The sequence below is a fragment of the Trachypithecus francoisi genome, unplaced genomic scaffold, assembly GCF_009764315.1.
Source record: "Trachypithecus francoisi isolate TF-2019V2 unplaced genomic scaffold, Tfra_2.0 Contig00280, whole genome shotgun sequence".
In the NCBI taxonomy this organism is placed as follows: domain Eukaryota; kingdom Metazoa; phylum Chordata; class Mammalia; order Primates; family Cercopithecidae; genus Trachypithecus; species Trachypithecus francoisi.
The window spans coordinates 6,274-67,221 of NW_022680541.1; the positions used below are offsets into that span (position 1 = coordinate 6,274).

Sequence of the window (60,948 nt, forward strand, 5' to 3'; positions counted from 1 at the left end):
TACACCCCCGTGTAATATTGCTCGTAATATCTAGGGGGAAGAGGGTGATATTACTCCCAATATCGAGTGGGGTGCGCACCCCCCTATGATATTGTTCATAATATTCAGGGTGGGAGAGGATGATGTTACTCCCAATATCGCAGGGGGTGTACACCTTCTGTGATATTGTTCGTATTATTCAGGAAGGGAGAGGATAATATTACTCCCAATATCGCCCATGGTGAACACGCCCCTGTGATATTGTTGGCATTATCCAAGGGAAGAGAGGATGATATTACTCCCAATATTGCTAGGGATGTACACCCCCGTGACATTGTTCGTAATATCCAGGGAGGAAGAGGATGATATCACTCCCAATATCCCAGGGAGTGTACAGCACTTTGTCATATTGTTCGCAATATCCAGGGAAGGGCGAGGATGATGTTACTCAACAATATCGCGGGGGGTGTACACCTTCTTGCGATATCGTTCATAATATCAAGAAGGGGAAAAAATGATATTACTCCCAATATCACCAGGGGTGTACAGCCGCCTGTGACATTGTTCATAATATCCAGAGAGGGAGATGACAATATTATTCCGAATATCGCAGAGGGTGTACATCCCCTTGTAATACTGTTCGTAATATCCAGGGGGAGAGATGATGATATTGCTCCTAATATCCCAAGGGGTGTACAGGTCCCTGTTATATTGTTGGTAATATCCAGGGGGAGGAAAGGATGATATTAATCCCAATATCAGAAACATGCTGTGTTAACACCCCCTAGTGATATGGTTTGTAATATCCAGAAGGAGTGAGGATGATATTACTCTCAATATGGCAAGGGTTGTTCATTTCCAATTGATACTACTTCCAATATTGCAGGGGGTGTACACCCCCCTGTGGTGTTGTTCATAATAATAAAAGGGGGAGAGGAAGATATTACACCCAATATCATGGTGGTGTACACACCCTTCTGATATTGTTGGGATTATCCTGGAGGGAGGTTGATATTACTACTAATATTGCAAGGGGTGTACATCCCCCTGTGAAGTTTTTCGTAATATCCAGGAAGAGAGAGGATGATATTACTCACAATATTGCAGGGGGTGTACATCCCCGTGATAGTGTTCATAATAATCACGGAGAGAGAGAAAGATACTACTCCCAGTATCGCAGAAGCTATATGCACTCCCTGTGATATTCTTTGTAATTTTCAGGAAAGGAGAGGATGATATTACTGATATTACTCCCAACATAGTACTGGGTGTACACTCCCCTGTGATATTGTTCATAATATCCAGAAGGGGAGAGGATGATATTATTACCAATATCACAGAAGGGTGTACACCCTCTTGTGATATTGTTCCTAATATCCGCGGGGGAGACGATGATATTACTCCCAATATCATAGGGGGTGTACACCCTCTGTGATGTACTTCATAATATCCAGAATGGTAGAAGATGATATTACTCCCAGTACATTGTTCATAATATCCAAGGGGAGTGAGGATATTACTCCAATTATTGCAGAGGGTGTATACCCCTTTTTAAATTGTTCCAAATATCCAGTGGGGAGAGGATGATATTACTCCGAATATCGCAGGGAATGTACATCTTCCGGGATGTTGTTCGCAATTTCCATAAGGGGAGAGGATAATATTATTCCCAATATCATAGAAGATATACACCACGCTGTGATATTGTTCATAATATCCAGGGGAAAAGAGGTTGATATTACCCCCAATATCCCAAGGAGTGTACACCCCCCTGTGATATTGTTGGCACATCCAGGGGGTAGAAAATGATTTCTCTCCCCGTATCCCAGGAGTTGTACAACCCCTACGATATTGTTTGTAATTTCCAGGAGGGGAGAGGATGACGTTACTCCCTGTATCACAGGGGGTGTACACCCCCATGCGATATTGTCCATAATATTTAGGTGGATATTGGATGATGTTAACTCCCATATGACAAAGGGTGTTCACACCCCTGTGATATCGTCCGTAATGTCCAGGGGGAGAGAGGATGATATTACTCTTCATATCGCAGGAAATATACATGCCACTGCGATATTGTTTGTAATATCCAAGGGGGGAGAGGATGATTCTACTCCCCATATCGAAGGGGGTATACACACCCCTGTAATATTGTTCATAATATCCACAGGGAAAGGAGCTGATGTTCCTTTTCATATCGAGGGGGTGTACACCCCGCTGCGATATTGTTTGTATTATTCAGGCGAGACGATATTACTCCCAATGTCGTAAACATTCTGTGTGTACATCTTCTGTGATACTGTTTGTAATATCAGGGTGGCAGAGCATGATATTACTCCCAATATCACAGGGTGTGTAAACCCTCCTGTGATACTATTCCTAATATCCAGGGGAGGAGAAAATGATATTACTCCCCATATCGCAGGGAGTGTACACTCTCCTGTGATATTGTTCATAATTTTCAGGGGGTGGAAGGATGATATTATTTTCAATATCACAGGGAGTCCACCCCCCCGTGATATTGTTTATAATATCCACGGGGGTGGGGAATGATACTACTCCCAATATAGAATATCGAGCAGAGTGTACACCTCCTATGATATGGAGAGTAAAATCATCCTCTCCCCTTCTGGATATTAGGAGTGATATCACAGGGGTAATGCCTGCGATATAAAAAGTAATGTTATACTCCACCCCCTGAATATTATGAACAATTTCACAGGGAGATGCACACCTCCTGCGATATGGGGAGTAATATCATCCTCTCCCCTTTGGATATTACAAACAATATCACAAGGGGGTGTACACCCCCTGCGATATGGGGAGTAATATTATTTTCTCCTTTCCTGGTCATTACGAACAATATCACAAAAGGGTGTACACCCTCTGTGATATTAGGTGTAATATCACCCTCTTCCCGCCTGAATATTATGAACAATATCACAGAGAGGTGTACACCTTCTGTCATATGGGGAACAATATCATCTTCTCTTCCCCTGGATATTACGAACAATATCACGAGGGGTGTACACCTTCTGCAATATTGGGAGTAACATCATCCTCTCCCTACCTGGATATTGTGAACAATATCACAGAGGTCCGTACACCTCTTTCGATACTGAGAGCAATACCATCCTTTCCCCCACCGCTGGATATTAGGAATAATGTCACAGGGGGGTGTACACCACCTGCGATATTGGGAGTAATATCATCCTCTTTCCCCCTGGATATTATGAACAATATCACAGGGGGGGTCTACACCCCCTGCCATAAAGGGAGTAATATCATCCTCTACCCCCTTGGATATAATGAACAATGCCACAAGGGGGTGTACAGGTCTTGTGCTATTGGAGGTAATATCATCCTCTCCCCACCTAGGTATTATGAATAATATCACAGAAGGGTGTACACCCCCTGATTAGGGAATAACATCATCCTCTCCCTCCTTGGATATTAGCAACAATATCATGAGTGGGTGTACAGCCCCTGCGATATTGGAAGTAATATCACTGTCTCCCCCTCCAGATATTATGAACAATATCACAAGGAGGGTGTACCCTTCCTGCGATATTGGGGGTAATATCATACTCTCCACCCCTCGATATTACGAAGAACATCACAGAGGGGTGTATATCCCCTGCGATATTGGGAGTAATATCATTCTCTCTCCTCCTGAAAATTATGAACAATATCACAGGGGAGTGTACCCTCCCTGCAATACTGGGAGTAATATCATCCTCTCCCCCACCCTGAATATTGCGAACAATATCACAGGGGGTTGTACACCCCCTACAATATTCGGAGTAATATCATCCTCTCCTCCCCTGGATATTACGAACAATGTCGAAAGAGAGTGTACACATCTTGCGATATTAGGAGTAATATCATCCTGTGCCACCCTGGATATTACAAACAATATCACAGAAAATGTACACGAAGTGTGTTTACTATATTGGGAGTAATATCATCTCCCCCCTGGATATTACGAATAATATCGTAATGGGGTCTACACCCGCTGCGATATGGGGAGTAATATCATCTTACCCCCTGAAGATTACGAACAATATTGCAGGCGTGTATACATCCCCTGCGATATGTGGAGTGATATCATTTTCTCTCCCTCTAAATATTACGAACAATATGCAAGGGGATATATACGACTGGCAATATGGGGAGTAACATCATCTCCTCCCCCCGTGGATATTACAAACAATTTCGCAGGGGTGTGTACCCCCTCTGTGATATGGGGAGTAACATCATCCTCTCTCCTCCTGGATATTACGAACAATATCACAGGGGGGTGTATATTCCTTGCCATATAAAGCATAACGTCATCCTCTCCACCCCTGGTTATTACAGACAATATATCACAGGGGGGTGTACACTCCCTGCAACATGGAAAATAACATCATCCTCTCCCTCCCTGGATATTACAGACAATATCACAGGTTGTTAACGGGGAGTAACATCATCCTCTCTCATCCTCTCTTCCCCCTGGATATTACGGACAATATCACAGGGAGGTGTACACCCCCTGTGATATGGGGAGTAATATCATTCCCTCCCCCTCTGGATGTTACGGACGATATTACAGGGGGGTGTACACATTCTGCGATATGGGTATTAATATCATCCTCCCCCCCCCGGATGCTGCGGACAATATCACAGGGGACAATATCTTCCTGCGATATGGGGAGTAATATCATCCCCTCCCCCTCTGGATGTTATATACTATTTTACAGGGGGGTGAACACCCCCTGCAATATGGGAAATAATATCATCCCCTCCCCTTCTGGATGTTATGGACAATATTACAGGGGGTTGTACACATTCTGTGATATGGGGAGTAATATCCCCTCCCCCTCTGGATGTTATGGACAATATTACAGGGGGGTGTACACATTCTGCAATATGGGGATTAATATCACCCTCTCCCCCCCACCGGATGTTGCGGACAATATCACAGGGGGGTGTACACCACTTGCGATATGGGGAGTAATATCATCTCCCTTCCTGGATGATATGAGCAGTATTGCAGTGGGCTGTGCACACTGCGACATGGAGAATAATATCATCCTCTTTACCCATGAATATTATGGACACTATTACAGGGGTGTGTACATACAATGTGATACGGGAAGTAATATCATCCTCTCCTCCCTGAATATTATGGACAATATCACAGGGGGGTGTTCACCACCTGCGATATTGGGAGCAACATCATCGTCTCTTCTTCTGGATGTTACGAACAACATCACAGAGGGGTGTACAACTCTTGCGATATCAGAAGTAATATCATCCTCTTTCTTCCTTAATATTATGGACAATATCCCAGGGGGATGTACACCCCCTGCGATACAGAGAGTAATACCATTTTGTCCTTCCTAAATATTATGAACAATATCAGAGGGGGGTGTACAGCCTCTGCGATATTGGGAGTAATATCATTCTGTACCCCTCCCCGGATATTACGAATAATGTCACATAGAAGTGTGCAAACCCTGTGATAGTGGGAGTAATGTCATCTTCCTTCCCCTGAATACTACAAACTATATCATAGGGGGGTGTACACCCCCTGCAATGTTGCATGTAATATCATCCTCTTCCCCCCGGATATTAGGAACAATATCACAGGAAGGTGTACACCCCCTGAGATATTGGCAGTGATATCATCTTCCACCCCCTGGATATTATGAACAATATCACAGGGAGGTGTACACCCCCTGCAATATTGGGAGTAATATCATATTATCCCCTTTTGTATACAAGAAACAGTATCACAAGGATGTGTACAACCCCAGCTATATTAGAATTAATATCAACCACTCCCCTCCTTGATATTACAAACAATATCACAGGAAGGTGTATACCTCCTGTGATATTGGCAGTAATATCATGCTCTTCCCCTTGGATATTACAGACAATATCACAGTGGGGTGACACTATTCGTAGTATCTAAGGGAGACACTATTCCTAATATCTCATTAGGTGTACACCCTTTCATATTATTCAGAATATCTAAGGAAGGCATTACTCCTAGTATCACAGTAGGTGTACATAGTTTGATATTATTCATAATATTTAAGGAAAATATTGCTCTTAATATCACTGAGGCTGTACACCCTGGCTAATTTTTTGGATTTTTGGTAGAGATCGGGTTTCATTATGATGGCTAGGCTGGTCTTGAACTCCTTACCTCAAGTGATCCACCTGCCTCGACCTCCCAAAGTGCAGGGACTACAGGTGTGAGAAACCGCACCTGGCCTGACACTGAACTTTTTCAAAAGCCACTTTTGCATATATGCCATCTCTGGCTCACCAGCACCCTTCTAAGAACAGAATCTGTCCAGAGACCCGGCCACTGGCCAAGAAGGAGGGGACAGAAGCATTGACAGGCTCAGCCGGGATGAGGAAGCCAAAATACTCTCCTGTCAGTGTTTCTTCCTTCCAGTCACATGGAGAAAACAGATTTCCTTCATCACCACTTGCTGACCACACATTGTCTGCAATCACAAATCTTGGAAATAAATCATTGCCAATGCTCTTTTTGCAAATTTTTTAAAATTCATTATTAAAACATTAAACGTTAGCTGGTCCTAATGTGCGTACCTGTAGTCCCAACTACATGGAGGCTGAGACAGGAGGATCACTTAAGCCCAGGAGATGGAGGCTGCAGTGATCGGGCCACTGTATTGCAGCCTATGCAATAGAGTGAGATCCTCACTCAAAAGTAAATAAAATTTTAAAAATAAAATAACACCGGATTCCTTTGTTCTTGTACTTTCTTTCAAGGCCTAACCCATGACCTTCTAAGGCACCTTGGGTCAATATCCAGTTCACAGTGACCTCTTCTTATGAATTTCAACATTGTCACTGTCTCAACAGCCTTCATAGTTGACTATTTCAACTCAACTGTAAACTATATGTTTATGGTGCATAGGGGCTATGTTTTCTTTCAACTTAGTCTCAGCATCTCCTAAAAATTACTCAATACTTACATTAAAAATTAGCCTGAGCACATAATTAGGAGACTAAATGTATGAAAGAAAATCTCCCAAACATAAGCCACCTCAAAGTCCGTACTGTGGATTATCTAAACCCTTGTCCTCCAATTAAAGAATCCAACTTCATTTCTTTTTCTTTCTTTTTGTGTGTGTGTGTGTGTGTCGGGGGCGGGGGGGGGGGGGGCGTAGGGGAGGGGGAACTGGGGGATGGAGTATCACTGTGTCCCCAGCCTAGAATGCTGTGGTGCAATCTCAGCTCACTGTAACCTCTACCTCAGGTTCAAGCAATTGTCCCACCTCAGCCTCTCCGAGTAGCTGGGATCACAGGTGTGTACCACCTGGCCCAGCTAATTTTTGTATTTTTAGTAGAGACAGGGTTTCACCATAATCGCCAGGCTTGTCTTGAACTCCCAATCTCAAGTGATCCACATGCCTCAGTCTCCCAAAGTGCTGAGATCACAGGCATGAGCCACTGTGACTGACCCCAACTTCATTTTCCTTAAATGACCATACACCTGATAATGGTGGGACAGCAGATTGAAATCAACATGTTATGAATCGTTTAAGTTCCATGTCTCTTAACAGGTGACTGACCTGTCCGTTGTATCCACTCTTGGAGTTTATGCCTTGGTTAGAAAAATGTGCCCTTCCTAACGATGAAGGAGAGTGTGAGTAGGACAAGAGTCCACTCTTCTTGTACTTGGCTCATGGGACATACGTGGCTGGGTTCATTCATTTGCTCATTCACACAACATTTACTTAGCTTCTCCAAATGCCAAGCGAGTTAACAGGTGCTGGTGTAAGAGATCCTCACAGTAGAGCTATGACAGCAGGGCTGCAGATTCGCTCCACACAGTGAAACAGGAAATAATAGCTGCACGCTTTACTGACAATGGCGTAGAGCTTCAGGTTAAAAAATAAGAAAAAAAAAAAGTCATAGTCGGGAATTCTAGCATCTTGGGAGGCCAAGGAGAGAGGATAGCTTGATATCAGGAGTTCGAGACCAGCCTGGGCAAAATAGTGAGACCCTGTCTCTACAAAAAAAAATTTAATTAGCCGAGCGTGGTTTTGTGGACCTGTAGTCCCAGCTACTTGGGAGGCTGAGGTGAGAGGATCAACTGAGCCCACGAGGTCGAGGCTGCAGTGAGTTATGATGGCGCCATTGCACTCCAGCCTGAGCAACAGAATGAGACCCTGTCTAAAAAAGAGAGAGAGAGAGAAGGAAAGAAAGGGAAGGAAGAAAGGGAGGGATGGAGGGAGGGCGGGAGGAAGAAAGGAAAAAAGAAAGGAAGGAAGGAAGGAAGGAAGGAAGGAAGGAGGGAGGGAGGGAGGGAGGGAGGGAGGGAGGGAGGAGGGAGGGAGGGAGGGAAGGAAGGAAGGAAGGAAGGAAAAAAAGTCACTAGTCTTGCACCAGAATGCTTCTAAGTGTAAGACTAATCTTGTCCATCTGATCTGAGCGCATGGTCCAAAGGACAAATAAACTCTAAATTTTGTCTAAGCCACAAAGATCAGCTGGCTAGGTCAGCCCCTCCCCTTGCTCTTCCAAGGCCCCTGCCCTGGGGACGGACAAATGGACTCTGGAGACCTCTCCATGGGCTGGATCCAATCTCCGATGCTGCTGCAGCTACAAGATCTCGACGCATTCACACCACGGTGCAAGAGACAGGCAGTCACTTCAGGAAAGGAAGGGAGGAGAGGGCAGGTACAAGGGCAATGCTGGCGGAGCTTTCCCAAGAAAGGTGCCCAATCGTGGAGAAAAAAGCTGCCTTCTTTCTCCAGGAGAGGATGGGAGAAAGCGAAGACCCCTGATCGTGACCGCAGGAACGCAGCCAGGCCCTTAGAAACGGGCGGCGTCCCCTCCCCTGCGACCTGGACGTGGATCCAGGAGCCTGGCAAGCTGGGCCCCGCCGCCACCCGCATTTTCAACAGCTACATGGCGGACCCCTCCTCCGTTCTCCGCACCGGGGCGCCCAACTCGCCCACCCACCCTAGGGGGCACGTGGGAACCGCGGAGTCTCGCTGCGCGCACTTTGGAATCCCTTCTAGGCGGCTGGGAGGCCTCATCTCGATCGCGGTCCCTCCAAGAGCCGCCCCGGTCCAGAGCAGGATAGGATAGGGGCTCCCCAAGGGAGGACTAGAGGAAGATGGAACGGGATTTCTTCATCTGCCCTTCATCGCCTAAGTGGGCCTAGATTCTAACTGGCTGTCCCTTCCGTGTCATCGCCGCGGTCCCCATGTGCACCCCGTTTGTCCTCCCCCTTCCTGTCCTGTGTCGCCTCCCCCCACTTCACCTCCCTTCGTGACCACTGTCTGGGTTGACCCTGCCGGGCCTGCGCTCTCGACCTTCAGGCCAGTCTGTTCTCCTCTCCCTGTGTGCACCCCAACACCTCCCAGCTCACCCTGGGGCATCTATTAGGTTGGTGCAAAAGGAATTGCGGTTTTGCGATTTTTTTTTTTTTAATGACAAAAATCGCAATAACTTTTATACCACCCATAAATAGGCAGGGGGAACCTGCAAGAAAAGCCTTAGAGAAGGGGCCAAGATCCAACCGCCTAGTCCGCCAAGAGTATGGGCTTGCCAGAGACATATGATATATTGAAGCAGGAAAGGAAGAAAAAAGATTAAGGAGACAAACTGTTTGTGATAAGGGGTTTCGTGATAAACTCAGAAACAGCCCAAGTTATGGAGCACTTAAACTGACATTATCTCATTAATCCTCACAACTGTCCTGTGCAGGTGGTGTTTTGTTTGTTTTTTACCATCTTACATGCCAGAGCTGCAGTGGGTATGCAACAAAGGCAGCATTTGAACCCTGGCCTGCTCATGCCAGAGCGGGGACATCTAACTGCACCCGTCACAAAGGACAATGGAGGAAGACAGTGTCATTTGTAATATGAGCAAGTGGGGAAAAGACAAAACAAAGGCTTGTATTATGCCTAAGCTGTACATTTATAAACATGAATGAAATAAACATAAAAGAGGGTTTTTTTTGTTTTTGTTTTTGTTTTTTGAGACAGAGTCTTTGTCACCCAGCAGGCTAGACTGCAGCGGCACAATCTCGACTCACCGCAAGCTCTGCCTCCCGGGTTCTAGGCGATTCTCCTGCCTTGGCCTCTGAGTAGCTGGGATTACAGGCTGCACCACCATGCCTGGCTAATTTTGTTATTTTTAGTAGAGACGGGGTTTCACCACCTTGGCCAGGCTGATCTTTAACTCCTGACCTCAGGTGATCCACCATCTCAGCCTCCAAAAGTGCTGGGATTACAGGTGTGGGCCATCATGCTTGGCCATGGCTAACCATTTTCTAAAAACAGAGAGTAAATGGGAAGTGTCCACAAAATAAAGTTTTAAATTTATGTAGTTTCTTGTTGATTTGTAAAGGGCGTGATTTGTTTGAAATTATTCTTACACTCTTGGATTAAAACACCAGTTCCTTCACACACTTGTATTTTGAAGGGAGTATAAAATGCGATTACCTCACACCTGTGATCCCAGCACTTTGGGAGGCCAAGGCAGGTGGATCACCTGAAGTGAGGAGTTCCAGACCAGCCTAGCCAACATGGTGAAGTGCCATCTCTGCAAAAAATACAAAAATTAGCCGGGTGTGATAGTGGGTGCCTGTAGTCCCAGCTACTCAGGAGGCTGAGGCAGGAGAATCACTTGAACCTGGGAGGCAGAGGTTGTACTGAGCCAAGAACGTATCACTGCACTCCACCCTGAGCGACAGAGCAAGACTCTGTCTCAAAAAAAAAAAAAAAAGTTGTGATTCCATATGATACAAATGTTAGAAAAAAGACAGATGTTAGTTTGCTGACTCTGGCAGGGAGTTACCTGTTGGGAGGGACAATGAGTCATCACCGATGTACTAGGGAATAAAGAGCTATCAAACTTCTCTGGGTTTTCAGATCTGTGTAATACCAACATCACTTTGGGGTATGTTTTTGTTTTTGTTTTCTTTGTGTGTGTGTGTGTGTGTGTGTATGTGTGTGTGTGCGCGTGTTTTTGAGACAGAGTCTCACTCTGTCACCCAGGCTGGAGTGCAGTGGTGCAGTCTCGCCTCACTGCAACCTCTGCCTCCCGGGCTCAAGCAATTCTTGTGCCTTAGCCTCCCAGGTAGCTGGAATTAAAGGCACGCACCACCATGCCCAGCTAATTTTTGTATTTTTAGGAGAGACAGAGTTTCACTATGTTGGCCAGGCTGGTCTCAAACTCCTGGCCTCAAGCAATCTACCTGCCTCAGCCTCCCAAAGTGTTGGGATTACAGGCATGAGCCACTGCACCCGGCCTGGGGTGTTTCTTAAAATATTCCTCTGTAAAATGGAGCTAGCTGCTTTGCAGAATTGTGAGAATAACGTTTATATATGTACAAACATACGTGTGTGTAGGTAGGTGGGAATACAGAAGATAAAGGCGCCCTCTACTATTACATTTCTCTTCTCTCCCCCTTCAAGGCCAAAATGACTCAGAACCCAAACTCAAATATCAGGCCAATTAAATATCTGCTTGAAGGTTTGCCCTGAAGGACTATTTTGATTTCGCATTCTTTAAAGTGTGTTTCACGTATTTAAAAAATATGGCTGGGCATGGTGACTCATGCCTGTAATGCCAGCACTTTGAGAGGCCGAGGCAGGCAGATCACCTGAAGTGAGGAGTTCGAGACCAGCCTGGCCAACACAGTGAAACCCTGTCTCTACTAAAAATACAAAAATTAGCCAGGAGTGGTGGCAGGTGCCTGTAATCCCCACCACTTGGGAGGCTGATGCAGGAGAATCGCTTGAACCCAGGAAGTGGAGGTTGCAGTGAGCCAAGATCGCGTCACTGTACTCCAGCCTGGGTGACAGAGTGAGACTCTGTCTCAAAAAAAAAAAAAAAAAAAAAAACCAAGAAGAAGAAGAAGAAAAGTTATTTCTAGTTCTACTGAAGCCTCCAACTATTTACTTCTAGTATCCCAGAGAGCTCGGGGAGCATTTCAGACCAGTTGCAAACTAATGACGTACTAGGGAATGAAGAGCTATCAAACTTCTCTGGGTTTTGAGATCTGTGTAATACCAACATCACTTTGGGATACGCTTTTGTTTCCTTTTTGTGTGTGTGTGTGTGGGGGGGGGTTTGTTTGTTTGTTTGTTTTAAGGCAGAGTCTCACTCTGTCACCCAGGCTGGAGTGCAGTGGTGCAATCTCGGCTCATTGCAACCTCAAACATACATGTGTGTAACCTCAATTTCTGTTCACAGACAGTGGGGATTTGTTTAAATGTCTACAATGTTTCTAATAAACCACTGGAAGACTTCTTGGCTATCTTTTTAAGTGTCTGGCTTACTGTAATTTTTATGTATTTACCATTTTCTGGAATGGAGTTTTTAGTTTTATATGAGGGAGAATTTGAGATTATTCCTGTTTGAAAAAAGAGGCTTGCTGTAATGTCACAGGAAACCTTTTTAAAGTGGATCTGTAATAGAATATTGTAGATGTACTTTGTAGCAGTTGGAAAAGGAAGTGCTGTGACTTGATTGAAATAAAACTAAATGTGTTGTCCTCTTCTAAAAACAAATAAAAAAGCAGCAGTTGTTCTGTAGCTGTCACCATGACAATGTGCCTTCCTTCTAAGAGTCCAGGGAATAAGTAGCCCTATGACAAACATATATTTCCTCCGAAGGAAAATAATGCCTGAAGATCAAAGGAACAGAGTTTACCTCTTTATTTTGCAGATAGCATCTGAAGCTATTGATAAAGCCATTTTCATCAATTTCATAGTGTAGTTTACCAAAGAAAAAGATCTGAAATGTAGAAGTTATGTTAGCAGTGGGAAAACAGATGTACCTTAAAAAAGCAAAACCACCTATTTCCATGACTCTCATTTTCCAAATGTAAAATAGGAAAACAGTCTGTCATTTATCCAGTAATAATTTATCTGGCAGGCCTCTATTTATCTAAGACACAGCTCAAAAGCAGAAAGTAAGAACGGAAAAAAAATACTGTTCTAAACTTGCCTTATTTGATGATTGCTCCTTGTTAAAAACCAGATTTCTTCTATCTTGTCTGTCAAGGAGCTATTTTGGTCTGTTTGTGTTTGTATAACAGAATACCTGAGACTGGGTAATTTATAAAGAAAAGAGATTAATGTAGTTCATGGTTTTGCAGGCTGGGAAGTTCAAGCACAGAGCCCTGGCATCTGGTGCTGCACTATGATGTTTCACGTATTTAAAAAATATGGCTGGGCATGGCGACTCATGCCTGTAATGCCAGCACTTTGAGAGGCCAAGGTTTTTGTGGGATCACAAAAACCCACCCACACACACACAAAAAAAGGAAACAAAAGCATATCCCAAAGTGATGTTGGTATTACACAGATCTCAAAACCCAGAGAAGTTTGATAGCTCTTCATGTTATATATATATATAAAGAAGGTCAAAGGAAGAGCAAAATGTGTGAAGAGGACAAACCTAAAGGCTACCTCTTGACTTCATAACAACCCACTTTGTTGGGAAAATTCCCATGAGAACTGATCCAGTCTTTAGAGTGAGAATTCACTCACTACTGCAAGAACAGCACCAAGCCATGCATGAGGGATCTGTCCCCATAACCCAAACCACTCCAAGGCTGCACCTCCCAACACTATCACACTGGAGTTCAAATTTCAACATGAGTTTTGATGAAGACAAATTCAAACCATAGCAGAAGCATTTAAGGATCTGCTCATACATTTACAGCAGAGCTGCAATGACCCACTTCTCACCTAATTTTCCACACATCTCTTAATCTTGACTCGCTTTGTAATGATGTTTTCTTATCTCTATTAGCTCAAAGATTCCATGGACCACCCTGATAATGTCCTGGTTCATTCCTGCCCATGGAATCCCCTTCCCGTACACTGTCTTTATGTGTAATTGCTACCCTCTCTCTTATCCTTATGTAGCAGGTAGAAAACTCCATGAACTGAATAATTTTGAAATCTTACCTCCTTCCCAGAAAAAGAGCTCCTGATAAATCTGTTTGGAGCAGACTACCATCGACTCTAGGTAGGGTGGTATACAGTGGCTAAATGATTTTGGAATTTATAGAGACCAATAAAACGCCTCGCACGTAAGTGACCACCAGTGAATACTTGTTAAATGATGGCTGGGCGGGTAGATGGATGGATAAAAATGTGCTGATTGGTGTTATGCAACTATTTTATTCTTAATTTTTAAGTAATATATCAAATCATTAATATTCATTGCAACATATATATGGCTTCCACAATTAAATTTAAAAGAGGAGAGCACGCTGCCTTCCTTATCTGATAATCTTATGTGGATTCCTATATTGAAAAGGACAATGCTAGCTATTATTAATATAATCAATGAATACCAACGTTAATTTCTAGTGGGTTAATATAGTAAAAGTTGATTTTTTGCTCATAAAGAAGTCCAGTCAATTCAGCTGTTGTGGATTGTCAGGTGGCCTTCCTCTGTGTGCCAGTAGAGGCTCAGTTTCCTTCTAACTTTGGCTCTGTTATCCCAAGAGCCTCAGAGCCCCCTTTATCTAGCTGGCAGAGGAGGGAGAGAAAGTGAAGTCACCCTTGCTTCTTGAGAAAACCTGGCACAGAGGTGACACGCATCTCTCCTACTTACTTTCCATCAGCAACAGTTCATCATGTGGCCGCATCAGGAGGCAAGGTAGGCTGGGAAATAAAGTCCCTGGCCAGACAATCGCATCCTACCTAACACAAATTCATGCTAAGGAAAGCTGAGCACAAAATAGCCATCTCACTGTTTAACGTGGAAAGAAATACTAAACGAAACAATTAGTAAAGATTATGTTTCATGACAATGCTATTTTGAAAAGAGCACTCTCCAGTACTGCTTCTAACTGATAAAAACACATTTTCATTCCAATTTCTTTTCTTCTTTTCCAATATCTTTATTTTATAGTTTGAGAAACTGTTTCAGAACAATTGAGTTCTGCGCAGACAAATGCAAGGATGGGACTAGAACGTGGGTTTGCCAATCCTTTGTCCAGTGCATTTTTTAAAACCTGACCTTTAGGTTATAACTCTGAAAGGGCTGAAGACAAATAGAATGGAGATAAATCAGACAAGCCCTGACTTTTTTATCCTACCATGTGTAGGTCATTCCCAAGTAGCAGTGCCCTTAACTCATGCCAGTGGGAAAATAACATATACTCTTTTTATTTCGTCTCTATTTATTTATTTTAAAAACTTTGTATTTTATTATCCTCCCCCCTGCCTTATTGAGATATAATTGACAAAAAATAAAAATTGTATATATTTAAGATGCACAACTTGATGTTTTAATATACGTGTATTTTTGTGAAATAATCACCATAATCAAGCTAATTAACATAGCACCATCTCACAGAGTACCTTTGTGTTTGTATGTGGTTAGAACATGTAAGATCTGCCCTCCTAGCAAATTTTAAGTATGCAATACAATATTCTTAACTGTAGTCACAATGTGGTACATTATTTTGTTTCAATTACAAAGCAAGTTGGGAATATGGATTATGACACTAAGTTTATTCCTGGCTGTGGAGCGAGCAGTTCCTCTAAGAATTTGAACTAAGGTAATATTCCAAAATATTTTTTAAAACTTTATGTACAAAGATGTTGACCACAGAGTTATTCACAGCAATAAAAAATTATGACACATAGTAAAAACTTATGACTAAGAGAACAGTTAACTGCTTTATCAAACATTTGTCCAATGGCATATTTATGTAGCCATTAAAATATCAATGAAACACTTTAACAATGTTTATTTGTTATAAAGCTTACTTTTTAAGGCCAGTTACAAAAGTTTGTGTGTAGTATTGTTTCATTTAACAAATTATAATAAGATACATTTAGAAAAATACTGAATATACCAAATATTGTCTGAGGTTGCATCTAGGTGGCATAATGTGATAATTAATTTTCTTTTTATTTTTAGATACTATTCAAATTTTCTAAAATTATTACTACTTTTTATAGAGACAGGGTCTTGCTATGTTGCCCAGGCTGGTCTCGAACTCCTGGACTTAAGTGATCCTCCCACCTCAGCCTCCCAAACTGCTGGGATTACAGGAATGACCCACTGCACCTAGCCCTAAAATTAATGTATAACTTTATGTTCAGAAATTAAACTCATAACTTGGAGGGTGAGGAGAATGACCTTGTATAAGGCAATTACTCAATAGTAATATCCTGTTGGATCCTTCTAGTAACTGCTCCCTACATTCCCAGCTGTTGTTTCCTTGGCTGTTTTCCATGATCTTGATCTCAGTTGCTGCTTTTGATGTTCCCTTGTAACATCACCTAGCAAACTCCTCATATTAACTGAGCTTGCTCTCTACCATATCACCTTTGTTGTGTCATTTCTTATTTCCTGGTAGTAATACTACTAGTTCCGAATTCTTGTCTGATCAGCTCTGTGATAGTCACAGAGTAAAATGATTAGATTAGTTCTTTTAAAGAGACTACTCTGGAGCAATGTGTCTGGAAGACTGGAGTGTGATAAAGACTTACATAATTCTTACACCTCTTCTATGTGACTAGCAGGAATACTGACTGTACTTTTATAGGACTCCTCAGTACACTATAAGCTCCTAGAACATAGCAACTATGTCATCTTGGTCTTTCCAGTGCCTAACATAGTTCTGACACATAATTGGGGCTTAAAATAAATGTTTTGAATGAACAAATGACTGAATGGATGAAAGGATGGGTGAGTAATTATTTAATGATGGTGACTGCTATTCATTAAAGAGGCTGGTAAGTCAATTAATATTTATTGAGCACCCATTATGTGCCAGTTTGTGCTCAGAGTTAGATTCTAAGAAATTGTGGTAGGAAAAGAAATGAATTGGTGAATCAGCTGGACTTTTCATCCACTGTAAATATGAAGACTGGGGAACCTCTGGGGCCTTTCAAAGACATGTTTGGATCATCCAGCTAGTGCTAACTAAAGGTTACATGGTCCCAGGGTAACTGATCTGGATTAAGCATAATTGGGCAGACCAGTTTCATCACCATTTAGCGGTATAATTTGACAGAGTCAAAGTGGCCAAAGGTAAGGCCAAGAGTGTGATGTCAAAGATTAATGCTACAGCTCATTTGCAGTCCATCAGTAACAACTGTGTGGGATCAGCTCTGCCTGAAGCTTCTGCTGACTTTTAATACAACAATTTAGACAACAAATATATCCTTCCCAAATCTGTTTCTTCTACAATACAATCACCCATATCTCCCTAATTAAGTCCCCCACTATCAACAGCCCCTAAAAGAAGTCCTATTTTACAGCATATTTGGGAATCAGAATCATAATGCAGTGGGGGCTCTGGGCCTTCTCAAAGCTGATTTATCCTCCAGGGGTGGCCAACAGCATGAGTCACAGGGACTCAGCTCAATCCTGAGTGCCAGAGTGAATGACTTCCATCATTTAGAACCTTAGAAATTCAATTGGCAAAGCCTGTAATTCCTTACACACGTGCTGCTCTGTGCAGTTATCCTGCCCTTAACACACGTTAATGCTGAGTGTCTGGCTACACTCCAAGTCCTGTGATCCTAAGTGGCTTCCTGTCTCGTCTTTAATTTTCAGCAGCTCTCATAACAAATGCAGAAAGAAATGCTTAAGAAGCTAGCTATGACACCTATGGCCTTCAAAGTATACAAAGATTGAAAAGAAAAAAAACTCCTTTTAAAAATATTCTTTTTTGTTGTTGTTAGACAGAGTCTTGCTCTGTTGCCCAGGCTGGAGTGCAGTGGTGCGATCTCAGCTCACTGCAACCTCTGCTTCTCAGGTTCAAGTGATTCTCCTGCCTCAGCCACCCAAGTAGCTGGGATTACAGGCAGAAGGCAGCACACCCGGCTAATTGTTGTAGTTTTTATAGGCAGCGTTTCCCCATGTTGGCCAGACTGGTCTTGAACTCCTGACCTCAGGTGATCCGCCCACCTAGGCCTCCCAAAGTGTTGTGAGTACAGGTGTGAGCCACCGCACCAAGTCTAAAATACTCTCTTTGATCTAGAGCTTAAATTTAGATGAATGCTAGAATCAGACACTCTTAAAGAATACATAGGAATTCTTGCTTCCACTTTCTTTTACTAATCCATGTTTCACCGAGGACTACCGCCTACATAGCAAATCCAGTAACTTTTAGATCTAAAAGATATACATTTCATAGCTACTATTGTTGTGTGTTCTCTAAATCTGTATTGTGATTAGGATCCTTTTCTTTTTTAGCATTTTATTTGGTTTGAGAACATCGACACATGCCACCATTACATTTCACTTACTTTACTTGTCACTCTATAGTTCTGGTAGCCCACATCTGAATTCTCATTTATTAGTATTCTACAGAATTACATTCTATGTATCTTGTTTGACATGGATTTCTATAAAAACACATATTTTAAGGTATCTTATTATAATTATTAAGGGAAAATCAAAGGTTCTGGCAATCACCAATCAATTCTGCTTTCATACAGATAATTTTTCCACATAAGCTCACTAGCATCATTCCCAATGAAGACATAGATTTAAAAGTATATTGACAACAATTGTGTCAACCCAGATTTGATAAAAAAGGAAAAATAATGCAAACAAATATAATTTTCTCCCCAAGCAAAGTCAGCAATCTGATACAAAGCTATGGACGTATTATGGCTTAATTCTAGGGAAACTGGCAATGTTTAAAATACTTTTATTTTATTTTTTCTAATAAAACTGATATCTTTCTAATTTTTTCTTTCTTTCTTTCAAGACAGGGTCTCACTCTGTCACCCAGGCTGGAGGACAGTGGTGCAATCTTGGTTCACTGCAACCTTCGCCTCCTGGGCTCAGGCGATCCTCCCACCTACGCCTCCTGAGTAGCTGGGACCACAGGCATGTGCTACCATGCCCAGATAATTTCTGTACTTTTAGTAAAGACAGGGTGTTGCCATGTTGCCAAAGCTGGTCTCGAACTCCTAAGCTCAGGTAATCCATTTGCCTCGGCCTCCCGAAGTGTTGGGACTACAGGCATGACCCACTGCGCCCAGCCACCTTCTAATTTTTTATTTGTTTCACTGAGAAACTTAAAAAACAAAACATGTCTTTCAAAGATACAAATCTTAAAAGAGGATATTATTTATGTCCAACTCACTAGAGGAAAATAAAACATAGGGAGGCTAAAAATTCTGCAATTTCAAACCACTCCCAGTGAATTTTATTTGAAAATTTCCCAGCAACAATAAAGACATGAGAAAAGCTCCAATTGACCCTAGTGGATTAGAGAAGGTAAGTTATCTTCCCAGAGTAGTGACAAAGAGGTCCCCAATCAACTTAAAGAGGGCAGCAGAAAATAATTAAATATTACATATCCTTATTTTCTCTTTTACTGGCCATTTTGAAAAGGAGGGACCCACAGTTTTGTCCACTCTCTTGATTAAAGGCAAGTTCAGAGGATACAGTAAAACCTATGTATCCTGGCAGGACGTGATGGCTCACACCTGCAATCTCAGCACTTTGGGAGGCTGAGTGGGAGGATGGCTTGAGCCCAGGAGTTTGAGGCCGGCCTGGGCAACATAGTGAGACCCTGTCTCTATCTTTTTTTTTTTTTTTAAGATGCATCCTTTAGATATAAATTTCCTAAGTTAATTAAACTAGGATTAAAAATGCAAGTGGCTCTGTGAACTTGAGACCTTATTCTATCTGGCTGATTGCTAGAGAGACAGTATTGCATAGCGTTGAAAGTACTCTGAAAGGATAGACTATTCAGGTTAGAATCCCACCTCCAGAGCTTGCTATGTGACTTTGGACAATTCACTGAACCTCTTTGAATGTTAGCTGCCTTATCTGTAAAACGAAGTAGAAATAGAAATTACCTCACAGGACTGTTATGATGCTTAAATGAGTTAGTCTTAGCAAAGCACTTACCACTACTATTGTGGTTTATTCAAAAATGCTCAACATCCCTAGGTATCAGAGAAATGCAAATTAAAACCACAATGAGATAGTATCTGACACCTGTTACAACAGCAATAGACATTATCAAAGATAACAAGGGCTGGTGAGAATATAAGAAAAAGGGAACCCTTGTATACTGTTGGTGGGAGCGTAAATTAACACAGCAGTTATGAAAAACAGTATGGAGGTTCCTCAAAAAACTAAAAATAGAACTACTATATGATCCAGCAATTGCACTCCTGAGTATATATACAAAGGAATTGCAATCAACATGTCAAAGAGATATCTAGGCATCCATGTCCATTGCAGCATTATTCACAATAGCCAACATAAGTGTCCATCAACAGATGAATGGATAATTTGGTACATATACAATGGAATACTATTCAGCCTTAACAAAGGAAATTCTGTCATTTTTGACAACGTAGATGAAACTAGAGAACATTATGCTAAGTGAAATAAGCCAGTCACAGAGACACAAATATTGCATAATCTCACTTATGTGTGGAATCAAAAAGTTGAACTTACAGAAGTAGAGAGTAGAATGGTGGTTACCGGAGGCTGGGGGTTGGAAGTGGGAACTGCAGAGATATTGATCAAAGGGTACAAAGTTTTAGTTAGATTGAAGGAATAAGTTTTTGAGATATATTGCACCACATAGTGACCATAGTTAATAATAATGTATTACATATCTCAACATTGTTAGAGGAGTAGATTTGAAATGCTCTCACTTCAAAAAATAATAAGTATTTGATGTAATGAATATGTAAATTAGCTTGATATAATAATTCCACAGTGTATGTGTGTATTTATATATCAAAACACCACATTGTATTCTATAAATATACACAATTTATCTGTCAATTAAAAATATTTTAAAAGAACAGTTATATTGCATAGTAAGTATTAGATATAAAACATTTATTAATAATAACTTTGTTTCAAAATGACAGACACTGATAACCTGAATATACCAAATTTGGTCAACTCTACCCATTCCTTCAAAATCACTGTGAAGTAAACATATGAATAGGAGAAAATATATTAAATGTCAAATGTTTGAATTAAAATAGAAATTTCGTTCACATTCTATAAAAGATGGCTACAAATTATTATTCAGAGCAAAGTTTTAGTTCTGAACTTGAAATTGTGTATAATAAGTGCAGTTTTACAGGTTACAACTGCCAACCTGGTATTATTCAATGGAAAAATAGCAGTAATAAGTCCTCCGGTTAACATACTTAACATACCTTGAAAACATCCACTTTCCTCCACTCCTTAAGAAGCCTCACTAAAACAAAGATAAAGAAGGTTAAAAAGGGGACAGAGGGATCATATACTCATAAAAACAAAGAAAGGAGGAGAAGAGACAACAGAAAAATGCCACAAAAGTTTAGACATCAGTTGATGTGGGTTGAGTTGCATCCCCCCAAAGGATACATTGACTGTGACCACATTTGGAAATAGGGTCTGTGTGAATGGATCAAAAGAACATAAAGTGATGGCCAGGGATGGTGGCTCACACCTGTAATACCAGCACGCTGGGAGGCCGAGGCAGGTGGATTGCTTGAGGTCAGGAGTTCAAGACCAGCCTGCCCAACATGGTGAAACCTTGTCTCTAGTAAAAACACAAAATTAACTGGGCCTCGTGGTGCGTGCCTGGGCAACAGAATGGGCGATAGTCTCAAAAAAAAAGAGAAAAATTTTTTTTCTAAAAAACGTATTTTGTACAAAAACTAGCCAGGCATGGTGGCACATGTTTGTAGTCCCAGCTACTCAGGAGGCTGAGGCAGGAGAATTGCTTGAACCCAGGAGGCAGAGGTTGCAGTGAGCCGAGCTGGCACCACTGCACTCCAGCCTGGGCAACAGAGCGAGACTCCATCTCAAAAAAAAAAAAAAAAGGATAAAGTGATACTGGATTAGGGTGGGCCCTAATCTAATGGACTGCTGTCCTTACAAAAAGAGAGAGTTAGACACAGGCAGATGCTCAGGGAGAACACATTATGACAGAGGCAGAGATTGGAGTGATTCATCTGCAAGCCAAGGAACGCCAAGGACTGCCAGCAGTCACCAGAAGCTAAAGCAAAGGCATGGCACAGATTGTCCCTCAGAGTCCCCAGAAGGAATCAACCTCCTGACACCTTGATTTTTCATTTCTAGCCTCTGTAACTCTGAGGGAATACATTTCCATAGTTTTAAGCCACCCAGTTTGTGGTAATTGTTATGGCAGCTTTAGGGAGCTAATATACTGGCGAACATATGGACTTTCCAGAGAAAACTGCAACCCAAGTGTTTCAGGGTGATGCCTGGAAGCAAGCTCACTGACACTGCAGAACCTCGCAATGGCTCAGGAATTGGAAGTACCATACGTCTTCAGTGGGTTGAGCTGAAAAGAGACTGTTAAAAGTCCCAGAAGCAGTTAAGACTCCTAGATTTCCTCCCTGGGCAAAGTCAGGGGAACACTCTCTATGCCTCATTCCCAACCTGAAGATTGTTTCTTTTGGGAGATATGGAACCAGAATATGGATTCAGGGACACCAGACACAGCTAAAGGTTAAAATGCTATTATGAAACAGTGGTGTTAAGTGAAGGTATGCATGATAATTAAATCTTATTTTATTTTTGTTTGAGACGGAGTCTCACTGTCGCCCAGGCTGGAGTGCAGTGGTATGATCTCAGCTCACTACAACCTCCACCTCCTGGGTTCAAGTGATTCTTGTATCTCAGCCTCCCAAGTAGCTGGGACTACAGGCACGTGCCACTATGCCTGGCTAATTTTTGTGTTTTTAGTAGAGATGGAGTTTTACCACATTGGCCAGGCTGGTCTTGAACTCCTGACCTCCAGTGATCCACCCACCTTGGCCTCCCAAAGTGCTGGGATTACAGGCATAAGCCACCACACCCGGTGGAGAGTTAATTTTATGTGTCAACTCGACTGGACCACAGGATGCCCAGATACCTGGTTAAACAGTATTTCTGAGTGTCTGTGAGGACCCTGAGTAAAAGAGATTACCCTCACCAATGTGGGTGGGCATCATCTTATCCATTCAGGTCTGAACAAAACAAAAAGGTAGAGGAAGGGAGGATTCACTCTCTCTCTGCTAGATTTCTTGAACTGAATCTTTGATCTTTTCCTGCCCTCGGTGATCCTGGTTTGCAGGACTTCAAACTTGAACTGGAATCTACACCATCGGCTCCCCAGTTATCAGGGCTTCAAACTACAATATGGGCTTTCTGGGTCTTCAGCTTGCAGACAGCAGATTGTGCAGCGTCTCAACCCCCATAATCACATGAGCTAATAGATAGATAGATACAGATATAGGTATAGATATAGATAAGTAGATATCTATTCGTTCTGTTTCTCTGGAGAACCCGGACTAATACAGTGCATATAATGAAATTATTAAGACTCCCAGCCTCCTTCCTGCATTGGGCTCCAAGAAGTCTGTATATTCTCAAAGCGAGTAATTCGAAGATTACTCTCTAGAAGAAAATAAACAGCTGGTCCTTGCCCCGCATCATCTCACACCTTGTCCAGCAGTGAACAAGCCTTGTCTATGTTCCCAAAGCACCCTTTCAGAGCCTCATTTTACATATAAATTGACAGCAAGGATCACCACACAAGATGAAGAATGTCTCTAGCAGAAACAACAGGGACCAAATATAAACAAACAACCAAAAAGACTCAAAAGAAACAAAGTCAATGCAGAGTTATGTAGAAAGCATTTTTTAAAAACCCTGTAATTGACATATTCAAAAATAAAAGGAGCTATATTCATGAAAAATAATGTAATGCTATAAAAGAACAGAGAATTAAGAGCACTTAGGAATAAAGGTATAATAAAGAAAGTAATCTGATAGTCATTTGTCCAATTAAGTTGAAAAAGTCACAGAGAAAGTAGAATAAAAAGATGAAGACATAGAAAATACGGCCGGACAGGTAAGAAAAAACATCAGCCAAGAAGGTCCACGATCTAAATAACAAATTTCAAAAAAGAAGAGATACAATAAGGGGGTGGGTAGAAGAAATGATGAAATAAATAATACCAGAAGAATTCCCATAACTGAAGGACATGTGTTTCAGGATTGAAAAACTGATCAAAAGGAATGAGAAAAGACCCAAAACCAAGACACTAGATTGTGTCTTAGAACACTGGGAATAAAGAAAAGATCCTGGGGCTGGGCGCGGTGGCTCAAGCCTGTAATCCCAGCACTTTGGGAGGCCGAGACGGGTGGATCACGAGGTCAGGAGATCGAGACCATCCTGGCTAACAAGGTGAAACCCCGTCTCTACTAAAAAATACAAAAAACTAGCCGGGCGAGGTGGCGGGCGCCTGTAGTCCCAGCTACTCGGGAGGCTGAGGCAGGAGAATGGCGTAAACCCGGGAGGCGGAGCTTGCAGTGAGCTGAGATCTGGCCAGCCTGGGTGACAGAGCGAGACTCCGTCTCAAAAAAAAAAAAAAAAAAAAAAAGAAAAGATCCTAAAGCTTCTTGAGACAAAACAAAACAGAAACGAAAGCGGTTTACATATCAAGAAATTTAGTGACCTGTGAAGAAGAAGGAAATACAATGACGTAGAGTTTCTCGACAATTCTGGAAGCTAAAATATTGTGGAGCAAGCCCTCCAATATTCCGAGTGAATGTTATTTTCAACGTAGAACTCTGTGCTCAGCTAGAATAAAAACAGTTCCAGACATGCACACTCTGTGGGAAAAAAGACCTGGCAGCAACTTCCCTTAAGGAACTATTGGCGGCTATGTTCCACAACACGAGGATATATAATCAAGAGAAAGGAAGACACAGATTCAGGAAATAGAGAACTCATCTCAGGAATGAGGAATAAGACCTTCCCACGATGGATGTGAAGGAAGACCAAGGACATCAGTTGAGAGCTGTGCCTTCCAGATTTTGATGTGCATAGGAGTTACCAGGGGATCTTGTTGCAATGCAGATACTGATTCAGTAAATCGGGGTAGGGCCTGAGATTTGGCGTTTTTAACAAATTCCCTCCGGATGCTGAGGCTGCTGGTTCAGGTACTACACTTTGCATATCAGGGGTGTAGAGAAAAAACATTCCAAATTGTACCAAGAAGACGACGGTACGAAGACAGAGACAGACATTGATTTCCTTCTTGGAGATAATCGGGAATGAATTAGTGTAAGCCAATAACTGTAAAGTAGGGGAGAGAGAGGGATGGAGGAGAAGGAGAAAAGGACTAATATATTAAGTAAATTTAAATGAAGAAAAAACAAGGAAGGGGCTGTATTGAGGACAGCCGCATACATCCAAACTTGCCTCTAGTAGACCCTAAAGAGGAAGGTTGGACCACTCTAACGGATTCAGATTCAGTAGTCTAGGGGTCTCTGGAGCGACCCTGGCAGATGCTCCTTAAAGCCTAGATACAGACTACGCGGACAGAAGACACTCCTTTCCCGCGTATATTAGGGGAGTGGGCGGGGCCTCAATGCGCCCGGCGCCAGGACTCAGGGGGCGGGGAATGGGCGGAGCCTTTTCCCTAAATTGGCGCGCCCTGGCGGCGCTGAGATTCGGATTGGAGGCTTTTGAACCCGGAAGCAGTTGGGGGCGCTCGGAAGCGGCCGCGTATCGGGGAATTCTGCTGGCGCTGCAGCTGCAGAATGGTCGGCGGTGGCGGGAAGCGCAGGCCCGGCGGGGAGGGACCGCAGGTACTGCCGGAAAGGCTGTGCGGGCTGCGCGGGGCGCTTTGGGTGACAGCCAGGAGGCAGCGCGTTTCATTTATCTAGTGATTATTAAGCTTGCTGTGTGTCTGGGGGCTGCGGTTTGCTGCGGGGACCCTGCCCAGGGCCGCTGTTTCGCGCCCTGCAGGGGTTTGGACAAGGAAAGTAGCGCCTCTGCGTCTTCTGCCCAGCTCCTCTTGGCGCATTTCCTGGGGAAACGGATTAAGCCAGCCGGCGGTTCATTCAATCGCCCAACCAGATTGATGGGGAACCGATTACATTCTAGACATTGTGCGGGACGCTGCGGATTCGGGGTCAACCCGCCTGCCCCTGCTCCTTGTAGAGCCCCCGGCCTGGGGAAGAGGGACACAAGTGAATACTCATTCTACTGTTACTTGTTTGGGATTATAAAGCTGGTGTGTAAAAAGTGCTATGGAAACACTGAAGGAGGATTTAACAAGTCCCAGGGGGTGTTAAAGAAGACTTTTAAGACAACTCTTTGAAAAAGGGTTTTGAAGGCAGATGAATAAGATTTTGAGACAAAAAAACTGTAGGAGATGTTTGGGCATAGCGGAGCGTTCGGCTTGGCTAGAGCCAGGGAAATGGGAAAGTAAGAGGGACCTGATCATAAAAGCACTACTGAGAGGGGAGGACGAGAAAGTATGTGCATTCTCTCGTACTTTACTACGATTTCGGAAGTTCTGTAACCTCCACAGTAGCAATAAGGGGAATCAGGCAGGAAAGAAGTGCCGTTGTGATAACTAAAGTTTTAGAAAAATTCCTCTGGCAGTGCCATAAATCGGACAGAGTGAGACAGTCTTAGAGGGCTTAATTAACTGTTAAAGGGCCATGCGTATAGGCATTCTTCATATTGGCTCATGCACTCTAGGAATACCAGGGTAAAGAAGAGGAGTAGCCTCCGAAGGGGACAGCTGTTCTAAATTCTAGTTGTTAGGGATATGGAGATGCTGAACTAGTGTGTGAGTTAAGGCACAGCTGAAAAAATTCTCTTTTTGAAGGTGCAGTGAAGAACTGCTTTGGTGGAGTGATGTACTTAACTAGAAATACAATACCAGAAATGAAGATGAGTCTGTAGAGACTATAACCATAAAGGCCAGCATTTGTGTATTATGTGCTAGGACTGTCCTGTGTATTTTTACATATAATAACATTCCTTGTAACAACCCTAAGATATAAGCGCTGTATGCCCTTTTTTGCAGATGAGAAAACAAAACACAGAGAGGTTAAGTAACTTGCATAACGTTGGAAATCAGTAGAGTCAGGAGTCTACCCGGGCAACCTAACCATTATGCAAAACTGCCTTTCAGCAAGGAGATTCAGCCTTTTCTAATAACATCTTCAGTTGGAGGAAAGACTGTTATAAAAACAGAAGACAGGATAACTCAGGACTTCATATGTTCCTACTGTTCTATATTTGCTGTTGGAGAAGCAACATAGTGAAGTGGTTGAGAATCTGCTGTGGAGCCAGATTTAAACCTGAGTTTAAATCCCTTCTCTTCCACTTCCTAGTTAGGGACATAGGGAAGTTAATGTCAGTTTTCTCAGCTGTGGGATGAGGTTAATAGTATCTAGCGATGAGACAGTTGAGGACTAAATGAGTTAATCCACAGAAGGTGCTTAGAACAGTGAAATAGCACAAAATACGTTCTCAAGAAGTATGACTTACTACTTGTTTTTACTATGATCTTTACTATTTGCTGTTATTGATACTTCTGGATTCATTTTTCAACGACCTTTTTGTTCAACGTGTTTTTTTTTTTTTTTTAATTATAAATCAGACACATAATCCTTAGCATAATAAACTGTTACTGGCCGGGCGCGGTGGCTCAAGCCTGTAATCCCAGCACTTTGGGAGGCTGAGACGGGCGGATCACGAGGTCAGGAGATCGAGACCATCCTGGCTAACACGGTGAAACCCGGTCTCTACTAAAAATACAAAAAAAACTAGCCGGGCAAGGTGGCGGGCACCTGTAGTCCCAGCTACTCGGGAGGCTGAGGCAGGAGAATGGCCTAAACCCGGGAGGCGGAGCTTGCAGTGAGCTGAGATCCGGCCACTGCACTCCAGTCCGGGCGACAGAGCGAGACTCCGCCTCAAAAAAAAAAAAAAAAAACAACAAAAAAACCGTTACTATATTCATGATTGTCTTTGATCTTATTTATGTTAAGTAATACACAGCTGTGAACCCATTGCTCAACCCCAAAGCTGAAACAGACAACAGCTCTACATCTAAACGTGTTCCTCTCCTATGGGTTCAGCCTGATTTCTTCCTGTCAATTATGTTTGATGTAGCTATCCTGAATTTTGTTTTCCCTTGCCTTTTAAAATTAGGCTTATCTCCTATGAGTGTATACCTAAACGATATTTATTCTTAGTTTTTGAACTTCATAAAAAGGCTATCATGCTGCATATAATCAAAGGCTTTTTTCCTCATTAAAAATATATAATAGAGATTGGTCCATATTGTGTAGCCATACAGTAACCATTCGGTACATGACAGAGATTGGTTCCAGGAGCTTAGGAGAGCATACACTAATTTTTAAAGCAACAAGAAAACAAGCCATCCATCTCATTAGCCAAAGAAAACAGTTAGTAGTCTAGTATGCAGTAACACATTTCCATATATCCCCAAATCTGAGCGTACCCAAGTTCCAAAGTTGTTCCTGTGGAACCCGAGTATACGAAAAGTTGGTCCCCTCTATAAGTGGATTTTGCATCCCAAGAATACTGTATTTTTTTATTTGCATTTGGTTGGAAAAAAAATTCATGTATAAGTGGGTCCACAAAATTCAAACCCTTGTTGCTCAAGGGTCAACTGTAGTATGAAGTGTAATAGTCTATTGTTTGGAAGCCTTATAACTATTCTCCTAACAATAGGTATTTCATTTGTTCTATTTTGTTTGCTCTTGGAATCAGTGCCATCATGACCATTCTTGTGTCATCCGATTACATTTTGTAGACATTGAATGATACCTGACATAACATTAATAAACTTCAGACTACTGGAAAAATGAAAGAATATAAATATGAGAATCATCTAGCTCAGAATTTCTTAACTTGAGCACTGTTGACATTTGGGGCCTGTAGTCCTTGTGGAGGATGCCTGTCCTGAGCATTGTAGGATGTGGAGGATGCCTGTCCTGAGCATTGTAGGATGTGGAGCATACCTGGCCTCTGCCCCACTAGCACCCTTCTTCCGACTGGTGACAACTAAATAGGTCTCCAGATGTCCCCTGGGGGGCAAAATCACCACCGGTTGAGAACCACTGCTCTAGGGAGGAAAGGAAAGAACTCAATCCAAAAAGAAAGAATCTAGGTTCATAGAAAGAAAAACAGATTGCTTCTTAGTAAACTAAACATACATAACCTCCCATTAAGCATATTGTCTTTACAGAAATGTATCAAATATCTAGTAGGCATTATAAAACCTAGCATACTTATATAATGAACCTATACTGTGGGAGTCCTAGAGATGAGTATTGTAACTTAATCCTGGCATTTAAAGGCCTTTTCTGAAATAATTGGATTTTTGGCCTAGAGTTTAGTGCTATTCTGCTAGCTTTGTTAGGAACAGTGGATGTTTAACATTGTCACTAACTTTCCCTCTTTATTTGGAAAATCGAAAGGGAGGTATCTGTTTTTAAGGCTGAGTAATGAATAGCTCAGATACAACTCTGGATGTTGCTGAAGAAACAGCCTTTTTTTTTTTTTAATTATACTTTAAGTTCTAGGGTACATGTGCACAATGTGCAGGTTTTTTACATATGTATACATGTGCCATGTTGGTGTGCTGCACCTATCAACTTGTCATTTACATTAGGTATATCTCCTAATGCTATCCCTCCCCCCTCCCCCACTCCACGACAGGCCCGGGTGTGTGATGTTCCCCTTCCTGTGTCCAGGTGTTCTCATTGTTCAATTCCCACCTATGAGTGAGAACATGCGGTGTTTGGTTTTTTGTCCTTGCGATAGTTTGCTGAGAATGATGGTTTCCAGCTTCATCCATGTCCTTGCAAAAGACATGAACTCATCCTTTTTTATGGAGAAACAGCTTTTTAACTAATGAATTGCTTATATCCAGTTACTTCTGACTGTTTCTGGTGTGATCAATGAATCTGTTTAAAAGACTCACACCTTTAACCAAAAGAGGGCAAAATTCTTTATTCCTCTCTTCCTGCTCTTTATTATTTCTTTCTTTTTTTTTTTTGCCTTTTTGTTTTTTGTGGTTTCCATTATCTTACAAAAATATATTTAAGGACTTGCTGTGTGGATTCCTCTTAACCACCATATAACTACTCTTTTTTTCCTGTGCCCAAATGAATTCCTAGATTTTACTCAAATACCATTTAGAGAGTTTTAAGGAAAACACATGTATTTCATAGAGCTGGGTGAACAAGAGTGAGTGATACTGTTATGCAAGGAGAGTTACTGAAATTACTAAAGATAATTTGGAGAACTAAAGTTTGTGTGCTAATTTTCAGTGTGAAAAAACAGTTGATGAGAAGAAAAGTAAATTCTGTGAAGCTGATGTCTCCAGTGACCTTCGAAAAGAAATAGAAAATCATTATAAGCTTCCTTTACCTGAAGATTTCTATCACTTCTGGAAGTTCTGTGAAGAACTTGATCCTGAAAAGCCATCTGGTGAGTTGCTCCAGAATCATTCTTGTATCAATGGAAAAAGTAATGTAATAGGAAACGGGCTGGGTGTGGTGGCTCATACTGTGTAATCCCAGCTGAGGGAGGGGGATCGCCTGAGGCCAGGAGTTTGAGACCAACCTAGTCAATCTAGTGAGACCTCTTCTCTAGAAAAAAATTAAAAAAATAAAAAAGCTATGCATGGTTGCATGTGCCTATAGTCCCAGCTACTTGGGAGACTGAGATGGGAAGATCCCACCTTGAGCCCAGTAGTTCAAGGTTGCAGTGAGCTCTGGTCACTCTAGCCTCGGTGACAGAGCAAGACCCTGTCTCTAACACATACAATAATTGCCCAGGCATGGTGCCTTATGCCTGTAACCCCAGCACTTTGGGAGGCCGAGACAGGGAGATCACTTGAGGTCAGGAATTTGAGACCAGCCTGGGCAACACAGTGAAACCCTGTCTCTACTGAAAATACAAAACTTAGCTGGACATGGTGGTGCACACCTGTAGTCCCAGCTACTCGGGAGGGTGAGGCATGATCATTGCTTGAACCTGGGAGGCAGAGGCTTCAGTGAGCCAAGATTGCGCCACTGCACTCCAGCCTGGGTGACAGAACGCAAGACCTTGTCTCAAAAAAAAAACAAAAAAAAAAACCCTAAGCAAGGATATAAACAGTTCATAGAAAAGGAATATTTTCCAAGATATTTCTGGTAAGAGAAAATATAGAAAGAAATATAGATTAATGCTATAGTAATGCCACTGTCACCTATTTTTTTGGCAAAGGCAAAGGTAAATAATTTCATTACATTCTGGGGGAATGTGAAGGAAAGCAAGCTCTTTCATATGTTATAGGAGTTATAACAGTTCTGCTTCCAAGCACTTCTCTTATGGATTACATAAACTAAGAATTATGTGTGAGGATGTTTACTTACACAAAAAATGGGAAATGGCTTAAATGCCTACCAATACCACATCTATTCAGTAGATCTTAATTTTTTTAAAAGAATGAGGCAGATTTTTAGGAAATAATAAACTATCATGCCTGAAATATGTTAAGTGAAAAAGAACAGTCTATAGAGTATGCTACCATTAGTATTTTTTAAAGGGGGAGGGGGAGTACACATATATCCCTGTATACTTTTCTATTTGCTTACTTTGTCTCTGAAAGGAGAAAGAAACTCTTAATGGGCTGTGGTCATTACTTTGCACTATATACCTTTTGCACGGTTTAAATTTTTTAACTAGTAAGCACTGTCTTACATTATTGATGGAAATGTATATTTATACATATTCTGAATTTTGCCAATAGATCAGAACTGTGTAGCAGTTTCTTTAAAAAGTCATGTCTGTGTACAAACATTAGCAAAGATGTTCACTGAAACATTTTTAGAACAGAAAAAAGAAATAGTAAATGTCCATCAGTAAGAGAATAGATGGTTACCTCTTTATAATGCAGTATCATGCCCTATTAAAAATCATGTAAAATAACACTGAATAGCATGGAAAATATTTGGAAAATTTAAGTGGGTCAGGATGGAGGACAAAAGCAGATTACAAAACAATCCATCTCAGTTTGTTACATATTTGTATCTGTTCATGGGAGTGGAGAGTATGGAAATTTGTTACTGTATACTAGACTATTAACTGTGTTATCTTTGACTAATGAGATGGATGGTTTTAGTTTTCTTGTTGCTGTAAAAATTACTGTATTCTCTCCTAAGCTCCACTTGAGCTAAACAGTTTTTCCTGTCCAATTATCTCCATGCTTCTATTCACGTTATTACCTCTTACAGGAATTTTTTTGCTTTCTTCATCCTTGCCTCCTTATAAAACTGGGTCCTGCCTAGAGTTCTCCCCTTCCTCTTGGAAGTAGCAAGGACCCATTTGAAGTTATACATTGTACATTGCACAGACTTCATGTCTTTGTGGTTTAGTAGTACTGACTGTGATCTGTGAATAGAGAAGGCATATGGAATCATCTAGGGTTAGGGTTGGCCAAATAGATTGTCAAAGAGTCAAGGGAATCTGGTGTGCTAGCTGAGGTAGAGGAAAGGGGGATAAGAAGTGTTTTTTACTTTTTTTTTTTTTTTTTTTGGAGACAAAGTCTCACCCTGTCACCCAGGCTGGAGTGCAATGGCATGATCTCATTTCACTGCAACTTCTGCCTCCTGGGTTCAAATGATTCTTGTACCTCAGCCTCCCAAGTAGCTGGGATTACAGGCGTGAGCCACCACACCTGGCTAATTTTTGTATTTTTAGTAGAGACGGGGTTTTGCCATGTTGACCAGGCTGTTCTCAAACTCCTGACCTCACGTGATCAGCCCGCCTCACCCTCCCAAAGTGCTGGGATTACAGGTATGAGCCACCGTGCCTGGCTTGTTTTTTCCTATTCTTAATCCACACATTTTTGCTATCTTTCTCTCCCTTAATCTGTGTGTACTACAAGTAGTTGGGGCTAATTGCAGTCTGGTAACCGGCCTGTAGGAATACAAACCAGTCTTGCTTTGGCTAAAATAAGAAACAACAGGACTGTTTGAGACGTTAAGTTAATACAGTGGTAAATTTCAGAGGAAATCCTAAATGTAAATGCCACTTTTCCTGTTACTCTGACTTTTCTATTGAATGTTTATAACTGACATCTTCACACATAACTCAAGATTTTCTTTTACTTTAGAAACTTTTAAAGACAATTGCTTAGAAATAGTTTACTAACTGAAAGCATTATTTCCTATCTGTCTCCAGAAAGTATTGTCTAAATTTATTTTCTTTATAGATTCACTTTCTGCAAGCCTTGGACTTCAATTAGTTGGTCCTTATGATATCCTTGCTGGAAAACATAAAACGAAGAAAAAATCAACAGGCCTGAATTTTAACCTTCATTGGAGGTTTTACTATGATCCTCCTGAGTTCCAGACCATTATTATTGGAGATAATAAAACTCAGTACCACATGGGGTATTTCAGGTAAAGGATCTTTTCTTCACCTCTAAAATACAGCTGCTGTCCTGCTAATGAGGATACATAGTTATTCACTAGCCTCACCTATTGCGGAATCTGGCCAGCAGCCCGCAATGCAACGGGTCTCTCTCTTTGTTACCAGGAGGATCGGCAGGTCGAGAAATAATAGACAAACACAAGATAGTGAAAGCTGGGTTCAGGGGGGTCACCGCTTTCTCGTCCCACAGTGCCTCCAATACACTGGAAATACCAGTGTTTATTATTAAGTTTAGTGAGGTTGGGGGTAGGTTAGTGAGGGATTTAGGGTTGTTTGATTATGAGGTGAGATGGTCACGTGGGGATGAAGTAATTCTTTAACATAACATTTGTGTGCAGAAGTACAGTATATAGAGATAAGAATTTACAGTATAGTGTGTGCATCAGTCATTTCTAACAGAGCCTTAAAACAGAACCATGGTCTTTCCATAACCTGTGATTAGCAAGATATTAATCAGCAGTAACAGTTGTAACAAAAGCTGATTACAAACAATCCATAGAAACAGGACATGAAGCTAGACAACCGATTAGACCAGAAATTCTCAGAAGGGAGTATGTCTTAACCCTAAAGAGGCCTAGAAGAGCCGTGGCAAGATGAGGGCGTTTATAGCCCTATCTTATCCATATGGACAGGCGCCCCGCGTGCATCCATTTATAGGCTCTCCACGAGGGTCACATTCCATTTCCAGAGCTATGAACATCTGCTTTTACGGGATAGGAATTTTGGTGATGTGAAACCTCCCTGACTGCACGTCCATTCATAGGCTTTCTGCAGGGGGAAGCACATCACATGCTGTTGCCTCATTCTGGCAGTCCAACCTGGCATTGTCTTTATACAATCCTGCATGCAATTTTGTATTTGCAATAATAGGAGCATTTCATCTTTTATTTCGTAGCAATAGTTTCAGGGGGTCTCCCTACATCTCCCCCTTTTCTCTGATTTAAATGAACCATAGCAATCATAGCTTGCTGCTGATCACGATTGGATTGAAGAATATTTTTTCCAATTTTACACATGAACAATAAACTATAGCACAAATTATACACAGAACAAAATTAACGATAGTGCCTCCTCCCAAAGATTTTGCCCATTGAATGGGGTTGAGATTAGATGACCCCTTACAGACACCGTCTAAAACTTCAGCACCAGGTAAAGCAGTTAAGTGTGCTTGAGAGGCCTCAAAAATCTGTTCTTTTAGCTTGCTTATGTCTAAACTTAAATTATCTTCACTTCCTTGTAAATGACATTTTACTGATTCTCAATTGTGAACAGACTCATTATATTGGAACAGAGTTATACAAAAATCAGAAGTATTCCAATCACATTGCATTTGTAATCTATGTTCTAGACTCATAATTTTATCTCCCATCCATATAACCGTTTGTCTTAGATCATTAATTCGATTGACCAATTTTTTATCAATACTTGACTGAGAATTCCACATCCGAGTAGAATTTTTTTGCCATTTATCCACAAAATGAACAGCGTGAATAGATTGATGTAATGCAACTCCGGCAGTAGCAGCAGTTGCAGTAACAGCAATCAAGCCCGTTATTACTGCAGTTAATGTAAAAATAAATCATTTACTCCTTTTAAGAATTTTGTGTAGAATATTATTAGTAACATGGATAGAAGGGGAAGATTCCCAAGGCCTATGTAAGGCTACGGGGAACCAAATACCTTTGCTGGCTCTGACTGTTAAAATACTATGATACTGATTAAAGGATGAGTCAATACAAGTATACAAGTAACAATTAACACAGGTAATTATGTTGGTGTTTGAACTAGTATGCATCTTTCCTACTAATAACATATATGGTGGTTTAACACAACTTTTAAGTGGTATAGTTTTGTTGGATTCCATATAGATAGTATATATATTTTGGGATGGTATTCTTTTTTTTGTGAATGTGGGGTGGGGGAAATAGGTTGTACGAGAGGTGATGGGGGGACATTAGCAATGGGGGGGTATAAGTCCTCATAGTCTTTACTATCCCGTCTTTGAATTGACCTTTTGACGATTGCCATAGTGATATTTTTGGCTGTGTGAAAATAGTAGTGTAAATCAATCTGTTATCTTAGTTTTCGAGGTGACAAGGTGGATTTACTTATAACACTTTCTCCAGCCCAAACTCTCATACCAGTCATAGCTATGGTTAATCTCCATAATTCTGGCCGGGCGCGGTGGCTCAAGCCTGTAATCCCACCACTTTGGGAGGCCGAGACGGGCGGATCACGAGGTCAGGAGATCGAGACCATCCTGGCTAACACGGTGAAACCCCGTCTCTACTAAAAATACAAAAAAACTAGCCGGGCGAGGTGGCGGGCGCCTGTAGTCCCAGCTACTCGGGAGGCTGAGGCAGGAGAATGGCGTAACCCGGGAGGTGGGGCTTGCAGTGAGCTGAGATCTGGCCACTGCACTCCAGTCCGGGCGACAGAGCGAGACTCCGCCTCAAAAAAAAAAAAAAAAAAAAAAAAATCTCCATAATTCTGAATGTTCAGGTCCTAAGTGGGGAACAATGAGCCTTGGCTTTGGAGTGGCAACCCCTGCCCCTTTCCACTTAAAAGGAAAAAAGGAGTTAAATATACGATATAATAGGGGAGGGTTATCACTACTTTTTTGGTAAGTAATATCATAGGGAAAATGTTGATAATCTCTGTGACCTTAACGGCAATCATTAGTTATATGACCTTTAGGAGCCCAATCAACAATGGTATAGTGAGAAGAATTAAATAACACAGTTTCTTCTGGACTAACACAATCCTTCCATATTAATTTGTCAGCATTTGAAGACAAGTTCAGGGGACACGCAGTTCCTAAAGGCTTATATTGGAATGTGTGAATATAATCAGTGATTCCTATTTTGATCTGTCTTAGAGGTTTTAATGAGAGCCCTGATACCAAGTATCCTACAGGAGGGACAGAGTGACTAGATGGTAGTGTGACTGCCCAAGTTTGAATATCTAATGAGAGACATCCATTAGTGGGTCTGAGGCACAAAGGTGGATACCTACAACCTAAAGTGATATTGGAAGGGGTTCCTTCTTCGGAAGGTTGGGCAGGACGACGATCATCTACAGAACCAGGCACCCAAACACCATCATTAACATAGACCTTGATAGGAGCATGCATCCATGTCATGGCTCAAATAAGAAGAGGAAAAGGAATATAGGCCCAATATGTATAGTTTTTAGCAGTCTGTGGGGTGACAGAGGGTAGAAGGATCAGTGTCATCAGGAGGAGGCAGAGGTTGAGGCAGACCTGGATCGCTGCAGACAAGTTGTTCAGGATGACGGACTGGATTGTCTGTCGTAAACGAGTTAGCGTGGTCATTTTCTTCTTTTTGACCATTGGATGTGTTAGTTATTTCCTGCTGTAGCATTTTTTCAGCAAAGTTCTCTGTCTTGTTGTTGCATGCATCGTCAGGACATAATTTCAGGTGTCTAACAGGAATCCAAACAGGAGATTGATGTTCACCTGGGGAAACACAAGCATAGCCTCTTCCCCACGTTAAAATAGAATCTTTTGACCATATATTTGATTGAACATCTTTCCACCATACTTCCCTTCCATGGTTTACCGTGGGACAGTTACCAGAGAAATGTTTTTCAGCAGCAATAACAGAACTAGATTTAGGAATATTAAGAAAAATTAACGTGAGCAATTCCAAGTTTAGTTGTGTGTGAGTGGTAGACAACTCCTTATCCCCCTCTTTTTGTTTAAGTAATTGTAATTTTAAAGTTCTATTCTTTCTACAAGAGCTTGGCCTTGTGGGTTATAAGGGATACCAGTAATATGTTTAATATGCCACTGATCAAGAAAATTTTTTAAAGTTTTACTGCAATAGGCTGGACCATTGTCTGTTTTGAGCTTACTAGGAATTCCCATAACTGCAAAACATGAAAACATATGTTTTTTAACGTGAGAAGTGGCTTCTCCGGTTTGACACGTAGCCCAGATGAAATTGGAAAAGGTGTCAACTGTGACATGCATATAAGCTAATTTTCCAAAATAAGGAACATGAGTAACATCCATTTGCCAAATAGCATTAGGATAAGACCTCGGGGATTAACTCTGGGAGATTGTGTGGGTAAGACAAGAAACTGACATTGAGAACAGTGTTGTACAATTTGTTTAGCTTGTTTCCAACTGAGAGAATATTTATGTTTAAGACTTGAGGCATTAGTATGAGTTGATGAAATTGTTCTGCATCTGCAATGGCTAGAGAAACTAGAGTATCAACTTTATGATTACCACTCGATGAAGGTCCAGGTAAATTAGTATGAGATCGAAAGTGAGTGATGAAAAAAGGGTGGTTTCAGTTTCGGACAGTTTTTTGTAACAAAGGGAACAAGGAAAATAGATTAGTGTCAGTAATATTTTTGATGGTAGCTGTTTCTATTGCCTTAGTGGCATGGACTACATAAGCTGAGTCAGAGACAATATTAAGAGGCTGATCAAAATCCTGTAATGCAGAGATAACAGCAAACAACTCTGCTTTTTGAGCAGAATTGTATGGAGTAGAAATGACTTTATCTTTTGGTCCTGCATACCCTGCCTTTCCATTACTGGATCCATCAGTAAAAATGGTAACAGCTGCCTCTAGTGGTGATGAACAAGTAAGTTCTGGTAGAATCCAGGAAGTATTTTGTAGAAATTGAAATAATTTTGACTTAGGCAAATGATTATCAGTAGTGCCAATGAAGTCAGCCAGATTAGTCGGCCCGCACAAAAATGTGGAAAAGGCATTTTAAACTTCATTTTTTGATAAAGGGACCACAATAATGTTTGGATCAAAGCCGTTGATACACTAATGTCCTAATCCAATCAAAGTGGCCATTTGATCAAGATATATTGAAAGAGGTTTAGAGGCTGAATTAGGAAGAAGTACCCATTCAACTAGAGAATCATTTTGTACTATAAGTCCTGTAGAAGAGTGGATGGAAGGAAAAACTAAAAATTGTAAAGGCAAATTTGGGTAGATACAAGAGACTTGTGCCTCTCTCACTCTTTGTTCTACAAAGACAACTCTTGTTTTGGTGGTTTAGATAGAGGGCAAGGGCTGTTTCAATCTGTATCTCCTGATAGAGTGGCAAATAGATGAGATAATGCATAAGTAGGGATGCCTAGGGTTGGTCTGAGATAATTGATGTCACCTAGTAGTTTTTGAAAATCATTTAAGGTGTTTAAATTGTCAGTACGAAGTTGGACTTTTTGGGGCTTAATGGAGCGAGCTTCTAGCTGCATTCCTAAGTATAGAAAAGGAGTGGCTTGTTGAATTTTATCAGGAGCAATGTGGAGTCTTGCATTGGCAACAGCTAATTTTAAAGAGGTAAAACATTGAATTAATTCATCTTTAGTGGGAGGAGCAATCAGTATATCATCCATATAATGAAAAATGTAATTATTTTTAAAAGTCTGTCGGACAGGTTGTAACACAGTACTGACAAACAACTGACAAATAGCAGGACTGTTAATCATTCCTTGAGGTAAAACTTTCCATTGATATCTGGCTGTGGGAGCTGAATTGTTAATGGAAGGTGTAGTGAAAGCAAATTTTTCATGGTCTGACTTGTCTAAAGGAATACGAAAAAAGCAGTCTTTAAGATCAATGATAATTAAAGGCCATTCCCTAGGAATCATGGAGTGGGAGGGCATACCGAGTTGTAACACCCCCCATAGGTTTAATAACTGCATTAACGGCTCTCAAGTCTGTTACCTTCCTCCATTTTCCTGATGTTTTTTGTGCAACAAACAGGCGAGTTCCATGGAGACAAGGAGGGCTCCATAGTGTTTGCTTGTAGTAAGTCATTAATGGTTTCAATTAATGCCTCCAACTTGTGTTTGGAAAACATCCACTGCTCTACCCAGAGAGGTGACTCATACATACATTGTGCAGGGGCAGAGGAAGAGAAGGAGAGTGAGGGAGCCAAGCCTTTCTCTGAAAGAAGGGGTCCTGGAACGTCGAAAGAAACAGTAGGCTTAGAAGAGGGGAGAGGTTCAAAAGGATGAGAGGAATGAGAAACAGGCCATTCAGATGAATGCCGTACATCCTCCTCTGGCAGAGGGGGCAACGGCTTAGTAGAAGAAGAGTTAACATATACAAGTTCCAAGATTGGAGGCAGAGGGAGGGGATCATCTCCAGGTTCCTCCTCTTGGGGAGAAAACAAGGAGAGATCGAATTCTTCCTCATGATCAGAAGGAGGGCTAGTAGGGGGGTCAGCTACCCGAGGTAAAGGGAGCGGCTCACCATCTGCGTTAACTTGTGGCAGTTGAAGAGGATCACCAAACTGAAAAGGAAGTAAAGCAACACGAATAAGAGCCCAGTCAATCCAAACAGAAATAGGAAGTAAAACACCATCTCTCATGAGTTGGCAGAGCGTGGCGCCAACTCTATCCCAGTCTGATAGGTCCATAGAACCTTTGTCAGGGAACCAAGGAAAATGTTTTACAATTGTCTGAAATAAGAGAATAAGGTTATTGGAATCAGCCTTGATTCTATCCTGTTTAAGAAGTTTAATAAAATACAGATAAGCCTGGTGTTTAGACTGTGATTGTCCCATAATAACCTTGGAATAATACCAGTTGACAAACCCGAAAAGAGGGGAGAGTTGGAAAAAGCATACCTGGAGACCTTACTGTTGAGACTGAAGACTAGTTGTCATGAACCCGTACTCAGAGTGCACTGAGCAGAGGAACAAAGAAGGCCACCTTGGGCGCCAGATATTGCGGGATCTGGCCAGCAGCCTGCAATGCAACGGGGCTCTCTCTTTGTTCCCGGGTGGATCAGCAGTTCGAGAAATAATAGACACACACAAGATAGTGAAAGCTGGGTCCAGGGGGGTCACCGCCTTCTGGTCCCGTGTGCCACCAATACACTGGAAATACCAGTGTTTATTATTAAGTTTAGTGAGGGCGGGGGTAGGTTAGTGAGGGATTTAGAGTCGTTTGATTATGAGGTGAGATGGTCACCTGGGAATGAAGTAATTCTTTAACATAACATTTGTATGCAGAAGTACAGTATATAGAGATAAGGATTTACAGTATAGTGTGTGCATCAGTCATTTCTAACAGAGCCTTAAAACAGAACCATGGTCTTTCCATAACCTATGATTAGCAAGATATTAATCAGCAGCAACAGTTGCAGCAAAAGCTGGTTACAAACAATCCATAGAAACAGGACATGAAGCTAGACAACCGGTTAGACCAGAAATTCTCAGAAGGGAGTATGTCTTAACCCTAAAGAGGCCTAGAAGAGCCGTGGCAAGATGAGGGCGTTTATAGCCCTATCTTATCCATATGGACAGGCGCCCCCCCATGTGTCCGTTTGTAGGCTCTCCACGAGGTCGCATTCCATTCCTAGAGCTATGAACAACTGCTTTTCCGGGATAGGAATCTTGGTGATGTGAAACCTCCCTGACTGCACGTCCATTCATAGGCTTTCTGCAGGGGGAAGCACATCACACGCTGTTGGCTCATTCTGGCAGACCAACCTGGCATCGTCTTTATACAATCCTGCATGCAATTTTGTATTTGCAATAATAGGAGCATTTCATCTTTTATTTCGTAGCAATAGTTTCAGGGAGTCATCCAAGGTGAAAGGCATATTTTCCCCTGCTGATGGATGGATGAGTCATCTGTTGTTCTTGCTGTTACCATTTTCACCTTCCCTAGGATGGGTAAACTCTAGGTTTAATCTCACTGATTTTTCCTTTCCTGGTAAACTTTTTTCCCTTTTGGGTTCAGAAGAGCGCGTGTGGCCCAAGAAAGATAATTTAGAGCAGCTGTGCTTAATAAACCGTGTACTGCCAGGTGCCAGAGTGGCAGATGGTAGTTAAGAGTGGTCTCTGGAGTCACACTGGTCCTCTTATTTATTATCTGTGTGACCCTGTATCATTAGTGACTGTGACTTTCTGTGACTCGGTTTCCTGTCTGGTAACAATAGGGATAACTGTACATACCTGATAGGAATATTATGAGAATTAAATGAATGCATGCAAAATACTTAGAAGGTTAAGAAATAGAGAAACTCCAGGAGGAAAATTTGTCCGTTTGTACCAGTAGAGATGCTATTCTTTAAAGTGAAGATTAAATGTAAGGTAATAGAAGGAACATTCCCAGGGAGAAGTGCTGTGGTACAGTAGAATGCACCTGGGGCTACGAATTGAATTATACTGTAGCCAGCGTCCTGACTTACTAGGACCTTGGCTGAGTGATTTAACCTCTCAGTATTTGTTTCCTCAATTTTAAAATAAAAGGATTTGGTTATACACATGAATAGGATCCTTTCATCTCTAATGTTTTACAAACCTTTTTCTTGTTTTTCCGTTTTTTTGTATTTGAGTATAAAAGCAACTAGGTCCTAAGAATCTTAGTTTTAGGTTCTGTTATATAAGATTTATCATAGATACTCCTAAGAAACTTGGAGCTTAAAACTTTTGTTTCATTTAAAAAAAAAATGCCCTTATAAAAAAAAAAGGCCTCAACCTAGATCCTTGGGAGGGACCTGGCTTTCCTTTTTGAAAGATATTTTACTGAAGAGCTAAAAAATGACTAGTGTGGGGTTAGCAGATCAAATAATTTGAAGTAGACCATGCCGTATTCCTAGCACTACAATGTAATCATCCTATTTGTGACAGAGAAAGGTAAAAAAGTATAATAATAGGATGATGTACCTATAATTTGAATAATTTTGAGCTATTGAAATGTCTTTGTAATTTTCACAGCTATTGTCCATTGTTTGAGGTTGTTACCTACTAAACTGAAAACATTTATTCCATATCTACTACATATACACCAGCAACCGTATAAATGTAAGCCTAACTTTGCAATATTTATAATACTGTAGTGATGGAATTTTTTAACATGTGGTATGTAAATGTGCAGATTTTATGCGTGTTGACAACATAATTTTTCAGCTTGCAAAATGGGACTGCAATATTACATTTTTCACTTAAGCAATTTTTTACATCTCTGTTGTTGCTTTCTAAAATGAATATGAATGCCATCTTTTATGACTGCAACTTGCCTTTTCCATTACGGACATTTTTGTTTGATGTAATCAATAAACTTTAGTATGATTAAAAAAAAAAGGCCTCAAAAAAGGAAAAAAAAATAGGTGTAAATTGTTGTCTATAGACCTGAAATCCCACTTGCCTGATAATATAAATTAAGGGCAGCTAAATTTTTGATGTCTTTTGCTTACACAGGGATTCTCCTGATGAACTTCCTGTATATGTTGGTATAAATGAAGCAAAGAAAAATTGTATAATTGTTCCAAATGGAGATAATGTATTTGCTGCAGTCAAGTAAGAATATTTTATTTCAATTTCTCTTATATTTATATATTTTATATATTTTATTTCAATCTCTCTTATATACTATATTAGTTTTATATTATAAAATATATATATAATATATAATTTATATATTTATAAATATATATATAATTTATATATAATATATAATATATATATAATTTATAAATATATATAATTTATAATATATAAAATATATATTTTATATATTTTATATATTTTATTTCAATCTCTCTTATATACTATATTAGTTCATTACAAAGGGGGTTTGAGGGGCAGGGCGCAGTGGCTCACAACTGTAATTCCAGCACTTTGGGAGGCTGAGGTGGGCAGATCGCTTAGGTCAGGGGTTCAAGACCAGCCTGGACAACATGGGGAAACCCCATCGCTACTCAAAATACAAAAATTAGCTGGGGGCATGGTGGCACACACCTGCAATCCCAGCTACTCAGGAGGCTGAGGCAGGAGGATCTCTTGAACACAGGAGGCAGAGGTTGCAGTGAGCCGAGATAGCGCCACTATATTCCAACCTGAGTGACAGAGTGAGACTCTCTCTCCATAAAAAACCAAGCGGATTTGAGGCAAGCCCATAACTGTAGCTTTCTAGAGATAATTTCCATGACTTTTGCAGGTAGTCTTATCTATACTGTTATTTTGTCACTCTTCACCAAAAAATACACCTCTTATGTAACTATTTTACTTAAAGAAAATAATACTTGACCTCAGGTATTCCATGGCAACATGAACAGTTTTGTTAGACATCTGATTTTAAACGCTTGTTAGGAGTTCATTACTTGTATACAGTTCAAACAGAAAGGCTTAATAAAGTAAAAAGAGGTGGTCATAAAATCCTTGGAGGGGTTGAGGGAGCAGGCTGAGCTCCCAGGAATGACAGTTGTGTGCCTCACAGTGGATTTTATGTCTCTGCCACCATCAGGAAGCTGGGAAATCGAGAACTGCTACCACAACGAGTGGCTCTCGGACCACATTATCTTTGGTTTAATCTGGGCCAGGTAAATGGATGCCCTACCCTTTGCCTCTCAGCCCGCCTGAGGCTAAGAACCAGGTGCTGGGATCTCAGCTACAGCTGCTGCACAACCCTCAGATGCCTCTACAGCTGTGCTCACTGATGGAGATCGTGGCAGCACAGCCTCTACCTGGTATCTCTTCTGCCTCAGAAATTTGAAAGTATTGCAGCTGCTTGGAAGAAGCTAGGTCCCATGTGGAGCCTGAGCTAAAGAGTAGTAAGGGAAATGCAGCAAACTTTCATGGGAAGTGGTTGGAATAGAGCTGAGTGTGCCAGTCTGCTATATCAGCCACAGACATGACTTGCAGCCATTTTACTTGTCAGCCGCTGTGTAGTTTGCATTGTAATGAAGAAAGCAAACTTTATCGCTTCAAATACAAGTAGATTATCTTTTCTTTGACCTCTTTTAGTCTCTTTCTTTGACTGTCTCTTTAAAGGGTTTTTGTTCCCTGGGATTTGATAATACAAATTTGCAGTAAAGCAAATTCAAACTAAATCAACCTAGTACAACCACTAGACTGTGCTACGTACATACTGGTGTATCTACAGGGCAACTACATTGTAGATGTCCAAAAATGTTCTTTGTTTTCTAATACCTCTCAGTTTCCTATAAAACCTTGCTTGGTATTTGTGATTTATAAGTTCTTTTAAACTCTTTGGATTTATTGTTCAATTTAAATTGGTGCCATCTTTATTAGAAACTGTTGCTTATTGTCTGTCTCTTGCACTAGCATGTAAGCTCCATGAGGGCAGAGGCTTTGTTTTGTGCACAGTATCTGCTTCATAGTAAATGCTCCATAAATATTCATTCTACAATACTTTGGCACCTAAAAACACCTAATTTTTTTCAGGCTGGGCAACATAGTGAGACTGTCTCTTTTTAAAAAACAAGCCTAACTTTTCATTTGTATTATTAGTCATGTTTGAATCTTTTTTAAAAAGAAAGATAACATAGTGGTGGTCATCTAACATAACCCAAGACTCTTCTGGTATCTTTTTTTTTTTTTTTTTAAGCTAATTGGAGAACACAGACAATGAAAAAGAAAAAAAAATGCATGGGCGATAATATTTATAATTTAGGTGAAGATCAGAAAGTGAGTATTTGAGGAACTACCTCCAATAATTCATCTCAAAAACAGGGGTAAAAAGTTACTTGAGATATAACTATTTTAGTACTTCTTCTTTTTTTTTTTTTTTGAGACGGAGTCTCGCTCTGTCGCCCAGGCTGGAGTGCAGTGGCTGGATCTCAGCTCACTGCAAGCTCTGCCTCCCGGGTTTATGCCATTCTCCTGCCTCAGCCTCCCGAGTAGCTGGGACTACAGGCGCCCGCCACCTCGCCCGGCTAGTTTTTTGTATTTTTTAGTAGAGACGGGGTTTCACCATGTTAGCCAGGATGGTCTCGATCTCCTGACCTCGTGATCCGCCTGTCTCGGCCTCCCAAAGTGCTGGGATTACAGGCTTGAGCCACCGCGCCCGGCCTATTTTAGTACTTCTAAGTATTATAACGGTTTTAGTTTTTTGGGTACCACCTCCTTAAATCAGCTAATCAGAACACTTGATTTCTTTATATATTTTAAAATTTATTTTTATGGCAGACTGAATAAGGTCTTTCAAGGCATACCTTTGATCAACACATTTTTATTGTCTTTAGTTGTTACTAAATCTTGTGTCTGCAAGATTTAATAGTAACTAAAGAAATGAAAATTAAGCCAGCAAAGATTTTTAAAGGTTAAACAATAGTAATAACCAAGGATGATTAGGGTATAAGAACCCTTACTGATGTGTTAATTGGTAAAACCTTTGTAGAAAGCAGTTTGAAAAATGTTTCAACCACCGTATTCTACGATTTCTTGACAGATGACATTGCCAGGTACCATGTGAAGTACACATTTATACCCTTAAGTTAGCAATTCCACTTATAGATATTCATCAAAGGGATTTTGGACAGGTACAGAAATATGTGTGTTTATTACAGATTGTTTATCAAATGAAAAATTGGCAACATATCCAGCAATAGGGAAGATTAGGTACATATAAACTATCCATATACTATAATACCTTGTTATTGATTTGTTGAATTTGTTATGAAGTGGGCAAATAACAATAATGTAGAATGATTCCATTTCATACTGTCTAATGCATATGGAAGTAAACATAATTTTTAAATATCCTTGAACAACAAAATTAGGAATTTTTTTTTTTTCCTTCTGCCTTATTTTTTTTCCTAAAATAGCTGAGGTAAATAGTTTTGACCTTGGGTCAGGGACCCTTAGGGTCAAAACTATTTGTGATAATAAAATGTTATTTTTGCACCAATGGCACAAAGGTAATGGTGGATAATACTGTTGTCACCTTGGCAGGAATCAAGGTAGTGCCACCAGAGTAGCAGCAGTCGTTGCATTATTCACAGCAGGAACATGCAAATGTATTTAAAAATGTTTGTGATGGAGCCAGGCATGGTGGCTACTCAGGATGTTGAGGTGGGAGCATTGCTCGAGCCCAGGAGTTCAAGCTCATCCTAAGCGACGTAGCAAGACCCTGTGCCTGAGAAAAGTCAGTGATGGAGTATACATGTATTAGATGTCTGCCATTGAGTACATCTCTTTAACATTCTGTGATGAAATAGGAAATACATAGAAAGCATTTCTCATACTGAAGTACTGTGGTTTGTCTCAAGGGGGAGAAAAAGCCCTTGTGTGATTGAGTTTTGAGATGAACTTTTCCCCACTTTTGGAAAGAGTGACTCATTGACAAACTCTGGTTATTTGGGTGTAGATACTGGCAGTAATTCTCCCAAATGAACCAAAGAAAACAACTGACTGACTATATTTTTTGCCAGTGATAAAATTCCAGGTTTCAAATAAAAATTAGATTGAGAAACTTGTTATACTACTGAGCTCAATCGCTTTTTTTTCACAATGTTATGTAATGGAGTGAATTTGATATGTAAGTTTCAACACTTCCATCTGTATAACTTAGTGAACCACTATTTCCAAAGGGCTATTGCATGATGCCATATAACATGCATAGGTACAAATTCGTTTGTGTTAAATACATTCTAATGGGTTTAAAGTCACAGCACAAAATGTTCATGTTCATGGTTATGGCTTCAGTTGCACATTGCAGCTTATCTTTAAGCATCACACAGGAAAGTGTTAGAGTAGGTTTCGGTAGAGACAAAAACTTAGAGATAGTTCATGACAATGTCATATGTATGGGAAGGCAGCTACCAAGTACCTTCAATAGTGGCGGACGTAAAAGAGGATATTTTATGTGGGCTTTGATGGATGCCTAAGAACTTACTAGAAAGAATGGGAAGAAGGATGTTTTAGGTAAGGGAGCAGTATGTGTGTGAAAGTGTGGAAATACATGGCACAGGGTACTTGAATGGATATATGCCATGCCAGAGTGTTGAGGAAGACTGTAAACATTGATTCACATAGGACTGACATCAAATTTGCATTTTATGATTGATATAAACATATCCTCTAGACATACAGCTGGTAATAATTGAAGGTAAGATTTAGTGTAACTGTGTGCTGTAATCAGAAGTTAGATTTTGGTGGCTTGGGTTTCTGTGACACTTTATTTTTATTATTATACTTTAAGTTCTAGGGCACATGTGCAGAATGTGCAGGTTTGATACATAGGTATACATGTGCCATGCTGGTTTGCTGCACCCATCAACTCATCATTTACATTAGGTATTTCTCCTGATGCTATCCCTCCCCCAGCCCCCTACTGCCTGACAGGCCCCAGTGTGTGATGTTCTCTGCCCTGTGTCCAAGTGACCTCATTGTTCACTTCCCACCTATGAGTGAGAACATGCAGTGTTTGGTTTTCTGTCCTTGTGATAGTTTGCTCAGAGTGATGGTTTCCAGCTTCATCCATGTTCCTGCAAAGGATATGAACTCATCCTTTTCTTATGGCTGCATAGTAATATGTGCCACAGTTTCTTAATCCAGTCTATCATTGATGGACATTTGGGTTGGTTCCAAGTCTTTGCTATTGTGAATAGTGTGTGGCACTTTAATCTACCAGCTGTACTGGTAACTCTACTGGTTTAATCCACTAGCTCTCTGAACTTGGGTAAGTTGATTATCTTCTTTGCCCTTTTTTTTTTTTCCTGATAAATAAGATGAAGCTAAGACTAGCACCCACTATAAATGTTCTAAGCCCTTTGATAACAGTGTTGTAGGGAGTACTACAAACTCTCAGATGCCGGCAGTGAATGAAAGTGAGTTTCTTCCTAGGAGTTGTTACTCCCTGCACCTTTCTTCCTGGGAGTCTGGCACCCCTTCCCGCTCTTCACTTTACTCCTGACCTTTTACATTGATGGCAAAAATCTTAACCGTTTGTGATAAAATATAAAATTATTTCCATAAGTGGCATTAGCATGCTGTATATTTACATACTTTTGAAAACTACTTTGGATTATTCTTTTGTATAAGCTTATAAAGTAGCTTTGCTTTCCTTTTACGTGTTCTAAATTTTTCTTAACACAAATTTCAACATTAAAAAAAAAAAATCTGTTGACCTTATTGTAACAGTGTCCTCTGTTTCTTTAAAAATGAAAAAAAAAAGGCCAGGTGCAGTGGTTCATGCCTGTAATCCCAGCACTTTGGGAGGCCGAGGTGGGCAGATCACCTGAGGTCAGGAGTTCAATACCAGCCCAGCCAACATAGTGAAACTCTGTCTCTACTAAAAATACAAAAATTAGCTGAGCATGGTGGCATGCACCTATAATCCCAGCTACTCGGGAGGCTGAGGCAGGAGAATCACTTGAACCAGGGAGGCAGAGGGTGCAGTAAGCTGAGACCCTGCCATTGCACTCCAGCCTGGGCAACAAGAGCAAAACTCTGTCTCAAAAAAAAAAAAAAATTTCATTTTTTTGTTTTTTGAGACAGTCTTAGGCTGGAGTGCAGTGACACAATTTCAGCTCACTGCAACCCCCACCTTCCAGATTCAAGCGATTCTCATGCCTCAGCCTCCTGAGTAGCTGTGAATACAGGCACATGCCACCACACCCGGCTAATTTTTGTATTTTTAGTGAAGACAGGGTTTCACCATGTTGCCCAGGTTGGTCTCAAACTCCTGACCTTGAGTGATCCGCCCACTTCAGCCTCCCAAAGTGCTGGAGTTACAGGCGTAAGCCACCACGCCTGGCCCCTGAAAATTTTTTTTGATGTCTACTTTTTTTTCTGTTAGGTCAGACTTCTCCGAAGTAGTATGCCATATCTTAGTATCAAGTAATACAACTTAAAATTTGATTAATCTCAGTTTTGTAACTATTCGTTATATCTTTATTGCAGACATTAGAGTGCTGATATAAATTTGAATCATGTTTTCTCTTTCTGTGACTGGCAGTTTTTATTAATATTGCTTTTCTCGTATTTGAAGAAAACTACTAGGGATCTTGAGAAAAGTGTTGGTAAGTATTCTGTGGACTTATTCTTTCATGGAATTTGACATTTTTAAGTTGGCTCAACTTCCAACGGTCTTTGTACTTAGTATAGTGGCCTGCAACATAATGAGGACTTTTACTTCTTTTTCAGATTACTTTTGATGAAAAAAAACATAAAGAAGTAACAGATGAAAAGAAAACCAATCTCTTGAAAAACAGATGAAAAACTCACAGAAACAGCCAGAGAACTGGGGTACTCCCTGGAACGGAGAACCATGAAGATGAAACAGAGAGATAAGAAAGTATGGCCGGGCGTGGTGGCTCAAGCCTGTAATCCCAGTACTTTGGGAGGCCAAGACGGGCAGATCACGAGGTCAGGAGATCGAGACCATCCTGGCTAACACGGTGAAACCCCGTCTCTACTAAAAATACAAAAAGCTAGCCGGGCGAGGTGGCGGGCACCTGTAGTCCCAGCTACTTGGGAGGCTGAGGCAGGAGAATGGCGTGAACCCGGGAGGCAGAGCTTGCAGTGAGCTGAGATCCGGCCACTCCACCCTAGCCTGGGCAACAGAGCAAGACTTTGTCTCAAAAAAAAAAAAAAAAAAAAAAAGAAAGTATGACTTCAGTCTGTTGGCCTCTGTTTTGCTATTTAGCAGATTTTTTTCCCCTCTTGAATCCTTCCCATCTCTACCCTGCCCTTCTCTTCTCTAGCCCTATCTTAAGAGCTGGATGCTGTCCCTTAGGGGTGCCAGGAGGATGGCAGTGAAATGGGGGTCAGATGGCTCCTTTGGGTTGGTACACTGGTTGAATTGCATCACTGGTGATATCACTGCTGTGGTTGAGTAACTCATGCCGGTATTTACCACTCTTTTAATCTTGTTTTATCAGTTAATCACTTCATAACGTTAAGTGAAAGCTGCTTTGTACATAATGAAATTTACATAGGTACGTTTTCTTCAGTAAATATTTATATCAGCAATGCTTCTTCCTTTTTCCTTATTGATCTCATCACTTCCTTTTGCATCTCTCCTAATGTCTGCAGTGTAAGGGGAGAATTTTGTAAAGGAGCAAATACTTCTTAGTGTTGGATTCTTTTAGTTTTCAGCTATAGATTTCAGATTAAGTTAATGACAAGCTGGAAGATTTCTGCTTTGGAGTAAATGAGAATTCTGTAGGAGTTTGTTCTTCTGGCCTCTGGGGGAAAAATAACACTTGTCACTGGAATGAGGGCTCCCCAGTCTCCTCCAGCGTCTCACTGTTTGTCTGTTCTTGCTGGTTCATCTGAATGTTCTAGTTAAATGGAGAACTTGTTATTCCTTAATAAACTAGCACTGGTAATGAAGTACCTTAGTGTACTTAGGCATTAAATCCTACTTTAGTTCCTTCTCTGATCTTGATTCAGCTTCAAGGGTGATATTCTGATAAGTTCTAGGCACTCTTTAGTCCTATAGACTGGAAAGTTCCTTAAAACGTACATTTTAATGAAACCCATTACAACATGGCATTTTAAAAATTAAGGTTTTATATTGCTCTTCACCTTTCTAGTTATCGTAGGAAGCTTCTCCCACTTTGTGACTGGGAGGAAGAGTAGTTGTAACCTAGTTAATGTATTCCTAATTTGTTTTGACTAAAGTCTGAGCATCCATACACATAATAGCTGTTAGCAAATTATTTAATCAGTCTTTTTTTATTTTTCTACCACAAGCTATACTTTATTTCAGAGGAGATTTTAATTCTTCCCCATAAATAAGATATGATTGAGTTTGAAATTTCTTAGATATTTTTGTCCTAGACCCCTCCCCCATGAAGTTTCATTTTAGTATTTGTTTTTTATACAAAACAGCTGGTAAAAACAAAGACAAAAAAGAACTTACAAGACAATCATGTTTTTAACCCTCCCCTGTTGATGATTATGCTTTCAAACCCTTTTCTGTTATATGTAAGGTCGTTCTTTTATTGTTTTTGTGAGCGCTTCATTGAATTCATATTTTTCTACTGAAGAATTCAATTCCACTAGTATATGTGAGTTAGTGGCTTTGTTCTTCTGTGTGAGTGTAAGAATATATCCATTCTAGTATGATACAGCACTGTGCAGCACACTAGAAATCAGTGTTTTTATACTGACAGTAACTTAGAGTGTACTTTGGAATGCAGAGTCTTTATGAGTTATATCATTTGACTCCCTACAACAAATCTGCAAAGTTGGAATTATCCTGTTTTATAGATGAGTAAATTGAAGGTTATAGAGGTTTTGTGTCTTGTCCAAAATCTTAAATGACACATGTAAAACCCAACTTCATATTTTCCATATTTAGCATTCTTTCCACCCCATCTTCTTACTAACTGGCTCTCTGCCACTTCACCTTTTCCGTACCTAGATTTCTTCATAAGGAACATTGGTTAAATGATGCTTAAAATGATGGTGTGGCACTCCATCCACCTGTGATCCGATGCTTCAGGATGCCACCCACCCCATACGGTTTTTCTAAATTTGTAATCTTATTCTTCTTAATTTCTTAATAAAATTATGATTCTGTTGACTTCTTAATTGATACCTCTTTATGGACAATTAGTACAGGTAATCATCCGTGAAAAATCTGAACATATACCGTCATTCTTACTGTGTGTTGGGCAGCCTGAGTTGGCAACTATAGCACTGCTATCTTTTTCTTTCATTATTACTGCTTTATGTCCTGCTTTTTACACTTATGAATATGGTATGTTTATCATTTCATATTGCCAATTTAAGATCTACCTCATAATTTTGAGTGGCTGCAGAATACTGTGCTTAGGTGTTCAAAGTCTGGGTTGCTTAAGATTTTTCACAAATACAGTCCTGCCATAGATATCCTTTTATACCTTTAGTCTCTTACTTATCTGGTTATTTTTTTAGAAGAAATTCCTAGACATAGTATTGCCAGGTCCAAAGTAGTTCGTGTGTGTGTATGTGTGTATATGTGTGTTTATAGTTTTTCTTTGCTTGTTTCTCATTTTGTGGGGTTTTCTTTAGTCTTTTTAGTTTTTTCCATGCTGGTAGGTGTAAAATTTTGCACTGTTTTAATTAAAATTTCTTTAATTATAAAGGACGTTAAATACTTTTCACTTCTCTGTTGGCCATTGTATTTTTTTTTTTTTAACTGCCTGAACTCTGCCCATTTCTCTATCAGGGTTAGAATTAGTCTTTTTCTTACATGTGTTCTAATTTGGATGTTAGTCTTTTCCTTGGTTAGACTCTCTTATAGTTTAAAGACATTAATTTTTATCTACTGTTACATTTTACAGATATATTTTATCAGTTAGTCTTGTGTACTTGATTTCACCGGATAGACTTTTTGTTTTTATATAGTTAACTCTTCTCTATCACAAAATTATTTTTTTAAATTTACCTTCTAGTAGTTTTATGGTTTTATTTTTACATTTAATTCTGAAATCTAGCTGCAGATTATCTCGATAGATTAAGATAGAAGACAATTACTTCATTTTTTTCCCAAGTGGTAAGCAGTTCTCTGATAACTTCCTTTGAATAATCTACCCTTTCTGGCAGCTTAATAAAGGATAATGAAAAAAGCAAGAGACTGGGAGAATAGGAAGATGAGAGAGAAAAAAGCTTTACGATATAGAGACTTAGGTGAGAGGCCTTTAAAACTGGAGTTTGGTTTTTGGGTTGTGTCCTTCCTCTGCCTTGGAAACTTTTCACTGAATTGCAAAAAGAAGTGGAATATTTGTACAAATGTTTCGCTAAGGAAAGACCTAAAAATAATGCCACTAACATGAGCTACAGGGAGAATGGAAACTGGAAGGGTTATGGTGGTAGTTGTAGTTGGGCCTGTTTTTGTCTTTGAAGACTACCACTTAATGAAAGCTCACTGGTTATGTGATTTGCCTCCATAAAGGACACCACAAACCTAGAAGCTGCCCTACTTTTGGGAAGTTTGCAAACAAGCCTAACTGTTCCAGGTAAAAATAGGGGGGTCTGAATTTGGCAGGATGGATGAGAGGAGTCCTGTCCTATCATGTCTTCTTGCTGACAAAAACTGTTTCTTACTCTTTTTCTTTTAGACCCAGGTTCCTCTGTGCTTTCTACCAAGAAGGTACTTTGACCTTAGAGGAAACTGATATTTTGGCTTGCCTTCTAGGATGTATTGAGTTCTTCTTTAACAAATCAGGATGCAGACTTCCAAGTGACTGGCACAATTAAGAAAAGCCAAGTATTTCACAGTTCTGTGGTTACTTCAAGTGTTTAACTTTTAGCTACTTTTCAAGAAAAAAATAGTGTTAAATTTTTACCCTAGAGTCCAAATTTACTGAAATAAAATGTCATTGAATGTTACATTTGAGCAGAAATGTTGAGGGTTATGTATTTGGTTTTTTTTTTAATGTCTGTTTACCATGATTACATTTTATTCTTTTCTTTAATGTGGGTTGTGACAAAGACCTTTGATTGTGCAGGCTTGGTTGTTCCAGTAGATGAAAATGATGTCGGGGACAGAGAGCTCCCTGAAACAGATGGTAACATATTTCATATGTAAACACGTGCATATATGGTAATGCATGTGGAGGAAGGTTTTGCTTATATTGGAAGAAGGTATGTCCACATACCTTTTGTGACACGGTCACTAGACCTTAGTAATAAAGAGTAAGCTTAGGTTTTAGAGTCCATCATTCCTGAATTAAAACCAAGTTTGTAGCTGTGTGGCCTTGAACAAATTACTTAATCCTGTGAAACCTTGTCTTTTTCATCTGTAAAAATGAAGTTAATCGTATGCACTTCATAAAGGAATTTGGGGCATAAACAAGTATTAAGATACTTAGCAAAATGCTTGCCTCAGTGCTCAAAATTTGGTAATTATTTTTAAGAATTTAAAGAATTTTAACCGGTTGTCTACTTTCTGGGAACTGTTTCCGAACCTTTGATGTTACAGTCAACTTGCAAAACAGTAATTATTGAAATTGTGTGTGTTTTTATGGTTCTTTGTGAACATTTTTTCATCTGCATATAAAAATGATTTAGCTTTCAGAAGCCCAAGATCCTGAACTACTTCATCTATAAGTATAAAAACACTTTCAAAATGGACCACTGCACATAACGTAATTATTGCTGCACTGAACATCCAGAATTAAAATTGCTTCTCAACTCTTTTCCCCTTGTCTCCATTCCCTTATTGTGAACAGCCCTTCTGGTATTCCTTTATTGATCATCCTCTTCTGGGAGGATAAAACTTAAAGGGAAATCAAACTTAGCACCTTCTCAAGGAACCACGTATTCCTGCCTAACGCACGTATTTGGCCACCTGTTTTTCAGAACAGAGCTAGCCTGGTAGTTACCAGTCTCTGGGGCTGTGACCTGGACATCTGCATTTAAACCAGTTCTCTAAAGCAGTTCTTCTCAAACTTTACTGTGCAGCGTCTCCAGCCAGTAGACAGAGATGTCTTAGATGGCAGCTATTCATATGGACCTGTTTTCTCTGTACCCCTGCCTCTTAGAGGAGTGTCATAGGGAAGATGAATGTGGCTGAGCTGTCCAGTGTGATGACCACTGAGTGCCTCACATGTGGCGACTGCAACAAAATTTGTAACTTGTATTTATTTATTTTTTATTTTATTTTTGTGTGTGCGTGCGTGACAGGGTCTCACTCTGTCACCCAGGATGGAGCACAGTGGTGCAATTATCCTATCTCGGCCTCCCGAGTAGCTGGGACTACAGGTGTGCACCATCATGCCTGGCTAATTGGTGTTTTTTTTGTTTTGTTTTGTTTTGTTTTGTTTTGTGCTGCAGAGACAGGGTCTCACTCTGTTGCCCATGCTGGTCTCGAACTCCTGGGCTCATGTGATCGACCCACCTCGGCTTCCCAAAGTGTTGGGATTATAGGTGTGAGCCACTGTACCTGGCCTGTAATTTTGTATAATTTTAATTAGTTTAAGTTTGTAAATTAAAATAGGATTAAATATTTGTTACATTTATTATATGTTGATGTAATACTACTTTGGAAATATGGATTAAATAAAATATCTTAATTTCACCTGTTTTTTTGTTATTTTTTTTTTAACTACTCCTCCTGCCCCACCTGTTTCTTTTTTCATGTGGATACTGGAAAAAATGTGTAGCCCACATTGTATCTCTCTTAGACAGGCTGATCTGTCCCATATCTCCTCTTTGAAGCCAGAGGCAATTAGTCTCTGATGGGACCAGTGTGGGCCCTAGCTACTGGTCAGCCTTCTGCTTCTACACTAAGTCATCTTCTCTTCATGTCTCTCCTTAGAGAGAGCTTAAAAAGCATGATTACTGTCTCTTTTGGGAAAGGTTGAACACATTTGTTGTAGAGATGGGCAGTCTCTAAAACTTTTGGGGTGATGGATGTTACATTGTAGTGCCCGGGAGTAAAGCCTGTTACCCTACTGTAGTTGTGGTTCTGGGGTTTTATATCCAAGTCTAATATTCTAGCCATTAGATCCTTCTGTATTTAATTAGTTTTGAAGTGTAGCAAAACATAAAAGTGAAGGACCTAACCTTCTTGCCCTGGCTTAGTGTCGTTTGCCAGGAGGTATAATTGACTGTTTGTTAACGTCACAATGATGAGCAAATCACAACTAAGTTTATTCTTAACCCTTTGAAGCTTCTCACAATAACGCTTTTCTTCTTTCTTTTCTTTCTTTCTCCTCTTTGTCGTCTTTTTCCTCATTGTCGTCTTTCTCCTCTTTCTCATCTTTCCTCTCTTCTTTTTTCACTCTTGTCGACCAGGCTGGAGTGCAATGACAGGGTCTCAGCTCACTGGAACCTCTGCCTCCCGGGTTCAAGCGATTCCCCTGCCTCAGCCTCCTGAGTAGCTGGGAATACAGGTACCCGCCACCACGCCCAGCTAATTTTTGTAATTTTAGTAGAGAGAGTTTCAACCATGTTGATCAGGCTGGTCTTGAACTCCTGACCTCAAGTGATCTACCTGCCTTGGCTTCCCCAAGTGTTGGGATTACAGGCGTGAGCCACCGCAGCCAGCTGAGGGCACTGGTTTTCATACTTGGTTTTCTGACTGTAGAGTGCATACTACTATCCGAAGTAAGAAGAGTTGCCTGCCTAATTTGCCAGCTCCTGGACTAGTCTGCTGAAAAGTTATGTAAACTCTACTCATGGAATAGACTTTTTAAAAAATCATGACTGTAGCCAGGTGCGGTGGCTCACACCTGTAATCCCAGCACTTTGGGAGGCTGAGGCAGCAGCTCATGAGGTCAAGAGACTGAGACCATCCTGACCAACATGGTGAAACCCTGTCTCTACTGAAAATACAGAAATTAGCCAGGTGTGGTGGCATGCACCTGTAGTCCCAGCTACTTGGGAGGCTGAGGCAGGAGAATTGCTTGAACCTGGAAGGCAGAGGTTGCAGTGAGCCAAGATTGTGCCACTGCACTCCAGCCTGGCGAGGTCATGACTGGAACTAAATCCTGTGAAATAATCACTAACAAAGAAATGCTAGTTAACCTGTTTTTAAGCTTGAATCCTAAGTAGAAAAATTACCAAATTGCCATTCTAAATTAAAGTGCTGCAGATTACTACCTAAGGTGGCACAAAATATACTAGTATAAAAAGTCTTAAGAGGAAAAACCCTCTTTATAGTCTTTTTACCTTTGACAACTGATTCATTTTCTAGCTGTGTAGATAATCTTTTATATTGTTGATTTCTTTCAGCTGACCTCAAGAGAATTTGCAAGGCAATAGTTGAGGCTGCAAGTGACGAGGAGAGACTAAAAGCTTTTGCTCCCATTCAGGAAATGATGACTTTTGTGCAATTTGCTAATGATGAATGTGATTATGGCATGGGGCTTGAATTGGGAATGGACCTCTTTTGCTATGGCTCACATGTGAGTAAAAAAACCCTCCACCTGCTACCCACTGCCACACCTCCCTCCTGTCCTTGCAACATACCTCCACACGTGAATACACGCACATTTATACCCCCAAATTCCAGCAGAGGTAAGGTAGGGATTCAGCTTGTATTTCAAAATGAAGGTTTTAAAGTGATTTTTTAAAAAGTAGATGTCCAAAAAATGTTTCAAATTCATCTTATATTCTGGCAAAGGTGAATAACCAAGATTATTTGCATTCACGCTTACATTAAAGTGAATTTACTTATTAGACACATTATAGGGACATGCCTTTTTGCTGTGTGTGTACGTTTGGGGCTAGGTATGGCGGTGTGTGCACACACCTTAGGCTCCATTTCGTTTCCATTGTGGTGGGGATATTTGTTATTGTGCTTAAATTCTTAGATGAAAAATACACTTTAAATTATTTAAGCTTTATAAGAGATACTGTTTTACCATTAACTAATTGCTCATTAAATAAGAAAATTTTACTGAATACCTAAACCAGTGCTTACTCAACCATAGTTGCCTGAAGGTCAAAGAGGCAATAAGGTGTAGCGGGCATGTCATGTTTCTGGGGCCAGACTGGCTGTAAATCATGTCTTCCCAGTGTGTAAGATTGGGCAAGCTTTCCAACACCTTTGTATCTGTTTCTTTACCTGTAAGGTATGTCTGCACAAGTGCACAAGTGCACACCCATCCGCAGATCATTTAATTCTCATTTAACCTGCTTTGTAACCAAGTCACAGAGAGGCAAAGCATCTTGCCCAGGTTCACACAGGCAGTCTGGTTCCAGAGTCAGTGCCTAAATTAGTGCAGTAATTCCCAGACTGTAAAATGCATGTGACTCACCTGCAGACACTGTTAAAATGCACTCTATCGGTAGGTCCGGGATGAGATCTGAGACTGCCATCCTCCCAGGTGACAGTCACACTGCTGCTCTACAGACCACAAGAGAGGAGCAAAACTAAACCAGTAGCTCCAGCTTTAGCACTCATCAACGTCACTGGGAAGGCTTGTCCAAACGCACACTGGCGCTCTCCCCACCCTCCGCAAGTTTGATTGAGTTCTAGGGTGGGTCCTGAGAATTTGCATTTCCAACAAGTTACCAAGTGATGTTGATGCTCCTGGTCAGGGGTGTACATTTTGAGAACCCTGCTATAAACCATATTATACTACTTTTCTTTGCCCACCTCATAGATAGTTATCAGTAAAACTAATCAAAATGTTTAACAGCCAGAATGACAGTCATTGACCAGTCCAAATAGTACTTGACCTAGAGAGGCCCTAGCCATAAATAAGTAGAGCCATAAGATGTGAACCAGTGAATAGCAAACTCGATTGTTGTGAGAATGAAATAACGTGTATGAGTTATAAAAAGGTTTAGCACAGTACTTACCACATGTTAGGGCTAAATGTTTATTATGATCAGCAAAAAGGTGGTATATGTAGATAATAGCAGTAATCTAAAATCTTTTGATAAGCCTAAGGCAGTGACTCTTAACAGGGATTGGGAGGCGGTACATGTTGGGGATGGGGGAGAGAAGGAACTTGAGGATAAACGGCAATATGATCTGAAAACTCACTTTCAGCATAGCTATTCTTACAGAATTAATTAGGGAAAAGAAAGCTTAAACTTTTGACTGGGAATACACCAGAGAGAATAAAAAGTATTTGTGGGCATTGTTTGGGGTGAGAAAAAGTTGATAAAACCTGAGGGAATAAGGAAGCTCAGATTTAATTTGGTTTTCTTAATTTTCAAGATATGCCATTAGTCATCTGGAGCAGCAAGACTGCCTCTTCGAGTGCCAGGCGCCCGTCCTTCAATCATGTTCACTAACCACTTGAAGGTGTCGCTAAAATGGTTTTGGAAGCAGCCTTTGTTAAATAAGTGCTTTTTAATATATTTTCTGCTACTTATTAGGATATCTGCTATGTTCTCTGCTTAATGTTATATTTTTATTTTTCAGTATTTTCATAAAGTTGCTGGCCAGCTTTTACCTCTTGCATATAATCTGTTGAAGAGGAATCTGTTTGCAGAAACTGTTAAGGATCATCTGGCAAACAGAAGTAAAGAGAACATAGACCAACTTGCTGCATGAGTAAGGTGGCTTGTTTGGTGTACAGTATTTCAAAGGACTAGTATTTAACTTGTAATTTTTGTTTTGTTTTTAAGGAATACAAAAAATAAACATTTACTAAAAACGTTTGTAAGGTTCTTCTGCCTGGTTTTCCTTCTTTAATGTACAAGCAAATGGCAGTCAAATCATCTAAATGGTGACCCTAATCACATTTTGGAAGACAACTGAAGTCACCCTCTGATATGTCACAGGAAGCCACTGTCTAATGCCTGTGGCTAACTAGACCATCCTTACAGAGTCCTGTTTCAATATTTATCATATGGGCAACTAAGAATATTTCTTCTGACTCTTGAGTTAATAGCTGTAGCTTTAAGGATTGGGTTTATAGTGGGTAAGGAGGGGAACAGAAGGAAACTTAGAAGGAAACTCATGACACTACCATCAGCACTCTTCCAGGGTGCCTGACCCTGACCTACCCAAACTGCATTTTGGGTAGTATCTCCAGGTGACTCCCAGCAAGTAGTCCAGTTATCCCATTAGGTATATTATTTTCAATCTTCTCCTGACTCTGTCATTTACTAATAAAGCCTAGTATATTGATACACAGTATACAGTATTAGTATAAGATAATAATCACTATGCCATTAATTTAGATTTTAAAGTTTTTCACTGCAAATGATTTCACTGGATTTTTAGTATGAATCTGTGGACAGCTGTGTTTTACTAGATCCAGATTTTCCTTAAACCTGATGATATGTCCTTCACCTTAAAAGTAGGGGGCAGGGCTAGGTGCAGTGGCTCACGCCTGTAATCCCAGCATTTTGGGAGGATAAGGTGGGCAGATCACCTGAGGTTTGGAGTTCGTGACTACCTTGACCAACATGGTGAAACCCATCTCTACTAAATATACAAAATTAGCTAAGTGTGGTGGCTCATGCCTATAATCCCAGCTACTTGGGAAGCTGAGGCAGGAGAATCACTTGAACCCAGGAGGTAGAGGTTGCAGTGAGCCTAGATCATGCTATTGCACTCCAGCCTAGACAAAAAAAGCAAGAATCTGTCTCAAAAAAAAAAAAAGTAGAGGGCAGACCATGAAATGCAGAGTAGCTAACTTCATGGATGGGACTGAGGATCGTATAAACTTTTTCCCCTTTCTATAAAGTTCAAGATACAAAAGCCCCCAAGTCATCTAGTTAAACCTCTATGTTTTGTAAGATTGGCTTGATTTACTCAAATAACTTCTCCAAAGTTCTTACTGTCAGCTGTCCCCTTAAAATATATTTGAGGTACTTACTCTTTTTTATATAAGGGTATGAGTAGACTATTAAAAGACAACACTTAGAATTTTAAATATAAGTAGCATTCCTCATCTTCCCAGTTAGGCTGCAAGCTTCTTAAGGGCATATATTTTATGGATGTCTATCCCCCTCAGTAACGCAAACCTTTGGAATTGCACTTCCTGAATAAAATGACCCTGTCACATGTTCTTAAGTGCCAGATAGAATCAAACTGGCAAGAGCTGGGAAACAAGACGCCTGGGAGTTAAAGATTCTTGACTTCTCAGACAAAGAGTCTGCTGGGGTCAAAAATCTCTGCCACAACCAAAATCTGTCCCTTTCTGCCAATGGTTCATGCTGCCTTTGGAGGCAGGTAAGATGCTTTCTTCAAGGTAGGCACATTTTGTATAATAACCAAAATGAAACTGAAAACATCTTCAGCTTCCCTTTCATAACTGAACAGGAACTTTTACAGCTGTAATGGGGAGATCTCAGGTTTTAAGGAACTGCCATTTTAATTATGTAAGTAGCTCCAGGCCCTGGAACCATCTGAACTATTAACTTGTTTTATATTAAAACATTACAGTAACAATTAACTCACACATATTTTATTAGAAAATGTGACCAAATCACATTGGTCTTAAATAGTCTTAGACCATGAATTTTAAATAAAATTTTAGAAGTTCGAGCTTTGTTCCTCAGATTTCTTTAGTTTCTAAGGTGCTCACTATTTC

At 40.6% G+C, this 60,948-nt stretch overlaps 1 protein-coding gene across 1 annotated transcript; it reads left to right on the forward strand.

Moving 5' to 3' along the window:
* The first annotated feature begins 25,445 nt into the window (after nucleotides 1–25,445).
* Nucleotides 25,446–59,058, forward strand: LOC117083047 (histone PARylation factor 1-like). Its single transcript, XM_033210239.1, is given in 10 exon segments — nucleotides 25,446–25,590; nucleotides 30,103–30,262; nucleotides 33,033–33,222; nucleotides 42,464–42,562; nucleotides 44,036–44,042; nucleotides 49,154–49,218; nucleotides 49,220–49,303; nucleotides 53,423–53,511; nucleotides 56,681–56,853; nucleotides 58,827–59,058. Coding segments are annotated over 10 exon segments (1,047 nt in total). The 5' UTR covers nucleotides 25,446–25,542; the 3' UTR covers nucleotides 58,959–59,058.
* The last annotated feature ends 1,890 nt before the right edge of the window (nucleotides 59,059–60,948 follow it).